Genomic DNA, 72089 nt, shown 5'->3' with positions numbered 1-72089 from the left:
TACTACCTCGTGTTTGAGCTTATTTTATTCGTCTTGATAAGATTTTTCCATTGCCATTAAGGATATTAATTGCATGACGCTACTCGAACTTAGGACTGATTGTGGTAGATAGAGACTGAAAAGCAAGAGAAACAACAATTACCTTTAAACGTCTATTTCTGTTTTTTTTTTTATCCTGTTAACAGTGAAACCACTATCTATCTGAATGTTATTTCAAGAAAAGAGGTTGTTAGGTTTGTGGCTGCTTAAAATGGCTTGCTAACAATGGCTGGCTAACATTAGAACTGGTTTTTCTCGGGACCTCTGGGACATATTTCAAAAATATTTGGATTCCGTCTTAAGAGTGAAGTAAAAAACCTATTTTAACCATTCCCACTACTGGGCAAATGGCTTGGGCTTCATAAACTGACTGTTCAAGTTGGACATTAGAACCGGGTTTTCTCGGGACCTCTGGGACCGATTTCAAAAATATTTGGATTCCGTCTTAAGAGTGAAGTAAAGAACCTATTCTAACCATTCCCACTACTGGGCAAATGGCCTGGGCTTTATAAAGTGACTGTTCAAGTTTAACATTTGAACCGGTTTTTCTCGGGACCTCTGGGACCGATTGCCAAAATATTTGGATTTCGTGTTAACAGTGCAGCAAAGAACCTATTTCGACCACTTTCACTACTGGGCAAATGGCTCAGGCTTTGTTAAGTGACTATCTATGGAGAACATTTGAACCGGTTTTTCTCGGGACCTCTGGGACCGATTTCAAAAATATTTGGATTTCGTGTTCAGAGTGCACTATGGAACCTATTTTAGCAATTTCCACTACTGGGCAAATGGCTTGGGCTTTATTAATTGACTGTTCAAGTTTGACATTAGAACCAGTTTTTCTCGGGACTTCTGGGACCGATTTCAAAAATATTTGGATTTCGTGATAACAGTGAAGTAAAGAACCTATTCTAACCATTCCCACTACTGGGCAAATGGCTCAGGCTTTGTTAAGTGACTATCTATGGAGAACATTTGAACCGGTTTTTCTCGGGACCTCTGGGACCGATTTCAAAAATATTTGGATTTCGTGTTCAGAGTGCACTATGGAACCTATTTTAACAATTTCCACTACTGGGCAAATGGCTTGGGCTTTATAAATTGACTGTTCAAGTTTGACATTAGAACCGGTTTTTCTCGGGACCTCTAGGACCGATTTCCAAAATATTTGGATTACGTGTTAACAGTGCAGTAAAGAACCTATTTCGACCACTTTCACTACTGGGCAAATGGCTCAGGCTTTGTTAAGTGACTATCTATGGAGACCATTTGAACCGGTTTTTCTCGGGACCTCTGGGACCGATTTTAAAAATATTTGGATTTCGTGTTCAGAGTGCACTATGGAACCAGCTGAAACTACTCCCACTGCTGGGCAAACTTTGAGCCCACACCCTGGCATTGTCCTTTATTTTTGTCACATTAAATTTTTCAGCATCAAAGCTGTAATAAAAATGCCGAGTAAATATTCAGTAACAAACCGACGGGGAGTCAATCTCGTTAAGGCATCACGGTAATGATATTTACATTAAAAATTAACTGAGGGTTTTCGAAACACAAGCATTTGTGAAGTTGGTTCGGGCCCGCAAGTACGCTACGTGACTCTGACTTCCTAGAAAACTTTCTGTTGGATGTTTCTGTAAATAAAGTATTAAATTTCCTGATTTTATGTGCAAATTATAGTGAACTATTAATACTATTTATTTACCTATTAGTTTTAGTAATATTATAAAGCTAAAGAGTTTGTTTGTTTGATAAGTGAAAGCGTCAAATTCAAATCAATTCGCCTTTAAATTCCTAACTTTAGCAAGTAAGTAGGTGGGTACGTACCTACTCTTGAAAGTAAAAATATATTTAAAGTATTGGATTTAGTTGCCCATTCAAAAGTCTTCAGCTTTTGATTTCGTTTGATTTCGGGTATAAAGTTCCTGACTTTTTATACATATCAGTATCATATTACAAAAATAAACGTCTCCGTTTGCAATGAAAGCCCGTAACAACTTGTGAACTGCTTTGGGCATTGAATGTTTCTGCTTTTTGCTTAAAAATTAACACTTTCTACAAAGACTGCGGAATTTTGGCGAAATCTCGAGATAATAATGAATAATAGAAACGATTCTGTGCCCTCAAATCCTGATACATTTCAACTTTATTAATGGTTTCATTGTTTTTGTTTTAAAGTGCACAACTTTGAATTGAGCTTCGTTTTTCATATTTTGAGGGATATTGCTCAGCAGAATTTCTTATACACCATATAAAACAATTCTTTGGTATCATACAACTTCTTTTACTCCTACAAGGCTTTACTACCTACTGGCTGTTCCCCATGGTTCCACTTCCCTACTGAAAGATACTTAATGAAATGAAAGCGCGTTCAAACAAACAAATCAATTAATTCTTCATCTTTCTAATATTAGTAGTTATAGATGGTAGTCATCTTTGTGTTTGAATTAATCTATTATTTTTAAACATTAACCGTCTTACCACAAAAACTTTTAAACGTCAGTTTATGCCTTGTCTAAAAAAATGTCAAATTATGACGTTGACATACGGTTCATTTTGCAGCCAAAATTTTATTAGACAAGTGTAAAACAGGGTTTAAAGTTTTTGTAGTAAGGCCCAAGAATGTTAAAATATTAACTCTTACATCGCCAAACAACGATTCAACAAAAATAACAGTAGCTATGCTAATTCTACGCTTATTTATAATGAGTTCTCAAACAAATTAGTTCTCTACAATAAACCGGAGAACTTTCGCAGAACAGTAGCTAACAAAAGGAAAAAATATAAAAGAAATTACCAACTTTACGTACACACTAAGTTTAAAGAAAATCTTTATTTTAATGTGGCAAGTTATTTAACAATAACCGGTACCTATAAACGAGTTCCTGAAGTAACAATTTCATTTTAATAATGCATTTAGATTTTTGCTCTAAAATCACGACCCCAGTTTGAAAGCGTCATTAGTGGCTGGTCCAAGTTATAAGCTTTAGAGAACCTACATTTGTGTCACCTCAAGTAAATTTTCCCATAGGTCATGTCCATCATCTCCCGCGCCTTTTCCCAACTATGTTGGGGTTGGCTTCCAGTCTAACTGGAAGCAGCTGAGTACAAGTGTTTTACGTGGAGCGACTGCCCTATCTGACCTTCTCAACTCAGTTACCCGGGAAGCCCAATACCCCTTGGTAAGACTGGTTGTCAGACTTACTGGCTTCTGACTATCCGTGTGCCTTTACGTGAGAACTGCAGGTTTAACGTGAGTTAAACCTACAGTTTAACGTGCAATCCGAAACACAGTCATTGGTGTCCAAGATATACTTAGAAAGTACATACAAACCTAGAAGAGTTGCATTGGTACTTGTCTCACCTGGAATCGAGCCCACACCCTACTACTTCGCATTTAATTTTACGTAATTTATGTACATGCCTTAAAAATTGTCTACGGTCACTGTCTACGGTTTTCAAGGCCAACATTATTTCTTTTAAAACGCTCTTGGGCACAAAATCGCCCCGCTGCCGCTTGTGACTCACACAAAGCGGGCGGAACAGGGGTTTTGCGTAATGGCCAAAGTTGTTTTCCTTACGATTCTCGCGACTGTTACGTACCGGTGAGGTGAAACGCAAAGGATTCGGACTCGGTTCGACTACGCCTCCGTTTTATGCAACCGAGTGATAAATATTAATTAATTATTAGTTTTTTAAAACATTGAAATACATTTTTCCACTTGTATGTATAGGTAGTTATATGACTGTGTAAAAAAACTCGATGGATAAAGGTAGGAAAGACGGCAAAGCTAGAAATAAGGTTACTTTTGAGACTATGTCGGGTGGAGATAGGTAATCACACAGAAAATGATCCTACACTTTTATTACGTCAGATAAAGATACAGGATATTCCTACATACTCTTTCAATAAGTTTTTATACGATTAGTTTTTGAAAACTTAAAATATAAAATCTTTCTATCGTCTATATAAGATAGATATAATTATTCTTAGTGATGCACTTAATTTCTGTTACAAACGACGATACGTATATTTTTTATACCATTATATTATACCGTAATATTCGCCCGCACATCTACGTATACCTACGTAAAGTAGCGTTATAGAATAATACAAACTTTTTCAATAATTCGCCGGGTTCCGCTCTGTAGGCACAATTAAAGAGAAAAGGAAAGAAAGCGGAAGAAAAACAAAAGGTCACGCGGCCCCGTGTTATATTTCAAATTATAAAGAAGTTTTGAGTGAAGAAAACCGCCCTGTATCTACGGTTTGCTAATGCGTAGATTAGAACATTTATCAAAATTATTAGTACCTACTTACCGTAATTCAATCCACTGTGTTGTGATAACTTACATAAGTATATCACTAGTTATTTTTTAAATCATGTAAACTCTATCTTACTGTTCATATGTTTATAAATTATGCCGTGATAAACATGAAATACTTAATGAAAATCATTTAACAAACCAACAATTATTAACATCCAGTGTGTTAAAAACCTTACTTAAAAATTACAAATGTTGCCACACAAAGAAAAACTCCCTCGTTAAGCAAATACAATATTTATTAAATATCCGTACCAACAGAATGGGTAAACAAATCCGAGCGTGCTAATTGGCAACACTGACGGGTACGAGGTGGCCGCGAGCAAACAGATATCGACACACTATCGAATTATACAATTATCGATACGAGAACCGATATATCGATGTTATTATTCAGGATTAGGTTCGTGTATTGTTTGATTTTATCGATACTTGGTATTTGAACTGGAAGTATAATTTAAACTCTTAACAACAATTTTAAAATGATTAAATTACTAGTAGGTACTTGAATGCAAAATATTTTTTACTTCTGTAATTGAATATTTTACCACAAAGGTATTTATAAATTCTACATTATTACGTTAGTGGTAGTAGGTTTGCTGAACAGATTTATATGAAATTATTTTAATTAAGCAGTTTCAGTAAGTATTCTACTACATCTTTTAAGCTTGTTTTCAGCCACAAACACACTACCATATAACCTAGATTCTAAACTAAAAATATATCGACAACATCAAATTATCGTCACACCTCAAACATCTTGAAGGCATCAAATCTCTACAGAACACGGATTCATAGATATAATATTACTAAACAAGATTGCGCACGCTCAAAATATATATTTACGAAAATGAACTCTATTCTAACGCAATAAGGTACTAAATTGGTTGCATAATACACAGAGGCAAATCCGAGCCGAGAGGGATAGTTCGAACGGAGGCTATTTGTCTCTTTCTAACACCTTGCCAGCATAAAAAAATGTTGTGATCAAAAGTTTTGTCTTCCCAAAAACAATTGAATCACTTATATTTTTATCTTATTTTAACAATTGTAAGTCAACAAATAAATAACAATCGCATTAATTTATTCGTATTTATTATTAAAACATAAATAACATAAATTTTTATTTTGCTTTTTTTTTATTTTCTAGCGGTAACCCTGAACATTCTTGGCGCGTAATCAGCATTCAAAATTTTGTTTATATTTTTTTGTATTAAATCAATTTAAACTATTAAAATGGTGAAAAAGTGTTGCGTTTCTACTTGCAAAAGTGAATCCTATGGTGGTTGCAATATATCGTTCCACAGGTTAGCTAATAATAACATTTTCGTAAACCAAACAACTAGGGTGCCCATGAATTCTTGTAACGAGTCAAAATATGGGTGATGGATTTTAAATCTGTTGTACTATTGTTATAGCTTCCCAAAAAATGAAGAAAGGCGACATAAATGGCTCAGCAGTCTATATATGAAGTAGAAATACAAAAAAAACAGTCTTCACTTCGAATCTTCCTGCTTTTATACTGCTAATTTCCGCTAATTATTAAAAGCCTTTATTAGTATCTTAAGGTTATAAACTGCGTAAGTTAAAACTTCAATACTAATCTGTGTTTAATAATCTTAGCAAATTCGGATTTGTCTCACATAGCTTAATCTCATAGTCACCCTATTAGAAAGGGACAGACAGCCTCCGTACTAACTGTTTCACTCGGCTCGTTTTTTGGGTTTATATGCGCAGTCCTGTTTACTAATATTATGTCTATGCACGGATTAAGGAAAGATTCGGGTTCTTTGAACCATCTGTCAACGATCTTTGGTATTACAAAAAAAGTTCGGGTCCAAAGAAGGCGTATGGGGGTGAAAACAGTGATGTTCCGCGTCCCCCGCTTACCCACATTTAGTCGCGCTGCTTTTCTTAGGTGATTTTCAATTATGGTACCTCCGCTAGTCATTTTGTTCTCCACGATACAGAAATAGGGCTGCCGAATTTATACTGTCGAACATTATATCGATATCAGCTTAACGCTTACAGCTTCAAGTCCACATAAACTAATGTTGCAAAGTTCGTTCAAAAGGTCTTATTTACGTTGCCACAGACGTTGGCAAATTGGTGACAGCCCTACGAAGCTGTGAAATGTGATTTGTCGCTACGTCGAGCTGTTAGCTGAACGTCTTCGGTAACCTGCTGGTGTTTGAAACGTTATAAGTCACAATTTAAATAGGAATGTATTTATACACTCTGTTTGGTAGTGTTAAATATCATTTATTTATTATGTATAGATTATTCATGACTGTATTCTTAGCTTGTCTCCTTATCCATATGAATACACTTCATCAGGCAGAAGTTGGATTAAAACAAAAAAAAAACAACTGAAAACTAGCCCAAAATAATTTCAACACACAATTTCGAATCCCTTTACCTACAAAAAAGCAACACATCGATCGTTCCAGCGAATTGGCGCCAAAACGTCCGCCATTAGCGCTCTTCCCGCTAAATATTTTCTCAAAAGAGTCTCGGATACAAAGAGGTTGAATGGAGTACCATAAACAAGTTAGCGAACGTAAAGAGGTCGCGTTCAGAAATCCGTTTGGGTGCTTTCATCAGTGCAACGGAAATAGACACGTTATTAGAGTCTAGTGATTGCGATGCAGCTAAATGCCCCTACTATGAGCACTCTGAGAGGGTATTACGAAACATTCTAATTGAGCATCTATGAGATTAAAATATTCACGTTATAGACATAATGAAAAAGGACTTACATAAGGTACTTATTTAAAAAGAAAAGCATAGATACTTTGTATGAAAAAAACTAATTATTGACCAAGTAGTTAAAAATGGTCTCTTCAACGTGCCACAGTCCTACTAGCTAAAATGATAGAAGTGAATTTCCCTGCACGTCAACGGACGTTTCTTTTTTTAATATAAGGAGTCTTTATTCACATGGATACGCCAACCAAATTGTTAATTCTTTATAACTACTTTTAAACAGATACACTTAAAATATACCTTATTGCATCACGTTGTTATTTGGAACGTGAAGGGTGGTAGTGTGTGATCCGGCTAGTGTCTATGCATCTGGAATTTATATTTGAACACTAAATGAGTAAAGTGCGAGTTTACACAGTAATTAAGCATCAAAATTATTAATTGATTCAGTGGGCATATCAAAAACACGCAATTCGAAACGAATTTCTGCGCACCAACGAACTTCAAACACATTAATGGAATATCCTAACTAATAATATAGGCAAATGGGCTTGTAGCTCTGTCTATCTGTGTGTCGCACTTTCACGACAAAACTAAGGAACTGATATAAATATTTAGTACAAATCTTTATAAGACTACCTAATCTTGTAAAGACAGCAGCCAATGGTCACTTTAGTGCACATTTTTATTGCCCTGCTCACAGTAGACCAATATTAATATTCTAGAACCTACACAAGCATTCAAAGAGTTCGATAAAGTAAAACGGTACATGAAATCTGCAGCCATTGTGTCAGTACCTACATAATATAGTAACCAATACAGAAAAAAAGATGCACGATATATCAAAAAGTCGTTTTTCGAGCATCGAGCACTAACTAGATGTGTGCTCTATAGGGAACCGACGAGAATTTTTCAAAATTCCCAGTATTCTCTCGTCTGAAAAGAATTCCCGGCAAAACGTCCGATTGCTGACTACCCACTAAATATATTCCGAGAATATAGCGCCTATGCCTTCTGTATTTGGTTTTCAATTACCTTTACGATAGATATATCGGTTTTGTGTATCAATTTCCTTGTATCCTGAAAAATATTTTGTAAGACCCTGTATAATTTATCTTTACTAATATAATAGGAAGAAAAAACATGTGTAAGAGAACCCAATTCTGGGTTAAGCTCGCCATTGTACATAAACTCTCTTTATTATTTTTTATTATGTATTGTTAAGTGTGCAATAAAGAATAAGAATGTTTTTTCCGTTTGTAGTTTTTTTATAAAGGCTGCTCCGAAACTAATGTAAGGTTTGCTCTAAGAAAACTCGATTCGGGATACAGTTGGCCCTTACATCGTGTTTTCCAAAATGTACCTATATTATAACAAGCAATAACATTCTGTTTACTAACTACTACTAATTCTACCACCGATATTGCGGTTCCAGGAATTTATTTATAATATAAACCTTGATAACCGAATATATTATTATAATTTATAACTAGGACAATTAATTGCTGCAATACATAAACAATATTTGGCAATAACTGAATTCGATGTCCAATATAATTGCTGCAAATCTACCTAAATTAACAGCTATTCAACATAATTGTATCTACATTTACAGTAAACGCAAAATGTAACAAACCAAAAAACATTAGTTCCGAAGCCAATAACGGGCTGAACTATCCACATAGAAAACCGCAAACAAATGTAGTTACAAAACAATTTATAGTGGATTCGAAAAATCACGTAAACCACAGACAAACTGCACTGCAATGCAGACTTCATCGTTTCAAATCCATGGTTTATCCATCCAAAGGCAAGAAGCTTAACTTTGTTACTGGAGAGCAGCTTGAGGCCAGAATTAAAATGGAATTAAATCAAACTGGCAGACTGCGAGTTACCGCTGCCGAGAATAAAATTAGTGGTAGGTAATAAAAAAAAAAGATTTTCGTTTGCGGTTTGGAGAAATGATGATTTTAGGTAGTTTTGTACGTCGTTTTTTATTTTTCCAGACGATTTGGTAACTAAATTATTCGATGTCATTTTGAAACTGATGAAAGTAAAAAGTTACTTAAATCCTTGAATAGCCCTAAAGGGTTCATCATCAAAATCAACTAGGCAACTAATTGTCACGAAGACAATTAGTGGACATCCAGGCTTTATGCTGACCGATGAATGGAATGGATTAGAGACCCTAGACTGCATGGCAGCAGAGAAATTAGAGACTACGGTGCTACGCATTTAACTACGCCGTAGACGCACCTACGACGTAGAACCAGCTACGACATTTGTTACGAGTATTTGTTCAATTTAAGTTGTTTTATCTTCCTTTTCAAAAGGGTATCATCAGCTTCAAAATTCATATTGGTTTAGCTACTCAAATGTAAAAGAGTTAATAAATTCTCATGTCACGTGGTCAGCGATAGGCCCACAGTGCACTCACTGGCAAAAATGCGGGAAAAAAAATATGACGGACATGTCAAAAGCCAAAACGCTCCGTTTCACTTTGATGTTCAAGCCCAACCACATCCATATCCACTATGGGTTTGGTTAAAATGGAATGTTTTGTTTTTTCTTTTTTTTTCATGAAATTGTTCTGTCATGCATAACATTTTTAGTGGAACGTTTTAGGCTTAAGTTGGATTTATTTTGAATCTTTCGAGTTTCTGATCTAAATATATGTTAAATTAATCATAGATTTCCAGTCCAAAATTATCCTAACGCTTAATTAGTATTAGCGGTAGGCTCATTGAATGACAGTGGTCAAAGCCCGGCCTTATAATCCCTTAATACGCTGCTGAATAGCGACGTACATACCTAAGCTAGCTAAGTGGCTATACTAAGACATACCTATGCTCAGGAAATACTATCTAACTTATTAAGTAGTAAGTGGATGCATTGTCGTAACTTTCCTTACTAAGCAAGCATATGCGAGCAAACTGCGAATTAACCGAACACAACATGCCGACGACCTCGATGGCGCAATGGTCACCATGCCGGACAGCCGAACCTGAGGTCCCGGGTTCGATTCCCGGTTCGGTCGACATTTGTGTGATGAGCATGCTTGTTGGCCGTGGTCTGGGTGTTATAATATGTATTTATAAATATGTATATATGTAGCTATATGTAGTTTATCAGTTGTGTTAGCACCCATAACACAAGTTAATTAATAACTTACCATGGGGCTAACCGACCGTGTGTGAAAAGGTGTCCCGGCATTATTTATTTATTTATTTATTAACATTGTACAAAATTAATATTGGACAGTCTTAAAAATATCCTTAGCATCTACAATTACTGCCTAGCCTGTTTCAGGCAAATAATAATTACTTCGAGTTCATTAAAATTTGTACCTACCACCCACAGGCAATATGTGTTCCAAAAATCACAAAACCTCGAGCTATTGAGCACCAACTATTAGCAAAACCACTCATGACAGCGCAGCGGTTTCACCAGCAATGGAAGCTGTCCCTGGGGATGCCAGCCTCGCGATAATTGCCGGAAATTTCTCACATCACACATTCCCAGTGTGCCTATTGACGGTAACAGCGGTAATTGTGACAGTTTGCCCGCCATTTGCCGATAATGGCGGACAAATCGGGGATAATATTAACTAATTGAGCGCGCTTTTGTTCGAAAGAAAGATGGCGGGGATTAATTTTGTCGTGTAATGGAATGTGGTTGGAATTTATTATGGTTTTAGATAATCTCTATAGTATAATTATTTTGGGTAATAAGGAATTGTAGATAGACATGTACCCATGTGTTTTGAGATAAAACATTTAATTGCGCTTTAACTGCGCAGTACTCTTGCAAAAATATATAGGTATTGGATCCCGAAAAATGCATGTTTTGTAACGGAACACCTAATTTAATACGGGAGCAAAATCTATCCTAAATGTATGTAATTCGCCCTGTAGCTAAACGTACATAAACGTAGATAACTTAACGTTTCAGATGTTTCCTTATTCCCATGTTATTTGAAGTAAAACATGACAATTGATAAAAAACGAAAGATCCCAAAATGAAATATCAACATCTCCACGGTATCTTCAATTCAGAATGATGGATTACAAAAATAAGTCGGTCGACGTAAATGAAAATGGAAATCAGCCCAAGAGACTAAATAACGAAATTCATCCATCGCCAATTAGAGGCGCGTTTTTTGTTCGAAACGACGGACTCGAACCAATTAGACTGGTGGCTGATGTATCGACAATTTTATATCTTGATCAAAATTTATGCCCGGTGGGAAATCGGCTATCCGCAATTGTTGCCGGTCCGGAGGATTGCCGGATTACGATTTCGTCTAGACGCGGATGACGGAAAAAGAAGCGGGAAAAAATGTTTTTTTTTTTCTCTTTTATCTGTCTCGCTGTTTGATCAATTAGGTCGATACAAATAGAAATTTTTCGGTGTTGCTTTATTATCGTGATGGTACAAGTTTGACAAATACGCTTCATTGCTCAAGTGGAGTTAGATTTTGTTGAGATTGTTAGCTTCTGTATACATCCAAGGAATCTTCTCTGAATAAAGAATTTGTATTTTTGTCTAGCTCTGAAAGTTGGATAAACCACCTACTGTATTTCTTGTGAATTGTGTATCTTTTTTAAAAATCCTAATACGATATTTGTTAAAGTAATAGAGCTACCTGGAATCGAATTAGAAAAAAAACACAAAATATCAAATATGCTACTTTCCTCATATATAATCAAATTAAAAGGCATTTTTGTTTTCAAACACTCAATTAGGTTTTTCTGCACTCTGATTTATTTCCTTAGAGGATCGTCATTCTAAACTCTTTAGGAGATTATTTTTATACTAATTTTAAGCTACCAATAACATCATATCAAGCTGAACCCTACAGAAAGAGCATGAAACATTACTCCAAAAGATAACGACTAGCAAAACAGGACTACTAAGTCTGCCTGTGCACTGAATTCAAAGTTTTCGAGCACAAAACCATACTAAACAGGTATTAGGGAGAATGACAAAGGCGAACTGGCAACATTACCAGTCTCCGGGCAATTTCCGTTCACGACAAAAGACAGATTAAGCATGGTACGGGTGATTCGTGTTCAATAATTCAATATAGCCCGCGTGTGCTGTGCTGCCGTCTAGGTTTTAAACTTAAAAGTTTAAGATGAAAAGCGGGCAATTGTAGTTATTTTTCTGACTCTGTCCCACTGCTGGGCAGGGACTTTTTAAAGCATGATTGCATTATGCAGGTGTAATCGGATAGGTAAATAAGATTATTACATACATGATATTCAAATGAAATAATGGAAATAAACTGCATCATAAATTATGAACATAATACCATCCCACTGTGAATTCCGTAAAGGTACTAAAACACGTTAGAATCCACAAACAATAATTATAGTAAAATAAAAAACTTATTTAGTGGAAGTAACGCCTTAACTAGCAAAGTTTTCCTATAACGAGTGCTCCTAAGTTTTATGCCTAACTTACAGATCATAAACTCTATTTACTCTTGCTTGGGTCCAAACATAAATTCCCAGACTCACTCAACCGAAAAGTATACATCTAAGGAGGTTTATTGATGTAAGTCTAAGATTTTCAATTGCTTGATAGTCAGCATTTCAACTTTGCAGGATTAATATGGATCACCAGCAGCTATAACATATTACACAATTTTTCCTCATCATCCACTCGAATAGAGACGCAAGTTCTCCAGCCCATTAATCCGGTGCTATTTAGCGTTCAAACGCGACACATAAACAAATGAAAGGCAATAACTAACACACTAGAACTGCTAGAACAGCCGGTAATGGCTATGGACTATGGACGCCATCTTTTTCTTTTCGCGCGCTCCGCCTTGTTGCCGCTAAGTCGGAACCGGACGGCGTCACGGCGGCGCCTCGTCCGGAAACGACGGGTCGGGTGCGTTCACAAACTCTCACTTGAGATTCAATCGAGTGTGAACGCGTGTGACTTTATTTAGTAGACGAATAAGTTACGCTACGGAAAAAAGGAATGTTTTAAACTGGCATGCGGCCCGCTAGCTCTTTGTAAGTTGTGCTTTCTTATTGGAATGCTATTGTTGTTAATGCTGGCTTGGCTTTCAGTGTTTCCGCTGGACTGTAGAAAGAATCCTCTTTGAAAGTGTAGCAGAAACTCATATAGTATCACAGTATCACCCACATACGAAACTTTAAATAAGACTCAAAGATTTGACAACTGAAAATACGACGGGTGAAAATAACAGAGTTGAAGTATTGCATTTCCTTTTCTGGGCACCGTTTCGAATCTTTGAACTAAGTTCCTTACATTTGGAATGAAAGTGAATGCTAGAAATAAGTTTAAATACCGACATTTCTTTTACTACCCTTGTTTGTATCTATCTCAAATTCATGATTAACGTTCTACAGAAATTACGGAATATATCAAGTTATAAATCTCAAAAAAGAATTTCAATACACTCCTTCGCCGAAGCCTACAGCCTAATTTTATTACGAGTTTATTTCTTTGTTTTTCTTTGTGCCCAACTACGTCCACAGAACCTGAAAAATAGTATTTACCGAAAAAGGTTTCATTACGTCACATTGCCGAACCATCAAAGACGAGAAGTCTTGATAGGCAGTGTGTGAAAAAATTACATGGAAATATAGGGGTGGTATAATGGAAGTCTAATATGTTTGTTTACTGCATTCGAAATGGTATGATGGCACGCAAACGATGGCAGTTTATCGCTGTTTTTCCGACTTATTTACATTTGAAACGTATCCAAGACTGCTTGAACAAATTTCAGTGTTATCCTTCCTTCCTGCGCGTAATAGTGATCATATAGAGCCGTTTGTCATAGAAATAGTTTTCGTGTGGTAAGTAGATGGGAGCGATTGAATTTTGCAGGCCATTGATCACTGGATGAGGCGAATTAGACATTGATAGAAACCAATATTTCAAAACATACCTAAAAACAGTAGAAAGAGGTCATTTTGATTTAAATTTTTGAGTAGAACTACTTACCTACTTAGATTTTCAATAAAAAACCTCTTTAATTCAACCACTCCACTGCCTCTAATTCGCTCTGTGAATAAAACAACAAAAACTATATCCCGGAGCCAAACAATACGAACCTAACCAACAACACACGTTATTTACTAGTTACATAGTACGTGTGTACAAAACCACAAATTCTATTGCATCCATTGTCAACCGAAATTAGAGTAACTAACTCGGTTTGTACAGTGCATCCAACCATTAGCGGGAACACAATTTAGTTTTAATTAAAACACACGTATCTTCCCGCCCAGGTTGGCTGGCCACGACGCCATTTTAAGTGTCACAAAAAGAAGGTGCAAGCAAATAGTCCGGACAAGGATAAGCATTTCGCTATGGTCGGTGCCTAGATTAAAGTAGTTTGCTTAGCTTAGGTTAAGCTAAGTGGGTGGGTGTTGTGCTAGTTCGTATTTCTTGCAGTTTTGTGTACTTTTATTTAAATGTACGAGCTGTTACCTGGCAAGATGTTTAGGTATTCTTTTATTTTATTTAAGTTCTACAGCTTTAGTGGAATATTTTATTTTTGATGTTGTTCTTGTTTACACTAAAAAGAAAATTCTAAATGCCAGGTAGGTATATACCTAAGCTTCTTTTTGTAGGCAAGTTATTTTGTCTTGACCAAAATACATATACCTACTATGATGAATGTAGATATGTAGATGTATAAACAAACATCTAGATAAAAATGATCATCCTATCCATTTCAAATATTTTTTTGTGTTCCGTCGTCTTCCATAAAAGTATAATCTCAGACTATTTAAAGCGTACCTAGCTATACCTACGTACTACTATGTACTTAGGAACTTAGGTAACAGACAAAGTTACCTTCTCCTTAATTTATCCTAAAATCATATAAAATTGCAACATTAAAGGACAGTTTATTAACAATCAAAAGTGACTACACTCACTATTATATTGTATCCAGATATAAAATCGACTTTTATACATATAAAATGTAATCATGAAACTTGTTGACAGCGCGGAGCCGCGAATGCAGTGAATTTGTGGTTTCGTCTGTTAATCTAGCACGGGCTTATTGATTCAAACCAGATGTAATTAAATATCCAATAATAGCTTCTGCCAGCGGTTTCACCCGCATCCCGTGGGAACTACTTCCCGTACCGGGAAAAAAGTAGCCCATAGCCTTCCTCGATAAATGGGCTAACTAACACTGAAATAAATTTTCAAATCGGACCAGTAGTTCCTGAGATTAGCGCGTTCAAACAAACAAACTCTTCAGCTTTATAACATAAGTATAGATACAAAAGTGCATATTACATAGTGCACGTATCATACCGTGCGCTGTAGAACTACAGTTGGTAACAAAGTCCATTAATTGAATCAAACTTAGATAATAAGTACTTGAACACTAAATAAAATTATAAATGCAAAAGTTGTGTTCAGCGTTTCCTGTAAGTCTCTGATGTGTTATGTTCCGTAGTCGTGACAATTGCTTATGGGTGATTTTAGTGCTCAGGTTTTGATTGTGTTAAATTTTAAATAATTGACTACAAAGTTACTGTACCTACTTAGGTAGGCACAACTTTGAATGAATTTACTTACCTACCTCCTTATCTCACCTGAAATATTAGACAATCGCGAACCTATTATAAGTAGGTACTTATAATGACAAGGATAGGTAATGAAAAACCGACAAGAAACTCGCAACACCACAGACAAAGACGCCATTCGATTCCAAATTCAAGATGAAACTAAACCGTTCCGTTTTACGAGAAGCTTCTAAAACAAAGCTAAGTATTTGCATAGCATCCACTTCGTCATATTAAGTGATAGCGACCTGAAATAGGACGCGGCGCTCACCGACACTTGCGGGGACAATGAAGGAGCGTCATTGTTACCGCTTCTAAACGCCCGCTATTGTGCAGAGTAAACGCTGCGACATATACCCGTACTGTGGTAGGGTGAGCAAGTTTATATGTAGACAGTTATTTAGATAGTTTAGTCATAAGTTATCTAGGAAACGATGGATGGATTGTGTGTAAGTCGATATGGCTAGAAAGACTGTTAGATAGGTACCTACTTGTAAGATGACGGCAGATAGAAGAGTATGGAAGAAGAAAACATGCTGCGCCGACCCCAAATTAAGTTGGGATAAAGGCAAGAGGATGATGAGTCATAAGTTAAGTGAGTTGGCTTTGACTTACAGTTGGCCAGCTTCGCAAGAATTTAGATAGGCAGATAGGTATGTAAAGGCTGAACAGAAGTGCAACTACACTTAGATTTAACCGACTACGGATAGATGTAACCGGTCATATTCGGCTAAACTTAGTTGTATCCTCTAATCTTCGGTTAGGTAGAACCAGGTGTAGCCTTCATCATAAGCACACCCACCCCGTGATTAAAGTTAGGTGCAACCGATTTTTCATCGGTTAGAGCTAGTTTTCGATTTAGTTACCTAAGCATTTTGGCTTTGTTTTGAGATTCTTACATACCTTTTCCGACTGATTCTCTCTGATCTCATTGATTAAGTTTTTATACTTTATAACAGTGGAGAATGGCGGAATTAACGCCTTATAATAGGCGTTTTCTACCAGACAACCTTTGGATGGAAGCATAAAAATGAAAAAAAAATCTAATATAGGTACCTACCTACTATTATATCGGTAGAGGAGACGAATTATAATGTTAAGTAAACTACGTACTTAGGTAAGTTATTTTTGCTATCGTTACCGACGTAAAGTTCGCTGTTATCATTAAAACTTTACTGGATTAGAACTTTGTTCGGATGTAGTTTTCATAATGAGATCTCTCTCAATCTATGTCGTATTATACGTACCTACCTACTTGAGTCTAACAGAACTAGGAACTTTCAATAATTGGCAATGTATTATCATGATCAGTTTAATGAGCATTCAAGGCTTTTTTCTTCTTTCTCTTTCTTACCTTAGTATATGGTTAGCCATATATGTACTACAAATAATACATACCAATATTGTACCTAATTGTTTCTTTTGTTTACATATGCTTAAACGGCTGTACAGATTAGTATGTAATCTGGAAAAGAGATCGATGTCCTGGCAGGTTAGCAGGGAGGTAGGTGGGTTAGGCACGAGAAATAGTGCCATAGTTCTAAGGTTGTTTAAGTAACCTTTGTACTTATTCCACGGACGCTGTACTTCCAACGAAAAATGTCACCAAATCATCACCAAGCCTCGATTCAATTTAATACCCTGATGGAACAGGATTCCTAATAGAAAAAAAGGCTGTTTTTTGAAGTGTTCCACATATTTTATTATTTTACACAATATTGGGTAAAAATTTCAAAAGAAATAAAACAAAAAAAGTTCAACAAGTATAATATAATAAAATTCACAATAAATATTTAAAAAATATACCCTTGTATAATGATAACATTATATTCTACATTTTGTACAACCTACTTACTTATTTCTACGATATAAGGCTGATGGCGCCCCAACAAATCATAGATCACAAATGTCAAGATTCATAGATAAGTAGTTTTTGGAACCACTGGAAAATTGATTTCTCTAAGCTAGATAATTAGGGCAGATTTTGGATTGACCAGCCCTAATTATATTATTAGGCAAACAGGCATTTCTCTAAGGGTGAGTATAGACTACAACATTTACTTGTAACAGAACAACGAGCCGCTCTATGAGATGTTGTAGTGTATCATCCTTTTACGAACAAAACATCGAGCACACTCGCCTGTTTGTTACAAACCAACGAGCATATTGGTGTAACATTTCGTCGAACCAAGTGCGGGCGATGCGCGGTTGCGGGGTGGCGCGGAAGGAGAGGGACGAAAGACTCGCTCGCTGTGAGCATTTACCCGTAACATAACGCCGGACGTTACATTACATAGAAATGCTTTGGAGACTGAGCTTTTGCTTGTATTGTATCATTCGCTAGAATGTGACATTACATACACAGAAATGCTCGAGAAAATGTTGTAGTCTATACTCACCCTAAGAATATAATAGAACAAATGACAGACATGTTTTATAAATAATCCGAAATTCGAATACCTCTATGTGTATAACAAACATAATTTTAGTTAAAGTTGTATCAAGTCATTTTATGACATTTCATTTCTGTTCTTTTATTATTTTTAGGTTAAAATTATAAGATAAAACTATAAAAACAACACAGAGTATACTGCCATATTTAACGCTCATCAATTTACGAAAAATGTATCACTATTAATTATTTATCTGAAGTTGCTTCAAAATATAATATAACAAAAAAAACTTGAACTACTATTCTTTGACACAGTTGTTTTTTTTAATTGATATTGATTTTAGTTTATCTAAAGCTGATATCAGATGGTTCACTCCAAATGAAAGATGCTAATATAATATCCAACATCACTTTGAATTGTTTCACTAATTTATTCAGCATTCCTGGTTAATTTTATGTTTAGACATTTTATTTCTAATGAAAGGAAAATGAAACATCTGATATCAGCTTAATATCCTACTAGGAAATATGCTAATTTCGATTATTTATAAATTGTGCGCAGAATATCACAAATGTTACAATACCAATGTAAAGTCTTCTATGTTTAAATAAATAAAGCAATGCTTTTAAAGCCCTACAATTCGATAAAAAAATCAAAGATTATACATAAAATATTTCCCTAATAATCTACACTACAAACTACTATTTAAAATCTATCTAATTTGTGTGATTTGGAGAAGTTAAAAATTCCTTAATTGAATGAGATAACTACAGTTTTACTGTTTAAAAAGACTAATAAAGTTGATTCTAAAAAAATCAAATCTATACTTTGTCTATGAACAAAATTTTCCATAAATCTTTTATGATTATTGAGCAGCACAAACAACACGGCTTGAGATTGCCACAGACATTTGCGCAAAACACTTTTCCAAATTCAATATCCATAAACAACTAAATTAAAAATAAATCCATGATCTTTTTCCTTGAAATTGTCTATCTATATCTAAAGCACTCACTATGAGCGATTAGTTCCCATTTTAAAATCGTTCTAAAATTAAGAGGCAACCGGTTTACTGGCCTTGGGGATTGGACTGGCTGGTGTGATTGGAGCTGCCTGAGTAGTGGCAGCGGGCTTTGGGTCATTTTTCCTATCTTGTAGATAGTGGTAGTTGATGAATCGAGCTCCCTGTGTGAGTTGGGCAGCCTCGTTGGTGACATGGCAGGCAAATAGAAGCATGTTGCGAGGTTGCACCTTCCATGCGAACCGCATGAACATCAGCGAGTACAGTGACAGAGCTGGAAATTGAAAGAAACATTGCTTAGATAGTGGTGTTGATATCAGACTTTAATAACTAGTGAAAGCATTCATCACCCAGCTGACTACTTTCTAATCATCAGCATCAATAAGTTAAATACATCTTTAACATGTTTTGTTAAGACATAGTAATACATAATTGTAAAAGGAAGGGAGCAAGCCTTAAGTTTGTTTTTTCATGAATTAATGTTTTTAAATAAATATTTGTTTGAATTGATTTTGCCTTGTAAAAATCTTTTTAGATTAAATCATGTCATGGTTATTACTCTACAAGTGAACAATGTAAGATAATTAAGATTGTAAGTACATGATTGGTCACTACTTTGAATACATGTTATCTGTTTGATTACATAACATTTACATAGTTACTTATTAGATAAAATGTAAATTACGATGAATAGGTAACAGGCCTATTAATAAATAACAAACAACTATTGCATGATGTGAACAAAATTACGTTAACTTACCGAGTGTCATTTTGCCACTAATAAAGCTGGGGTCTTTTTGTATATCTGCGAGGGCTGCTAGAGGTATTCCCCAATTGGCTACTGGACCCCAGAAATGGGTGCTGAAAAAACAAATAATTGAATCTTAGAATTAATTTTTAATGGAATTTAATTGTGAGTAGGTGAATATGAATAATCCATATCGAGTTTAGAATTATGAAATCTATAGGGTTTAAATCTATGAAAATAATAATATGCTTGTGAAATATTATAGAATATTTTTGATAAATTAAATAGTTGTAATAAATAATTTTTGGAATTATTTATGACAAATAAAAACGTTATTTAGATGTGAGCAGCAATAGGCATGAAATAATGAGACTAATTTTAGGTTGATCACTAGATGCTGGCCTCGCCTCTATCTGTATTAAAATTCCAAATGAATAATCTATTGGTTACAATGTCAAACCTTACCTCATTAAATATTGCCTAAACTCCTTGCTTTTCAGCTGCTTCAATAAGTTTCCAATCATACTCATTTTGGCTGAAAAAATAAATATAAGAACTTAGTTGATTCTCAGATCAATAGTCAGAGGGGCCGCTTATCAGTGCAATCTTATGTTTAAGCCAGAGAGATACCTATTTTTATCAGAAAAACTTAGAATACTAGAGAACACACACACTCATAATAACTATTGTTTCAATGACACTCACAGGGGAAGATGTGAATGAAAGAATAGTTTTCTAACTTTCTAGTCTGCTAGTTTATATTGAAACGCATATAATATTCATCTAATTTTATAGACAAATCTTAATTGTCCAGCTTATGTACTTGAATTTAAAGTGGTTGTTCTCAAGTGCATTCTAGTTTTATTAAAATTAAAATTTTACTTAAAAAATATTTTTTTCTTGATAACAACTATAGTGTCACGTTTAGAAGTATGGTTTGTTGTAAAACAAGAACAACGTGTTTTATGCGACCTAATTGAAATTTAAATTAATCATTAGAATCATTCTCTCGGGCTTTTTCAAGGTTATGCAATGAATAAGCTACATATAACACAAATGAAGCAGTCGCCACCTAGTTTACGTAATAAATGAACTGCTTACTAACCTGTTTTCTATTTATCTTTCTAATTAATTGATCTATTGTTATTTTTATTCAAAATCAGTTTGCCCTTCCTGATTCCTTGCCAATGTCACTGTCACTGGCTAAAATAATGAATTGATAAAAAATCCAGACGCTGGCTGACTGACAGTGATAAGGTACAGTGTGCCCAGATTAATGTGACAGTTACTGGCACCGACAGCGAAACACTAAGTTTACTACTTTATTCTTCAGAATTTCAGCGAATAGCTATATTTGATCTTGAGACTGAAACTAAAATTGCATCACTATTGCATAAATGGTCAGCTTTGCATTATATTCTACGGCATACTTCGCTCATGAAGTCTTCAGTACTTTATCTGTGGTCGCATTTCATTTCTTGACGAAAATTTTGTATGGCGGCAATTTTAAAAATAAACAATCTTGTCACATGTCATACAACAATCATTTTGCAAATTATTAAAAGACAATTTTATTTTAAACTATGGAAAGTACCAATTGATTACTTAAAAATGTAAAAGATATAGCCCAAAAAAATGGCAAAACCTTTTAATAATGCGTATATGTAAAATATGGGAAGGCCGAAAATGTATGTTCCAGGCGCAGCATGGGATTTTTCCGCATGCTCGTCATTTCGTATATGATAATATACATCGGAGTCTACTTTGGTTTAATCGCAGCACTGGTTTATATTAGAAGTTTCCTCATACTGGCTATCAAGTACGTACAAAGGATTCCTCTATAACAAGCAATACGAAGGTTGTACCATCTTACCCTCTTCCGAAAGTCAAGTATTTAAAAACGGATTTTAACAGGAGAATAAATACTTACCAATAACAGTTGGTTAACATGCTAGTAAAAATTATAAGAATTAACCTTTGAATCTGTGAAATTGCGTTTTAGGCTAACGTTTCCAATTTTTCCCAGCATACCGGATGAACCTACCTACATACAATATGAACACTGAACATAATGCTAATGAAAAGGCATGCTCAACGTGTGAACGATGTCATGAAATCAAGATATCTACTCAAGATTACCACAATTAAAGCTTTATTACTACGAGACGACTGTTAAATCGAGATAACAAAGCAAATACTCTTTGCCACAATGTGTTAACTAGGTACTTCAGATTATAACTAAATCTCTCATTGTAAAAATACATAGGCATTTAAATTGGGAACGAAATTCATTCGAATTTTCGGTAAAAAGACTATTTGTGAAAAAATGAGAGTTTATTTTTCGACAATTAGATAATAAATTCTTTTTGAGACCGAATTACATTGAAAAGAACATTATGAACGAAATGCGACCTCTTTTATCAAGGGGAAATCCCTACCCCTCTTTCCATGGCTTTGCGCGAGAGCCAATGTTCCATTTTCCCGCTAAAACTGATTTATAAAAAGTCATCGAGTTGACGACTAACTGGTGTGGGTAATTGGCTCTCCCTACACCAGTTCAAGCGTCGTCGTGATCAGTAAAAAAAATGCGCGATGAATAAATAAATAGACAACCCAAAACATTTATTTTTTACTCGGTATTTCATTACCTTCCCTACATCGTACTACATTGTATTTCCTACATCGTACTACATTGTATTCCCTACATCGTAACATTGATTCCGGGCTTGAATTTTCGGACACCAAAATTGCTACCTATTGGTACCTTCTTATATAGTAAGTATGCACCTACTTGGGATCCTTTATAAACATAAAAAAATACCTACTTGTTTTATTTTATAAGATTTGTTATCTCTGAATTTAACATGTAATTACAATGTTTTTAGTAATAAAGTAACTTGTGCATTTTGAATTTATTTTTTATCCTTTCCCTTATTACTGCTACATCGAATTGGTTGGATCAACTTTAGAAATGATTCACGAGCGGCTTGTAAATGAAGTCTATGAAAACAGGAATTATCAACCCGTATCGAGCACGACTAAGTATGTAGGTATTGATCATTGCTCATGTCTTCTCCTCTGGGTACAAATAAGTCGCGGCTGTTTGCCTAGGTCCCCATGATCAATACCCTCCTACATAGGGCCCCTATAGGTCCATTGCTCTTATTGAAACCCTGATACGTTACCTCTCAGCAGGGTGGGATTAACCGTATGGGGACCCGTAAGCAATCAAGGCCTTGGTGAAATTTTCAAAGCTCTTTAATCTTGGTCATTGGTATCAGAGGCTACCCATTATTTAATCTGGCTCTGTCAAGCCAGCCTGTAAATAAACTGATTGAATAGGTACATATTGGTCAGTCTACCCCGTATATACGGCGATACAATTTATAGTACAAATACAAATAGTAAATGTCGTTTATATAATAACATACACGATACCTGAAATTTGTATTAACGTAAGGGACACTTCTTCGAAAGCGAGCTACGTAAACTAAAAGATTACTCGGAGGGTATGTCTGTATGCCTCCTTATATTTACAAGGAGGCAATAAATCCTCTTTGGCATTTATTTGTACCTGTCAGCAGGAATATTCGTTTTTATATATGAAAGAAGAATAAAAAAGAATAGTCTATCAATCAATCAAAAATTAAAATTAAAAGAAGCAACAATCAAAATTTTTCATGTAGAATTTTAACAATAGAAAAAAAAATCTTTGTAAAAAAAATAAAAACACGGGAACAGGCCACCTCGAATCTCTACAACCTTTTATCTTTGTGAAATGTACGTATTTCAAAAAATGGTTTTCAGCATCCGCCCTCGAGCCTACCTTCGATGGGCCGGCCGCTCTGCAAAATGCTGCAAGGAATAGGACTATCATCATAAACTCGCCGCAAACCATCCTCTCCAGTGCTGGACATAGACCTCCAAAACTTTTTCTTCAGCACCAGTTCCCGTGACCAAACTCCACCAGAGACATAGCTATAATGTAATTTTCGCTGCCTACTAATATTCTATTTTTATTTTAGCCAAAAAAATAAAGCAAAATGACGCTAATCAAGAAGTTAATGCAACAACTGAAAAGCAAAGAGTTCAGGTCCTACTTAATGAGGTAAGAAGCTGTGCCTTTTAAGCTAAAGCGTGGTTGACGAAAAATAGAAAAGATTGAAAAAATAGTAAAAGGGGATAACCCCTTTGAAGGGGCTACTATTTTTTCAATAGTTTCAATTTTTTCAATTTACTATCATACCCCTAATGGCTCATACGACCATTATCTACCTATTATAATATAATGTAGCCCTTAATTATCATAATATTACCTATGTCTTTTGTTCTTTTCAGTACTCACTTCTGGGGCCCTGTGTGCAATTGGTCATTCCCTGTTGCCGCGATTGCTGACACACAGAAGCATCACAGCATTATCAGTGGAAAAATGACATTTGGTAAAGTTTCAATTCATTTCTCAATTTTAACAAATCTTAAAAAGGAATTCTTGGCAAGTTGCGGTACAGAGCCTTCTCTCCGTACTTACCTGGTGATCTTAATGTAAAAAGTTTAATCGGTTACTTGGCTGTCTCCAACTCAATGCCATCGATTTATTCGCTAAAGCTTTACTCATTTGAGCCTTTCTTTTCAGCTCTAGCCGTGTATTCGCTGTGTTTCATGCGGTTTTCGTTGCGGGTGAAACCTCGCAACTTGTTGCTCTTTGCCTGCCATATCATTAACGAGTGCGCGCAACTCACCCAAGGATCTCGGTTCATATACCACAACTATATCAAGACGAAAGTATAATAATATGTTCCTATTAGCAACTTCGTTATGAAAAAGTCAATCAAGTCTGCAATTGTACCAAAAGTGTTCTTGTCCTTTTTGATTAAAAATGAAGAATTCGTTGATTATGACGCTATATCGCTGTAACCAAGTTAAAATTTATAAAAAAGCAAACGGACAAAAAAAATACGTACGGAAGTTTGGTTCTAAAACATTAGCAATGAAATGGTTCCCAATCTTGTTTTTGTCAGTAGGTATTTTTAGTGACCAATGCCAAAATCTTAAGATTATTTTTACCGCTAGAAGCCCTAAATATTATGCATTTATAAAAAAAGCGCTGATGGTCAAACTCAAGTTCGCCACATGCCGCTTATTAAAAAAATGCAATGAGAAAAATGGGCTTGAAGATATGATTAATTAGTTTTAAGGTCCTTTAAAATTGTGTAGTAGTAATTTTACAAATCATAGTTTAATACCTATTACGTTTACGAAATCGGAATTGTTTTCATAAACTTTTGTTGCTATATGCCTAAACTTCTTAATGAGTGTATGTTATTTCAATCTCGATATAGTCATAATTAAACGAATTCTCCTCAGAAAGAAAACTGTTTTTTTTTTCTAATATTTTAGATTTCCACAAAAAAATATCTCTGGTTATTAAGGCCCTTTCACGCCGCATTCGTTTTTTGCAGGATCCCGTTTGATCGCAAAAGATATTACCTATATGCTAGTATTCACGCGAGCAAACCGCATGCAGGATCCTGCAAAATGCTGTTCCCGTCGATTTGTGCAATTCGGTTCTGTCACTTGAAACTGGATCGTTCGTCCAGTAAAGCGGGATCCCGTTTGGTGACACATTGCTTCTATAGCAGTGTTCACACGGCTTCCTGCGTGCGGTTTTTTGCTGGACACTGTTTTTTGCGGAAAAATGTTTTACAGAATAGTCGAGCGTTGTGTCACGATAGGATGAGCCCAGAATCTTCTATTTCGCTGCCGAGGACGCCGTAAACTAGCAAAGTATTCACGTCCATTTCGCCTGATCACTAGCGTAGGAATGGTCAAAAAACAGCCAGCCCTTTCACACGGCAGTCCAGTTATGCGGGACCGGCCTTCATGCAAAACTGATCTACGTGTGAAGACAGCGTCCGTTTTTGCAGCATCCAGTAAAATGCCGGTCCCGCAAAACTGGACTGCCGTGTGAAAGGGCTGTTAGGTCAATGGATGCATCCAATATTGACGCTGCTTCCGTTACCTACGCTTCGGCTACTTACGCAAAAGCAACACCAAAGACATCTTTCATATTCAGTCGCGACCGCATCGCGACTGAATCTGGTTTTGTGTGCTAGGGGACAGCTAGCGACCGCTCCGCGTCTGTATCGATGCTACGTGCGACAGCATCGCGACTGCAACGTTGTCGTGAGCGAGGTAATCTCGGGAAATCATTTGACTACATCTTTTACATTCACATTCACATATATTATAAAGCTGAAGAATTTGTTTGTTTGTTTGAACGCGCTAATCTCAGGAAGACCCATTTATCGAGGAAGGCTATAGGCTACTTTTTATCCCGGTACGGGAAGTAGTTCCCACGGGATGCGGGTGAAACCGCTGGCAGAAGCTAGTCTTTCACATATGGGAAGTGTCTTTGGTTTGGACTAGATTGTTCAGCATCCCTTGCAAATAATATCCATGTGGCAAACAATGAACATGTCATTATTACCGCTCTTATGAAATGTTGTACCTATAGTAATTCCTATAATAATGTCACGATGATATTATGTGCATTCTGTGTAAGACAATAAAGCTTAGAATAAAGGCACAGTGTAGGTAAATAGGGACAATCTACCCATTATGTATTCTCGAGACCAAAGAAGACGCGTAGAATAATTCCTAAACACCTAATAAACTGTTGAAGAAGTCGTGGTGGCTAAAAAAGCAAAGGCATCCCGAGTATGAGGCTGTATACAAAAAGAAAACTGATAGCCGGTGCTGATCTACACGAGCGCTTATCGGCGTTGTTCCGTTCTGAGAAATTGAGCAGTTTGAAGCGCTGGCTACCAGCTTTCTTTCTGTGTACGACCTATAGAGTAGGGATTCGATTCCAGATCTCGCAAAAACCAATTAACGTAGATAGGTTATTTATAGGTAGCCTACTTAGTGTAGGTAGTGTAATCAACAACCCACCAAGCGTGGTAAGGTAATTACGCTCATTACGTCTCGTATGTGGAAAAAGCTTGTGCCGTGACTTATGATGATAATAACTGAAAAAAACCTGAATAGATAGATATAGGTAAGCCGTTATCTGCACGTGCGCGTGTGAGATAGTTTCGATTAGATAAGTAGTAGGTACGATCTGGTATGTTGTCATTTTTCTTTTAGATAAGTTAACGGTAAGTTAGGTTACTAGCGTCTGCCAACGGCTTTACCCACATCCGGAAAGATGGAATGACTCTGACCTGGATAAGAAGTAGCCTCGCACAATAAATGATCTTACTGCAATCTACACGACAACCGTTAGTATCGATTCTTGTGGCAACACCTGGATTTGGTTTTCGCAAGGATGTCTCTCGCATTGTATTTCCCGGACGGGGCATGAAAATTTCATGATGAAATATTAGAGTCGGGGTTAAAAATGGTGCTTTGTAATAAATGAAAATCACTGAAAACAGATCAACAATTTAAGTATATTAACATGATAAAAATCACCATAAATATTATAAAATACACCCCTGTAATAGTGGTAGACAATATTATCTATTGTCTATATTTTGTTCAACTTTATTGGATCGAATAATTTAATGTATATACTTTTAGACAACTATAGGTAACAATAGATGGTTTATTTATATTTAGGCTTCTTAACTAAGCCACCAAAGCGGAATAGACACGTAAGTTTGAATAACGAAATTCTTTTGTTTGGTCTTTTAAAAACTTCTCGACTTGGTTCCGCTTTCGTGGAATCTGGCTCTTAAATCTTTCTAAAATTAATCCATAACGTAGTCATTAATCAATTATCGCCGGTTGTTAATCAATTATTCGGCGAAGCAATCTAAATACACTACTTGGCTCTTAGAATTAATTAACTTACTTTTATAAATTTACAGTTATGTATTTTAATTTTAATATGGTAACTTATTTATCAGGAGCCATACAATCTTCACTATAGAGCCTCTTAATAGTATAACATACAAATATTTTTTGTACACAGTTTATAAAACATTAACATCCAGTTTCTTCATCAAAAGTAAAAGTCAAAGTATTGTCATAAAGTAAAAGTAACGGTCAAATTCGTTTTATCTATAAGATTTGCTGTCACTTTAGCCTTGAAAAAGCGAATTTGACCGTTACTTTTACTTTATGACATTACTTTGGCTTTTACTTTTGATGAAGAAACTGACTGTAAAATATGTATTTGAAAAAAAATTGAATAATTATTATAACCTTTGCTTGAGTGTTGAACAGCGAAACCATCAACATCACTGTAAAATATATAGAACATTAATCTGAATAAAACAATACGTTTTAATTTTCATATTGGCTATTCAGTCGAAGCTAGCAAAGTTGAAAAAAACAGATCACGAAAAATATTTACCACTCCTAATAGGCAATACAGCCAGTTTCTTCATCAAAAGTAAAAGCCAAAGTAATGAAGTAAAAGTAACAGTCAAATTAATTTTTTCTAGTAGTTTTGCTGTCACTTTAGCCTTGAAAAAACGAATTTGACCGTTACTTTTACTTTAGACATTACTTTGACTTTTACTTTTGATGAAGAAACTGGCCGTTAGTCCACCTCTGCACTTCTATAACTATTATTCTCAAAATATATTCTTACAAAAATAGTTTTTTCTCTTTCATGTCTAAAGAATGAAATATGTTTATCAGTAAATTATTACATTCGCATTTGTTCTAGAAGTTGGTTCGTAGAAATTCAATCCACGAATTCACATTCAGCTGCATAGGAAATAGCGTTATGCTACCTAGAATTACTATAAATTTTAAGAAGCGACTGGTTCACTAGCCTGTACAATGGCGGGCTTGACTGTCTGTATGTCCTTCTTATTTTGAAGATAGTTGTGGTTCACAAAGCGCACGCCCTGCGTGAGTTGAGCGAATGTGTTTGTGAAGTGGCATGCGAATAGAAGCATGTTGCGAGGTTGCACCTTCCAGGCGAAACGCATGAACATCATAGAGTATAGTGACAGAGCTGGAAAAGAAAGCAATATTTAAAGATCGCTCTGTACTGCTGCATCTGGTTAGACTGGAAGCCGACCCCAACATAGTTGGGCTCTGGAGATGGTACTATGGACTGCTAAAGTTATGTAATTGTTGTGCTGGGAAAGAGTGTGAGATTTTTGCTTCAGTAGATTAAAGAGAACAGTAAAACCACTTGTAAATTTGTATACAACATTCAAAGATTTTTTCAGAATAGTCCAGCAGTTTCTGGGAGCGTGTTCAAGCAAACAAACTCTTCAGCTTTATTTTTATTAGTTAGATTTATCTGACATTGAAGTTTTTTTTTTATTGTATAGTGAGATAACAAGTTTTATCTTTATAAAGTATGTACTCCAGATTGTATATGACTTGAGCACCAGATTTAAAATGCAAATCATTTATCTGCAATACTTTTTATTATCATTTATCTAAACAAGTGTAGATACCTTGAGATATCACATCCAATGTCAGGGTCACAAAAAGACTTGTTCATTGAATAAGAGTCAGATAATAATCAATAGCCAATATAGTGTACTTACCAAATGTCATTTTGCCACTAATAAAGCTGGGGTCTTTTTGTATATCTGCGAGGGCTGCTAGAGGTATTCCCCAATTAGCTACAGGACCCCAGAAATGGGTGCTGCAAGTAAAAAAAATATTTTTACTCCTTTTATTCTGTTACTTAATATACCTTATGATTTTATTTTATGAATGACTTCCACACAGTACAAAGATAGCCAGAAATTAAACATCACCTCATTAAATACTGCCTGAACTCTTTGCTTTTCAGCTGCTTCATCATATTTCCAACTATGGCACTCATGATATCTAAAAAAAAGTGTAAAAACTAATGTTATAGGAATATCACTATTCTAGTAAGTCAATAAATATAGCCTTTTTTGCTTACTCTATATATAAATTTTATGTGTTGGTTTTGCAATTTTATTATTACAAGGTTACAGTGACAGTCGTGCATTCAGGAAACAAATTAAATAGATCAACGTGCGACATGCTTATTTATTGTGGGCCAAGGATAACCTCTATGTTTCAGAATTAAATTGAAAAAGTAATGTAAGACATAACACTTACCTGATATTTATTCAACTTTTTGTAGAACAACAAAATAATAAATAGCCACGTAACGTAAGTAACTTTAATTCACAACAGTTGCTATCCTTTTTGAGCGCTTTTAGATGAGAATGAGATTTCTTGCCAATGTCACTGTCAAATTGATAAACCGATAAGTCAAACTTTTAGCTGATAAGCTACAGTTTGCCCAGTTTAAATTGACACAAAGATATTCAAATATTTAGAACTATCTATTATTAATTAATATGATCGATGTGAGCCCATTTAATAGCAAATCATTCAAAGAATAACTATCAGGATCAACCTAATTTTATTTCAGATATCCAGGTCAAATATAAATTATACTAGACTTGGTCAGCGTTTCTGAACGTGGTGGAGACACGAGTGTGGCGCCAATTTCAAACTTAGCAATAAATAACGGTTATTTTCATTCCTGTGAAATAAGTATAAACCGTAAAATAACGGTCGTAATAAGATTCGGGCAGAAGAAATTGTATACAAAGACTACAATGTATATTTGTATAAGGTGATAAGATTGTAAAATCTATGATGGAACAGTCTCTCTGATGTATTGCCAGAGAAGCTTTTCGATGACCATATAAAACTCTACTGTACAAAATAAAAAGTACAAAAAAAAAACAGCAATTTGTTTTAAAATATTTATTACAAACATTACAAAAAGGCACTTGTAATGGATGGTACTGGGATATCGCAAGCTAACTTTAGCTTGTAATGGAATGTTTACAATTTATTAGGCAAATAAAAGTTACACGCAACTTTTTAGCTAGATATTTACATAAATAGAAATTATGTAGGGCTGCTTGTAGCTACCAACTTTCTTTGGTACTCTAAATTATATACGAAGCAGCCAGCAGATAGAAGAATAGAAGATCCCAATTTGGGTTTCCTGTTTGCATCCTTCTTTTTCTTATCCCTCATTGACCCTTTCCTCTTTTTAAAAAATCTTCAAAAAAAAATTTATTGTAATGTCTGTTTATAGATATATGTCTGTTTATAGATATATGTCTGTTTATAGATATATGTCTGTTTATGTATATATTTTGAGATTGCAAAATCTTATCGATCAACAATAATTTACAAATCTACACAAAATTATTGCATATAAAACCAAGTTTTAGTAATTACCTAACTTGTGCAAATTACTACATATGATTATATTTATTGTTTAATTATACAGTGTTACAAAAGTACCTACCCGTAAAGCCGAATACTTTTGTAACACTGTGTATATATTCTAATACTAATATAATACTATTCTTAAGTCTAAATATATAAATCTCACAATGTGTAGCTATAAACGTCGTAAAATGACAGTCTAAAATGGACGGCTTCATATTTGTATTACACAAAACATGTGTATAATTAAGTAAACGATTAAGTAGATTATCAAATTAATAATGTATGTAGCTAGTTAATATATTAAAACAGTATAAAAGTTGTAAGAAAATGTAAAAACACTTACTATCTAAAAGCTCTATAAATGCGAGATTCATAATAAATCATGTGGGCAAGTTGTATTGTATAATACAATCTTGTATTGTGTTAGGCTAGTTTATCTAGCTCAACTGCCAAATATCTAAAACCTAGGTTTGACAAATAAGTCTCATTACCAAAGATATGGTAAAGTAAAGTGCTTTGTAATTTATTTTTTTGAACACAAGAAAAAAATTAAAAGGAAAACTTTAATATACACATCCGAATCGAAAATGAAAATTCGAAAACGACTTTGATTAAAAGACCAGCCTAAGATAGGTAATTTCGTTACATATTAAGAGAATTCATAGATTCGAGTGCTAGAACATTATTTATGTAATCTAGAAAAAGTTTATAATTTAAACGTATCTGTCTGTTTCAGGTATACAAGTAAATCCTACGTTTTGTCCTGAATATAAATGAGTCGACTAGTTTCAAAGACGGCAATCTGTGCATTTTTCAAAAATTGAGTTATTAATGTGGTAACACAGATAAATTTGAATAAAACCGCTTGAATTAAAAGCTACCTAACAAAAGCGGTAATCTGCTATATAAAAATCTAATCAAAATCCGGGCTTAGGATCATATGTGGCATTCTTTAATACGTTTTATTCAAAAACGGCAATCTTACGTCATCGACCAATCAGAAGCGAGCGTTCGAAAACGTGGTGTAATGGCCGCTCGCACATTATTGTACGGAGGTTTTATAACGTTTTTAGTGTTATTTTCATTACAATTAAGTGTTTGAAGGTGTAAAGTGATAATGGAGTCAAGCCCCAGCCTTGTTACTAATAAATTTGCAAGAAAACGCAAACGAGATCCCGAAAATTGGTCAAGAAACAAAGCTAAGATATTGAGGTTAGTTTGAAGTTAGGGCTGTCACGAGCTGGCTTGCTGTTTGGGTTAGCTTTGCTTTTATTGAAGTGCTTACTGCTAACTTACCTGCTTACGTATTTTCTATTCTTTTTAGATATTCCCCAAAATCAATGCCAGAAAAAGTTTGTAATCATAATTCTAAGGCGCTTAAGTGTGATACACTGACAATGTCGCAAATGAAAAAATTGCATGAAAAATTTTACAGCTATAAATCAAAAAAAGATCAAGATTCTATTATATTAAAATACTGCACAGTGGAGCCTGTCAAGCAAAGGGTAGGTTTCAAAGGCAAGAAAGTAACGACTATAAAGTATGGTGTTTTTGTGGGTGGCAAAAAAGTACCAATATGTCAAAAATTGTTTTTGAAATTATTTGGTGTTACAAAACACAGAGTACAATATGTCATGAATAGATATTTTCATGTTGGGGATTTAATAATAACTGAACACCGAGGTAAAGTATTTGTTTTTTTTCTGTATTTCAAAGAATGTACCTACCTATTCCACTCATTCAATTTCTTTTACCTATCTTCTTTTCAAGCTGTTTAAACTTTTTTTTCAGGTGGAAATCGTAAAGACCGTTTATTTGCTGCTCAAAAAGAATCTGTTCATAATTTTATACAGCAACTACGTTGTGTCGAAGCACACCATTGTAGAAAAACCAAGACTGCAGAAAGAAAGTACTTACCTTCAGATTTGAATATAAATAAACTTTACAAAATTTACAAAGACAGTGAGTATTCAAATGTTGCTGTGAAAAAATCATATTTCCGTCATATTTTTAACACAAACTACAATTTGGGATTCGGTACTCCAAAAACTGATGTCTGCTCCAAATGTTTAGAGCTCTCTGGAAAAATTGCTGCTGAAACTGATCCCCAGAAGAAGAATTTATTAATTATAGAAAAAAGGGCTCACTCATTGAGAGCCAAAGCTTTTTATGATAAACTAAAGGATACTTCAGATAATCTCAAAATATTGTCTTTTGATTGCCAGAAAAACTTGCCACTGCCAAAGGTTCCGGACCAAACAGCTTATTACTCTCGGCAGATATATTTCTTTAATTTTACTGTGGTTGAGGGACCATCTAATGCTCCTCTTGTAAAGGAGCGGGTGTTTACCTATTATTGCACAGAAAATGAATTTAATAAAGATTCAAACTTAGTAGCTTCTGCAATAACTCACAGACTTAATAATACAAATTTGACAAATATATCTACAATTCGATTGGTAGCAGATGGATGTGGGGGGCAAAATAAAAATTGCATTCTTTTGGGCACGTGCTCTAAATGGTTGTTGGATCACAAAAATATAAAAACAATAGAATTGGTCTTTCCAGTAACGGGACACTCATTTATGCCAGCAGATCGTCAGTTTGGGATTGCTGAAAAAAAGCTACGAAAAATGGACGTAATTTTACACCCGGATAAAATAAGAGATGTGCTTGGTGAAACGTCAACATTGATAAAATTGGGCAATGATTGCCCAGTTTTTAACTGGCGAGATGCAGTAAAAAATGTTTTTAAGCCTACAGCATCTTGGCGGATGAAATTTAAACAATGCAAAAGATTCGTCTTAAGGCGCTCTAAAATCGCGGGGAATGTGCTGATTAAAGGCGAACTGTACTATAATTCTGACACGGCACAGGCACAGAATGTGTGCCAAAGAAATAAAAATATAAATAATATTATTCCAGAGCAACTCCCCAGTATTGTAGCGGTTAATAAAGATAAATTATCAGATGTGAAGAAGCTGTTGTGCAAACATTTTGGTGCTGAGTGGAAAGAAATTCCAACTTTGTCATATTATTGTAATATTTTTGATGAGCAGGAGTCGCTTGATGCATCGACTATACCACCTTCTGATTATTGCGAAGAGGCATTAGAAGAGGTTCCAGATCTCCGTATATAATTATATTCTTTTAAAATTTGTGTAAGAAGTAAGTGCAATTAAAAGTTTGATTTTATGAGCCCATTTTTTATTTATAAGTCCCCTTAAATATACCCCCATACTTTCAGTCAGACAGCATAATTTTTATGCTATTGTGATTGTGACAACCCTGATTTTATAAGCAGGTATTTGGTATCAAAAATGGCAATCTGCACATATGTCAGTTTCAAACCCGGCTATCTTAATAACTTAATTTCATATCCGGCAATCTGCAAAATTAATATTTAATTTATGACTTATTCTTAGTAAAGAAATATAAAAACCATGACTAATTAGTTCTGTTGAATATTAAAGAAAATTTTAAAAGTAGTTTTGGAATCCTAAAGACAACTAACACCAAGTAAGACGTTTTTTTGACATAACCAAAAAATTACTAAAAGTCAGATTGCCGACTTTGAAACTAGTCGACTCAAATATCATATAATATTGATATGTTACAAAGATCCTCTAATATGGAAAGTACTTTAGTCCTATCATAGTTGTTTACTGAGAATATTGGATTTCATCTTATGTTATGTGTAATTTGTGCTGGGCCTTGTCAAGCCTTTCAGATTCTAGTGTAGCACTAGTTAAGCCTAAAATCGGTATCAATTCAATACCTGATATTGCTCTGTGTACACTGGGTTTAACTATAACAATATATCTCTTACAATTCAAGCTACATTTCTATGCGGATTTCTATTTAAGTTCGATTATTTATAAAAACTTTGATCCTAAACACAAATAAACTAAAAAAAACTGCCTTTTTAGTGCCAAAAATCTATCTGAGCTTAAAAAGTAGACACAAAACGCCTATAATAATTACTAGACTGCTTTGAATAGAAGCTGCACCAGCCAACCTGCATTTAAACATGTCGATTCTCGTCTCTTTGTCTGCGATAATGTTTTGGAACTCAGCTTCGACGATTTGGCCATCGTAGTATGTGATCGGATCTTCGAATGGGTACTCGAATCCTTGGAGACATTCGCATTTGTAGCCGCCGGCTTCGAAGCCACGGCCTAAGATTGGGACGCACTGAAAAAAGGAATTTTAATCGTGAGAAAAGATTGTACCATAGATGTATAAAAAACTAAGATAATAATTAATCAATCGGAGTGGCAAATCATTTTGTTGAATTTGAAATAAAATATTATACAAAAAAAAACTGCTCGCGGCGGAAAACTGGTTGGCATGATAAGACAATCTGGTTCAAGCCAGGATACAGAGGATTCTAGAATTAAAATATTATCCAACATCCGGATAGTAATATGATTATATTAGCTCAGGAAAAAAGTATAATTATGGAACATGAAATTGCCAGTTGGCCAGTTTCGACTTAGTTGCAACCCATTTCCCAGTTGAAATTAGGAATGAGTTGAAACTTGTTAGGTATGACCGGGTAACTCAGGTGGTGGAGTATTGTAAGGGAACATACGAGTACTTGTGCTTGGAATATAGAATTTAAAAAGCTACTTACATATGAGGTGCTCCTGTCGCACTTATCAGTGCCTTTGAAAGCGTTGGGCACATAATACTTGTCGGGACACTGGTTGATATCCAACGACATGAGAGCCATTGTCACTGCCACCACGCCTCTGAAAATGTTTAAAGAAATTTAGTACCCAATTTTGGTTTTTATACATTCAAAATATGTTATACATAGATTACCCTCAAAAAACATTGGTTTTATTGCTTGGCAATTGGGTAAAAATATTTTCTTCACAAGCATATTATTATTCTTTTTAGCCAGTCAGTATGAAGGTTAGAGCATTCTTCGGATCTAAAATAACTTATTATTTGTTGGAAACAGAAAACATAAGAAACGAAACACGCATAAAATGAATGATTAAAATTACATTTACATTCAAGATTATGGTCATAACAAGAGAGTTGCCACACTTACTTGAACTCCAACTTCACTTTGACGCTATCCCATCCGAAGAACGGCGCTGCGTACGTAATAACCCACTGCTTAACGTGCCCATCACAATCAAAATAGGGCCTCGTCCAATGTCCATGTTTCAGATTAGCTGCTCTATAGTAAGTGGGGAATCTTTCGTATTTCTTCAAGTATTTTCCAAGTTCATCGTCTCGGATCTTCATTTTCAGGAAATATTGTTCAAGACTGTCGAAGTTCGTGGACCAACGTTGTTTTAGGAAACTGAACCATGGTTTCTGAGTGTAGACTTCATCTGTGAATGGGACTTGGTTTTATTATTCTAATATTTCTCCTAATATTTATTGTTCTTGTGGCTGAGTAACGCTTGGCGCGGTCAGGATAGTGCGTAAGAGTTAGCGCGGCCATGGTAGATAAAATGCCTACGACGGAACACGACGGTTTTAGTCAGTAAGCCTGAAATTCCCTCACAGCTGCTAACCCACAGCGGGAGGGGTAATTGGATGATTTTTGATGTCGTTAAAAAAAAGGCTTCCTCCGTTTTTCAGAAGGCACGTTAAATAGCTGGGTTAAGGTTGTCGTTTGAACATCTTAGGACATCGTTACCACCAGTCAGAAGGCAGAAAGTCTCACAGCCAGTGTTGGTTGCCCAGGTAACTACTGGGTCTAGGAGGTGACCTTCAGAACTACATATTTGAGCTAAAAAGACGATGACTTACCAGTCTTATTCAATCGTGCTAGGTCTTCAAGTTTGTACTTTCTTGTGTTCAATTCAGTCTTGTAGGCGAATGGCGCGAAGAATGTTCGGTTCGTGAACTTATTTCTGTCCCAGTATGTACCTAACAATAGTTAAATTTCATTTTCAAATATCCTTGCATTGTCAATATTTCTGTACTTAAAAGTAGTAAACGTACAATCAAGGGAAAAGTAATTCTTACATACCGTACCCCTGGTGCAACACTCGTCACTTCAAAAGGGTTATGCATAAGGAAAGTACATAAGGATTTATATAAGAAAGTACATAAGGGGATAACATAAGGAGAGAACATAAGGGGATTACATAAGGAGAGTACATAAGGGGATTACATAAGGAGAGTACATAAGGGAATTACATAAGGAGAGTACAAAAGGAGAGTACATAAGGGGATTACATAAGGAGAGTACATAAGGGGATTACATAAGGAGAGTACATAGGGAGAGTACATAAGGGGATTACATAAGGGGATTACATAAGGAGAGTACATAAGGGGATTACATAAGGAGAGTACATAAGGGGATTACATAAGGAGAGTACAAAAGGAGAGTACATAAGGGGATTACATAAGGAGAGTACATAAGGGGATTACATAAGGAGAGTACATAGGGAGAGTACATAAGGGGATTACATAAGGGGATTACATAAGGAGAGTACATAAGGAGATTACATAAGGAGAGTACATAAGGGGATTACATAAGGAGAATACATAAGGGGATTACATAAGGAGAGTACATAAGGGGATTACATAAGGAGAGTACATAAGGGGATTACATAAGGAGAGTACATAAGGGGATTACATAAGGAGAGTACATAAGGGGATTACATAAGGAGAGTACATAAGGGGATTACATAAGGAGAGTACATAAGGGGATTACATAAGGAGAGTACATAAGGGGATTACATAAGGAGAGTACATAAGGGGATTACAGAAGGAGAGCACATAAGGGGATTACATAAGGAGAGTACATAAGGAGAGTACATAAGGGGATTACATAAGGAGAGTACATAGGGAGAGTACATAAGGAGAGTACATAAGGGGATTACATAAGGAGAGTACATAAGGAGAGTACATAAGGAGAGTACATAAGGGGATTACATAAGGAGAGTACATAAGGAGAGTACATAAGGGGATTACATAAGGAGAGTACATAGGGAGAGTACATAAGGAGAGTACATAAGGAGAGTACATAAGGGGATTACATAAGGAGAGTACATAAGGAGAGTACATAAGGAGAGTACATAAGGAGAGTACATAAGGGGATTACATAAGGAGAGTACATAAGGAGATTACATAAGGAGAGTACATAAGGAGAGTACATAAGGGGATTACGTAAGGAGAGTACATAAGGGGATTACGTAAGGAGAGTAGATATGTGAAGTATGCAAGAGGAGTGCATAAGGAAGTTTATAAAGGGAGTATTAAAGAAAGTACATAAGGAGAGTACATAAGGGGATTACATAGGGAGAGTTCATTAGGAGAGTACATAAGGAGAGTACATAAGGGGATTACATAAGGAGAGTACATAAGGGGATTACATAAGGAGAGTACATAAGGGGATTCCATAAGGAGAGTACATAAGGGGATTACATAAGGAGAGTACATAAGGGGATTACATAAGGAGAGTACATAAGGGGATTACATAAGGAGAGTACATAAGGGGATTACATAAGGAGAGTACATAGGGAGAGTTCATTAGGAGAGTACATAAGGGGATTACATAAGGAGAGTACATAAGGGGATTACATAAGGGGATTACATAAGGAGAGTACATAAAGGGATTACAGAAGGAGAGTACATAAGGGGATTACAGAAGGAGAGTACATAAAGGGATTACATAAGGAGAGTACATAGGGAGAGTACATAAGGAGAGTACATAAGGGGATTGCATAAGGAGAGTACATAAGGGGATTACATAAGGAGAGCACATAAGGGGATTACATAAGGAGAGTACATAAGGGGATTACATAAGGAGAGTACATAAGGGGATTACATAAGGAGAGTACATAAGGGGATTACATAAGGAGAGTACATAGGGAGAGTTCATTAGGAGAGTACATAAGGGGATTACATAAGGAGAGTACATAAGGGGATTACATAAGGGGATTACATAAGGAGAGTACATAAAGGGATTACAGAAGGAGAGTACATAAGGGGATTACAGAAGGAGAGTACATAAAGGGATTACATAAGGAGAGTACATAAGGGGATTACATAAGGAGAGTACATAGGGAGAGTACATAAGGAGAGTACATAAGGAGAGTACATAAGGAGTACTTAAGGAGAGTACATAAGGGGATTACATAAGGAGATTACATAAAGGGATTACATAAGGAGAGTACATAGGGAGAGTACATAAGGAGAGTACATAAGGGGATTACATAAGGAGAGTACATAAGGGGATTACATAAGGAGAGCACATAAGGGGATTACATAAGGAGAGTACATAAGGAGAGTACATAAGGAGAGTACATAAGGGGATTACATAAGGAGAGTACATAAGGGGATTACATAAGGGGATTACATAAGGAGAGTACATAAAGGGATTACAGAAGGAGAGTACATAAGGGGATTACAGAAGGAGAGTACATAAAGGGATTACATAAGGAGAGTACATAGGGAGAGTACATAAGGAGAGTACATAAGGGGATTACATAAGGAGAGTACATAAGGAGATTACATAAGGAGAGTACATAAGAGGATTTCATAAGGAGAGTACATAAGGAGAGTACATAAGAGGATTACATAAGGAGAGTACATAAGGAGATTACATAAGGAGAGTACATAAGGAGAGTACATAAGGGGATTACATAAGGAGAGTACATAAGGGGATTACATAAGGAGAGTACATAAAGGGATTACAGAAGGAGAGTACATAAGGAGAGTACATAAGGGGATTACATAAGGAGAGTACATAAGGGGATTACATAAGGGGATTACATAAGGAGAGTACATAAAGGGATTACAGAAGGAGAGTACATAAGGGGATTACAGAAGGAGAGTACATAAAGGGATTACATAAGGAGAGTACATAGGGAGAGTACATAAGGAGAGTACATAAGGAGAGTACATAAGGGGATTACATAAGGAGAGTACATAAGGAGATTACATAAGGAGAGTACATAAGAGGATTTCATAAGGAGAGTACATAAGGAGAGTACATAAGAGGATTACATAAGGAGAGTACATAAGGAGATTACATAAGGAGAGTACATAGGGAGAGTACATAAGGAGAGTACATAAGGGGATTACATAAGGAGAGTACATAAGGGGATTACATAAGGGGATTACATAAGGAGAGTACATAAAGGGATTACAGAAGGAGAGTACATAAGGGGATTACAGAAGGAGAGTACATAAAGGGATTACATAAGGAGAGTACATAGGGAGAGTACATAAGGAGAGTACATAAGGAGAGTACATAGGGAGAGTACATAAGGAGAGTACATAAGGAGAGTACATAAGGGGATTACATAAGGAGAGTACATAGGGAGAGTACATAAGGGGATTACATAAGGGGATTACATAAGGAGAGTACATAAGGGGATTACATAAGGAGAGTACATAAGGAGAGTACATAAGGGGATTTCATAAGGAGAGTACATAAGGAGAGTACATAAGGAGAGTACTTAAGGAGAGTACATAAGGAGAGTACATAAGGGGATTACATAAGGAGATTACATAAGGAGAGTACATAAAGGGATTACAGAAGGAGAGTACATAAGGGGATTACAGAAGGAGAGTACATAAAGGGATTACATAAGGAGAGTACATAGGGAGAGTACATAAGGAGAGTACATAAGGAGAGTACATAGGGAGAGTACATAAGGAGAGTACATAAGGAGAGTACATAAGGGGATTACATAAGGAGAGTACATAGGGAGAGTACATAAGGGGATTACATAAGGGGATTACATAAGGAGAGTACATAAGGGGATTACATAAGGAGAGTACATAAGGAGAGTACATAAGGAGAGTACATAGGGAGAGTTCATTAGGAGAGTACATAAAGGGATTACAGAAGGAGAGTACATAAGGGGATTACATAAGGGGATTACATAAGGAGAGTACATAAAGGGATTACAGAAGGAGAGTACATAAGGGGATTACAGAAGGAGAGTACATAAAGGGATTACATAAGGAGAGTACATAGGGAGAGTACATAAGGAGAGTACATAAGGAGAGTACATAGGGAGAGTACATAAGGAGAGTACATAAGGAGAGTACATAAGGGGATTACATAAGGAGAGTACATAGGGAGAGTACATAAGGGGATTACATAAGGGGATTACATAAGGAGAGTACATAAGGGGATTACATAAGGAGAGTACATAAGGAGAGTACATAAGGGGATTTCATAAGGAGAGTACATAAGGAGAGTACATAAGGAGAGTACATAAGGAGAGTACTTAAGGAGAGTACATAAGGAGAGTACATAAGGGGATTACATAAGGAGATTACATAAGGAGAGTACATAAAGGGATTACAGAAGGAGAGTACATAAGGGGATTACAGAAGGAGAGTACATAAAGGGATTACATAAGGAGAGTACATAGGGAGAGTACATAAGGAGAGTACATAAGGAGAGTACATAGGGAGAGTACATAAGGAGAGTACATAAGGAGAGTACATAAGGGGATTACATAAGGAGAGTACATAGGGAGAGTACATAAGGGGATTACATAAGGGGATTACATAAGGAGAGTACATAAGGGGATTACATAAGGAGAGTACATAAGGAGAGTACATAAGGAGAGTACATAGGGAGAGTTCATTAGGAGAGTACATAAAGGGATTACAGAAGGAGAGTACATAAGGGGATGACAGAAGGAGAGTACATAAAGGCATTACATAAGGAGAGTACATAGGGAGAGTACATAAGGAGAGTACATAAGGAGAGTACATAAGGGGATTACATAAGGAGAGTACATAAGGAGAGTACATAAGGGGATTTCATAAGGAGAGTACATAAGGAGAGTACTTAAGGAGAGTACATAAGGAGAGTACATAAGGGGATTACATAAGGAGATTACATAAGGAGAGTACATAAGGGGATTACATAAGGAGAGTACATAGGGAGAGTTCATTAGGAGAGTACATAAGGGGATTACATAAGGAGAGTACATAAAGGGATTACAGAAGGAGAGTACATAAGGGGATTACAGAAGGAGAGTACATAAGGGGATTACATAAGGAGAGTACATAGGGAGAGTACATAAGGAGAGTACATAAGGGGACTTCATAAGGAGAGTACATAAGGGGATTTCATAAGGAGAGTACATAAGAGGATTACATAAGGAGAGTACATAAGGAGAGTACATAAGGAGAGTACATAAGGGGATTACGTAAGGAGAGTACATAAGGGGATTACGTAAGGAGAGTACATAAGGGGATTTCATAAGGAGAGTACATAAGAGGATTACATAAGGAGAGTACATAAGGGGATTTCATAAGGAGAGTACATAAGGAGAGTACATAAGGGGATTACGTAAGGAGAGTACATAAGGGGATTACGTAAGGAGAGAAGATAAGTGAAGTATGCAAGAGGAGTGCATAAGGAAGTTTATAAAGGGAGTATTTAAGAAAGTACATAAGGAGAGTACATAAGGGGATTACATAAGGAGAGTACATAAGGAGAGTACATAAGGGGATTACATAAGGAGAGTACATAGGGAGAGTTCATTAGGAGAGTACATAAGGGGATTACATAAGGAGAGTACATAAAGGGATTACATAAGGGGATTACATAAGGAGAGTACATAAGGAGAGTACATAAGGAGAGTACATAAGGAGAGTACATAACGGGATTACATAAGGAGAGTACATAGGGAGAGTACATAAGGAGAGTACATAAGGGGATTACATAAGGAGAGTACATAGGGAGAGTACATAAGGAGAGTACATAAGGGGATTACATAAGGAGAGTACATAGGGAGAGTACATAAGGAGAGTACATAAGGGGATTACATAAGGAGAGTTCATAAGGGGATTACATAAGGAGAGTACATAGGGAGAGTACATAAGGAGAGTACATAAGGAGAGTACATAGGGAGAGTACATAAGGAGAGTACATAAGGGGATTACATAAGGAGAGTACATAAGGGGATTACATAAGGAGAGTACATAGGGAGAGTACATAAGGAGAGTACATAAGGGGATTACATAAGGAGAGTACATAGGGAGAGTACATAAGGAGAGTACATAAGGAGAGTACATAGGGAGAGTACATAAGGAGAGTACATAAGGAGAGTACATAAGGGGATTACATAAGGAGAGTACATAAGGAGAGTACATAAGGGGATTACATAAGGAGAGTAGATAAGTGAAGTATGCAAGAGAAGTGCATAAGGAAGTTTATAAAGGGAGTATTTAAGAAAGTACATAAGGAGCGTACATAAAGGGCGTACCTGAAGAAGTTCATAAAAGGGGTACATAAGGAAGCACATAAGGGGAGTACATATGGAAGTACAAACTTTGTTGTTTGTTCCTAAAATTGAGAAACCACTCTTTCTTGATGTTGGTTACTTTAAAATAGCAACTTACCAGCAGACCATATCTTGGAGTCTCCGAGTACAATGGCGAGTGTTTCTCCTATCATCTGATCCTCAGTGAGAGGCTTATCCGCTACGCGGTTACCGCTGAACACTTCTGTGGGGTCTGACACCTGGTGTAATGGAATGTTAAGTTAGCAACAAAATACTTTAAACTCAACAATTATACAACATATTTTTATTTGCCAAATTCAAGCCCTTGAAACAAAAAAAAATCCTGCTGGGGGTTGCGGGATTTTTCGAAAGAGTTCAGTAACTTTTTCGGGGTTTCTGTGCTCCAGAAGATACAGACGTGGTTTAAATCGGTAAAAGTCTTACTCTGCCCCTCTCTCTAAGCAAACATTCTCCCAAAGCCCAATAGGGTGAAGCCGGTTCACTAAGCCATTAATTGGTGGAAATAATCGAAGGATTGAGGTGTAGTAGAGACGGATGGAGAAGTCAGTCTAGGAAAAAAAATCTTACCTGTAAAAAGGCGCTGATAAAATTAGCCAGGCGGACGGCCATTTTCGCTTGATTTTCAAATTGTTCTTCGTGTCCATACGCTATATCGCCATTGAGGAATAAATCCGATGGGTTGTATCTAAAAGGAAAATAAATATAAATAATAAGAAAATCAAGTGGTGCACTAAAGTTTGTCTGAAAGAAATCACTTTTCTGCGATATGGCCGACTGGCATCTATTGTACTCATCCATATTTGTTTGTGTTGTCTTATATTGTTTTGTCCTAATAATTTTCATCTTTTAAACATTTAACAAGCCAGCTGTACAAGTTGATAAAAAAGTTTTTAACACTCAAATCAATCAATTCATTTGGGTTCCATCATGAGGCTATCATTTGAACATTTTTGGCAATTCCAGTAGAAGACTAGGGAGGGAGATGATATGTAAGTTACAAAGTACGATTATTATTTACAAAATACTCACTTAGAACAGTTTCCAGGCTGCACTCCTCTGATAAAGTTGAGAACTTCATACACATTGACGCGTTCCGTATGAAGCGCGGAAGGGCCGGGCGTCGCGTTCACGTACTCATAGTGACGGTCCATGTAGATCGCGCGGAGGAACGGGTGGGCCCGCTCCCATTGTACTGGCAGTCTTTGAATCCCTGTGTTTAAAAATAAAATGAATATTTTGAAAATGGAATGAGAATTTCAAAATTGGAAATCAGATTTTAAAACTTTTGTAAAATCTGATTTCCAATTTCTCTCTTTTGTAAAAGGAATTGTCAGAACTATAGCGGAACTTCTTGTTATTACAATTACTTTACTAATGTATATTGTTTGTTTAAAAACTCCTACATTTCTCGCCGTTTTTTAGGTGAATGTGGGCTTAAAGCTTACGAAGTTAAATTACTAAAACAATACCTTGTTTTATTTGTTAAACTTTACTACATGACTTGGTCCTTTTAACTGTTGTTTTAAAAAATTGAACGGTGTGTCTATGTAATTTGCGATTGGAGATTGAATTTTTACATTAGCTTCATATGCTATCGCAAAACAACGTATGATGATGATGTCCTTCTAGCAGATTATCGGCTACGGCAGCTGTTCTCATGTAAGGATATCAGCCAACTGCGCAGGACATATTATAGTGCACAAGCATTTGCGCCGACACAGGTGCATTCACTATTCTTTCACTTTCATCTCATATCATTTGTAAACAATGTATGGCTTGGTTTGGCGTATGGTAGGTCACAGGAATCCTCAGTAGTTGATACTCACATCCGATCTTCTTGCAGTCGAAGTTGTTATAGTACTGGTCGGCGGTGGCTCGCTCGATGATCTCGCCGAGGTAGGGGCGGCGCACGAGGCGCGGCAGGCGGTAGCCGGGCGCGCAGCGGCACTGGTAGCCGCCGCGGCGGAAGCCCCAGCCGTGCAGCGGCTCGCACTGTGTACAAATATGACTCCATCATTCACAGGTATCGGATATGTCGGGTAGCAATATCTCGCAGAAATTATGAGCAGCCTTTATCTGGCAGAGCATTAACTACTAGAGCGTCATTAGTAATAGACTAGTAGTAATAGACTAATGACGCTTTATCTCTAGAAGTGAAAACAAGCCTTAGAGTTTTCTTAAAACTGGCTCCGATATGGATAGGGATCTTACCTCAGTGGTTTCCTTGCAGCGTGCCGTCGAAGCGAACCTATTAGGTCGATCGTTACCCAAACTGGGCGGACACTGGTTGATATCTATCCTGTCGTAATCCAACTCCATCACAACTGCTGCTGTGTACCTGAATAACAAAACATTTCATGATACTAAACATGTTCTAAGGGTGCATCTATACGGTGCAAGTACCTTCCGCATGTTGAGCCACATGGGCAGGTTACGTGCATTTTAAATACGTGCAGGTCCAGCTACTCGCGCATGCGCTTACCACTTGGCACTTGCTCTAACTACATGCACCGTGTAGACGCAACCTAAGATTAAGCAGCGCTTGCGCGGATTTGAAGAGTTCCTCCATGTTTCAGAACGCACGTTAAAATGGTGAGTCCCATCTGTCATTTGAATGTCTTTGGCAGTCTTTACAGAGGCCTGAAAGTCTGATAACCCGTCTTACCAAAGGGTACCAAGTTGCAACTGGGTTAAAAAGGTCAGACAGACAGTTGCTGCATTTTATGTAGAATACAATGTTCAATTGACAATAGCAATTTCGTACAAACATTACCTACTAAAGCTACGAGAACTTACGTGGGGTATTCAATATGTCTGAACTGCGTGTGGCGAGGGTATATGTCGGCTACGGGGGACACGGCAGCTACCAACCATTTGTTCAGTCTGCCGCAGTCGAAGTATGGACGAGTCCAGTTCACTGGGCCAGGGTTCTGTAAGAATATTAAAAATAGAATACACATTTATTGAATAATTGCAATTATCTAGTGGTACTCCATAATTTTGACTAAATATGGCAGACCCACCAGTTCAGCTATTTGTATCATGCAGCTAAATTAGGAACCGTAGCCTGTACATATAGCAATTTGACAATTCATAAGAACAGTTCATAAAGGTTTTCCTTTGAAAGCATAATATACGGGTGTTGGTGATTACCAGTATCCCTTGGGCACCTAAATATATTCCTCTAGCTAATGATACTGATTTTTCTCCTAAATGATAGCATACACATTCTAGAGATTATGTGTTGTTAAATAATTTAGAAAATGAGTACAGCTGAGTTTTACATGTCTATTTACAAAGTTTTTTTTTAATCTAGAATTTTAATATTCTAATCAGAGCATCCTGTCTGCATTAGCTGATAATACATGTTTAGACGAATAATGTGATTTAGTTTAAGAAGTGTCTATATGTATAACTTACTTTCAAGCTATTGAGATGAACCTTACAAACAATATTTATCTGCATATCTATTTTTTACATATATGTAAACTAATATTATAAACATGAATGTTTGGATATTTGTTCATACAAAACTAATAGACAGATTTTAATGAAACTTGGCAGTAATGGTAATATTATAATAACAAATGGCTTTCTAAGGAAATAATGAGGATACTATTATTATTTTTTAATCAAAATAATATTGATGTTTCAGTTATTAATTAAAAGTGACATGAGTTTATGAGATAAGTCAGCAGGACAATGGAAATTAGTAAAGAGTTTGAGTTCCTCAAAATATATTTAAGTACAACTCAACGCACTAGATTAGATTTTAGAAACCATAGAATAAGAATTCATATATACTGAAACTGACCCATGAAAAGTTGGCACTTGAATCAACAAAAATAATTTCATACAAACCTCATCATTGCCAGGTGGTCCGTGGAAGGTGAAGGTCTCATTGGTATTATTAGCATATCTGATCTCCACTTGGTACGTTGTCTTAGTGTCATGACGCTTCTCAACTCTGTCTGGCAGCCACTTCTTGTACCACTCGTTAATCCTATAGAACTCAGACGTATAATCCTTGGACAGGCTCTCAGGGTCAAAAGCACCCAAATCTTCAACATGGAAAGTGTTCATCGTAGATATCTTTTGCAAATGAACAGGATCGTTAAAGTCATCAGCCCTGAACGCTCTTGGCGCGAATCTAGGCATGGTCTTATTGAAGAATCCTCTGTATGATGATGTGTATGACATGTTCGGCGAGAAATATATTGAACTAGCGTTTATGTACGGATTCGCTGACACATCAGCCACTGATGACAGGAAGAAGTACATCATACCCGGGTCGTAGGTGTCGTTAATAGCCGGCCTAATGAACCGCGACTGCAGAATATAACTCCAGAAAAATGCTCGGTTCATAGCCATGTTGTGTAAATGCAACATCGCCGTACGATTCGGAAACACTGGGTTTATGTTGATTTCTTTCACATCTGGGTGGTGGGAAACTGAATCTTCTGGCAAATACAAGTCGTCTAGATGCGTTATAAAGCAGTTATCTGCATTTATCTTGTCAACTTTGCCTCGAATTTCATCAAAAGCATCGCGTATTTGCCATTCATACTGGCCGGCCACACCCCACAGTAAAACACAAAGTGATATCGCAAGTAAACTTATGTTTACTCTCTCCATCGTTACTTTTCACACCTATTTGATTAATAAACTGATTAATCGTATTGGTTTAATACATATCCATTACGTTTTAAGTTCTAAATAAAACTAACGACTACAGCCAGTCTACGATCCAACTTACGCGAATGTTTTGAAAGTTTTGTTATAAAATGTAGCCAGTATGAAGCGCATTTTTTTCCTGCTAGTGTCATTTTTTCGTCCATTAAAATATTGTTTTATAATTTCCTTATTTTAGAGCCATATTTTGTTTAAAATTTAACAGGTCACAAAGGAAAAGGCATTTGAAGTTCTGGAAATCTTTGAAATGGAAAGGTTTAAAATAACTTTAGTAGTTAAATTTCCCTGATTCTGTGCAACTCAGGAAGAGGGGAACACTAATTCCGTTACAAAGACCATTCAGAGACAATGTACATTTATTATGTCGCATGTCGTAAACGTCGTTCTGTCGTAAATATTTTGTTTCGTGTGAATAGTAATGATCTTTTAAGAATTTCTAGATTATTTAATTTAGGCACAAAAACGCACTGTATTATTTAATTTTATTTATGGGGAGATTTAATTAAACATGACATCCTACATTGTAGGAAAAGTAAAAAAGAATCTGTCATCAGGGGGTTTGTCTCTGGATAACCTTACGAAATTTATCAAAATAAGAAAATATTATTTTATTTTCTATTAAATAAACATCAAATATATCGTAACCATGGCTGGAACTCTGTTCCGTAAGTTTGTTGAAATAGTTTAATCATTTGTGTAACATAATTATCTTTTATAAAAAATAAATTAATGTTTCCATTTCAGGTTCCATGTTCACGAATACATTATCGGTTTATACGAACACAGCGAAATTGGTGAGTGAATTCTTTGTATTTTTCGAATATTTATCAGCCAGCGACATGCATTCACGTATATATGTTACCGGCCGAACCCGATTTTAGGACAAACCAGTTTTGCCTAGGCTCAACTAGTTCTTCCTATAGGCGTTAGGATTAACTAGTAGAGCCTAGTCCAAACTAATTTGTCCTAAGCCCGATAGGACGGACCAGTTTAGGCTAGGCAAAACTAGTTGATCCTGATATAAGTACGCACACTCTAGGATAAACTGGTATAGCCTAGTCTAAACAACATGTTCATGCACTGCTTAAGAAAAACAGCCCCGTCCTCACAGAAAACTCTAATTAAATAACTTCTATTTCTCATACAAAACTCATATTGTTTTTCCAGAGATCTCTGCACACTGCTACAGTAACTTATGCCGCTCGTAAGGGTACCAGAGAGAAGGCCCGCGCTAAGAAGGTTAAGGTTGAAGTCACCAAAGTAGGTTTCATTCCTCACAACCAGAGAGGGAGGGATAAGTAAGTAATGTGGTCATAATTATTATTTTAATGTGTTTGTAGCAATTTAAGTTGAAGACAACTTATGTTTGCTTAAGCAAAGCTTTTCCTTTTGCTTTGTAAGTAATTATTGCAAAAGCTGCATAAAATATTGATCAAGAGTTATTTATGAACTCCTTGTGGGCACTACCTCTGAATAGTTAATAATTCAAAGAGCCTGAATTTACTACCTGACAGTGAAGTATGAATAATTCATATCACCAACAATTAATTAACTGCAACTATGAATTCCAGAGGCGCGACCAAGACAAATGTCAGCAAGCATGTAGATGACACATTCAAGCCGATGTCTAAAGATAACGTGTACCCATTAAAGTACTATCGATGGGTAGTTTACACTGCCGAAGATGCAGTCAGGGCACATCAGCAAACACATCACCCTACCATGTACAATGTACCTGATGCATATGTGTTCGCACAGATAGAGTTCAACATGGCTGCTGCGAAAAAGGTTTGTATGTTTATATTTCTTAGTTAAAAAATAATTAAACCAACTTGATAGACATGTAACAAAGACAAATAAAACAATTTATCCAAAAGCAATATCTGAAACACAAGATGATATGTATTTATTTAAGACCTAATCTGATTCATTCCCATTCCCTTCTGTTCTTTTTCTCGTTTTTTTTTTCAAAATTATTTATTTATTTATTAAATTACATTTATTAAATTACATTAAATTACAAATTACAATTTAAATTCAATTTCTTAACAAATCAACTAAGCAACAAAAGATTGCTGTTAGTCTCCAAGAGACTCATATATTTCTTTTCCTTCCTATGAACAGAATCGCTTCATGGACAGTTTCACACGGCTCTCACTTCTTCCCCACCTGTTTCCCCGAGAAGAGGAGCGCTCCATTATGGCGTTCTGCAAGGGCTCCGAGCTCATCAAAGAAGCTATGGATGCAGGAGCCAGTATCGCTGGAGGGTCCGACCTAATCAAGAAGATTCAGGTTAGTTGCACCTTGCACTGTAAATAATGGCATTCAGAATCCTTTGGCTTCAGCTACTCGCAAAGGATTTTGGCTAGCTGTGCAAGACATATTTTAGCACCAAAGCCTACAAGAAATGAAAAATAGCCCAATAAGAGCGCTTTTAAACTGTCAGCTGTTATGTATGGTATATGTGCACGGCATTATCGGAATTGTAGAATCGAGCGAAATCGCGTTAGTAAGCGTGACAGATTTCTTGCCGCGCGGAATGAGCGTGCTAGAGCTTAAGGCGATACCTGGAAATTAAACAATTTTTTACGTAAATTTTAATTTAAGAATACTTATTTGAATATTATTTTTTTAATATGTGTTTGTTGACTATATTACCTCCATTAATCCGAAGACAAAAACTTAAAAAGTCTTGTCTTTAAGGCGGGTAACAGGTGTCCATCTAGCGTGCCCCCTATAAGGCTGAATGGAGTTCAGTTGGCTAGAGTGCGTGAATTCAAATATCTGGGTCACCTTATTACCGAGGACCTTAAGGACGACATGGATATTGAACGTGAACGTAGGGCACTGTCCGTGAGAGCAAACATGATTGCTCGCAGATTTGCACGATGTACAAGGGAAGTTAAAATAACTCTCTTTAGAGCCTTTTGTACATCTTTGTACACCTGCAGTCTGTGGGCAGTCTATACTCAAAAGACGTACAGTGCCCTACGGGTACAATACAATAATGCTCTCAGAACGATGTTGCGGCTGCCCCGGCACTGCAGTGCGTCACGTATGTTCGCGGAGGCGCGCATCGATTGCTTCTACGCTACTCTGCGCAAGCGGTGCGCGTCAATGCTGAGCAGAGTGCGGGCTAGTCGTAACAGCGTTTTGAGTATGATAGCCAGTAGGTTGGACTGCCCGTACTTGGGTCGATGTATTAATGTTCACATGAATATTGATACCTCGAGCCATGGGTCTGGCAGGGGGCGAGTAGAGTAAGGATTTTTATTTAGCTTTTATTTATTTTTAATTTTGTTAACTAACATTAGTTTATAAGTTATTAACTACTAACAATGTGGATCTGTGTTATCTGAAAATAAATGTTTTATTATTATTATTTATTAAAACAAGTAACTTTCCTCGATAGAAAAAAAATCAGAACTTACCTCTAAAAATAACATTTTATGAATTTTATGTCGTAGTCATGTACTTTCTGTCACATTAAAATAATGAAGAATGTAGATAATATCTTATTAATCAGAAATCAGTTTTTAAAGAGACATAAAATTGAATTTTTAATACATTTTTATTTTATATGGCGCTTACGTTATTTTTTTCGAGCAGGTTGCATGTTTCCTCTCTCTATCTATTTACGTTGCTATCGCATAGTTCTATCCCTCTCAACCATTTACCCAGTTCGCCCGTGAACATCGCAACAAGGTATCGTCTTAAACTTGAATTACGAGAATTTGTAAGCGATCTCAATATTTAAAATCTCTTACAGGACGGTACAATCAAGCTAGGAGACTACGACTACGTGCTAGCCCACCCAAATGTACTCACAGACTTGGTACCGATCCGAGGACTTATGAAGAGAAGGTTCCCCAACGTCCGCGCGGGTACTTTAGACCCCAACCTTAAGGAGCTGGTGAGGAAGTTCTCTGGGGGCGTACAGTTCAGGGTGCTGAAGGATGAACATCAGGAGAATTATGGATTTGTTCAAGTACCTGTTGGAAGGGTGAGTGATGGAGACTTCGTTTTTAATTACACACTGTCAAACAGTTAAAAAATATGTCTTTCTGTTGTTGCTACTAATAAAGTTTAAAGTTATTTTTATCGAAGCAATCAACTGGGACTCCCTTTTGTTCCGGGTCGCAGCATTATGCTGAGCAAGGGCCGTATTGCGCTCTTTAAGATGCATATTGTCCCCTTCTATTATTATTTCTGTGTCTAATTTTAGGTTTGTGGTATGCGTCTGGTTGCGCAATAAAATGTATTTTCTTTCTTTCAACTGAAAATATTATTATCACATGGGTCTTATACAAGTGAAATGATTTTGATGCAGTTTTTTTTAGTTGTTAAATCAACTTCCAAGAACTCTTGTCTCTGGGTAATGAACTCTTCTATTCCTTTCAGTTAAATATGGATCCCAAAGAAGTAGCCGAAAACTTGGAAGCATTGCTGAAGGACGTGCAGTCAGCGCGCCCGAAACGCGATGGACTTTTCATTACAAGGTAAAAAACTAGTCTCCGAATTATATTTGCCTCTTTCGATTATGAAGTGTTTTATATGACGTCGAATGCCTGTCTCTGGTATAAAAAAAGATCCATAATGTACTCCAATTTCATCTTACATATTTTTTTAGTAACTTGGAGAGCCACAATTCTACTGAACTTTTCTACTTTGTAGAAAGTGTATGTTGCTCATGAGTTTATCTTCTTTCGCAGATGCGTGCTGGTCAGTCCGCCATCTCCGGAGAAACTCAAAATAGACCCGTTCGTGTATGTCGATAAAACTTTAGCTAAAGAGGTACAAGAAGATAGTGATGATGAAGGAGAGCCAGTCGCTCAAGCCGCTACAGCGTAATTTTAAGAAATACTGTAGATTATAGTGATATGTGTAAAATAAAACAAAATAATTATTTGAAAAATCTTTTCTTTTACATTTATTAGGTACCCATTTCAAGGGAAGGCTTAGACAAAACCCGGCTAGACTCGGTACTTGGGTAGCTAGTGAAGTATAGAGGTACATAGAACCAATGATGTCTAGCATGCACAAGTTTTCCATGGAGACAGACTAATAACTATCAGCAGTTGCACCTGGAGGTTTTATTGGGCAACTTTTAAAATTCTTAGCATCACCCTGTTTATGTGGCCTTACCTACTACTACCTGAGACCCAAGATTTAGTATTAACGACATATGCGTGATCGGCTGGCGACTTCCATATTAATTCGATCGGAAACTATTTTATTAGATAAAAGTGTTAGATTGTGCCACGTGTCCGTTCAGACAGACCGGCTCGGAGAGGAGAGCAAATTCTTAATACGTTGAAAATCGAGTACTTAGTATTTGTAGTAAGGTTTATTTTTGCATGTCTCGGTCTTGCGGACGTTTGGCTCTGATTGCATGCTCTTGGAGCCGATCGGACCCGAGCCGGTATGTGTGAACGGACTCTTATGCACCACATACACACAGTAGAGAAGTATTTTCTTATTTGTGAACGCATTGTATATGTTGGCACTTGGCATTGAACCTGTCACGCGAGTTTCCGTCAGATTCGTAGCGTCAAATTTAAAGTACGTTCCAATACTAATGAAGTATTGTATTTTATTAAATGTTTAATCGGCTTCTAGAAAATAATTTCTTCACTCTTGGCGTTAGTTATCAATTTATAATAAATTATGTGTCCATTCCATTTTAAGTATAAAAATTTTTCAAAAAACATTTTCATGTTTGTCTAAAAAGCTTCCATTACTCTGAACCTGTTATACATAGTTTTGAACGCACCCAAGAGGGGCGTAAAACAATCCGCCATTTTGTCCCGATGACAATTTAGGATTTTAATAGTTTGAAACCAGTATAAATCTAATTAATCTTTACCTAAAAGTGATATTCCAGAAACTGTGTAGTGTTTATAAAAACTGTGATATTTGTGTCTCCAGTTATTTTTGTTTACGTTTCATCTTGACGTTTTATAGCTGACCGATTCTGACGTCGATTAGAAGAGAGCTCTAGATAAATCAAAATGGGCACAAGAGAGGACGAATACGATTATTTGTTTAAAGGTAACGTTCTTTCTATTCTGGGGTGCATTATTAAACAGCCCTATTGTTGTATTTATGGAGATATTTCGATTCGATGTGTATCTTCCCAAAACCATTGTTTCATCTCCCAATGACGTAGGAAAAAGTGATTGATATGATTTTCCTCTTGGTTTTGTATTATATTACCCTCAAATTGAAATGATTAAAGTGTAATATTTGAGTAAATGTGTGTTTAATTAGGTTTTGGTAAGAAACACTCAAGTTAGTATACCATCAGCTGATTGAGTCACATCGATCGATTTCTCGTAAATTTTCGTTGTTCGTGAGTCACCTTCCAGCTCACGTATGATCTAATCATTAACTGTTACGTTTCTGGCACTAAAATGTGGATAGGAACTAGTTTTTTCGTGAGTAACATGCATTTGTTAATGTTTGGTATTTCTTTGTTTCAGTTGTTCTAATAGGTGATTCTGGGGTCGGTAAAAGCAGTCTCCTATCACGTTTCACTAGAAATGAATTTAACTTAGAGTCTAAATCCACAATTGGCGTGGAATTCGCAACAAGAAGTATAGAGGTAAATACAGTTTTTGTTTTGTATCACAACCTTATGTTAAGTACATGTTAATGACCTGCTACCATTGTTAGCAGAGAAACCTTTTGTTTACTATGTGTTTTAGGGTTATTGGAAATCTGTTTTTCATGTTATTGACATGGGATACAATGGCTTTTATTAAACTGTAAATTACTTGCAGAATTTTACATGAACTAAGACAAAGAAATTCATAGTTGGTCTGCGTAGGTTTCAATAATTATGTGGATCTATTGCAACTACTTTCTGCAATTAGTATCTTTCCAGTAACTTACATGAGTTAATACTATTACCTTTTAATTTGTTATACCCTTTGCTTCTGTGTATCTTAATGGGTGGTCCAAAGACTTTTTGTTTTAGGTTTATGAACAGTTAAAATATCACAATTCTGAGATTTGTATTCCACTTAACATCTTATATTGTCATTATGGTCAATAAATTCTATTATCACACCATCAGTTAGGGTGTTTAAAATATCTAAAAGGGAAAACCACAGTATTATTTCCTGTTTATCTCTAAATAAATCCAAAAATAGAGTAGCTTTTCGACTAATGTAATGTATGTGTCATTGGAAGGAAGGTAAATTAAAGGAATTACTTAATTTATTATTTGTAGTTTTATAAATGTATACTCTCAATTGCAATAGTTTTTCATTAGGTCACCAAAAGTAAGAAAGTCATAGACTATAATGCTCTTACTTTGTCACCTGAATAATAATAAAATATCAATCTTAATAGAGACCACACCAACACATTCTCATATAAAAAATGCTATCCATTGTTCGCCCACAAGTGAATTTAACAACAAAGATAATATCTTTTACTTTCTAACTCACTTCACTAAGATATCATTTATGGAGGGGCAAACATGAATTATTCAGTATTTACGTAACTCATGTGAATATTTGCATTAGGCCCATATATGTTGCATCCAAAATGTTCAAAAATTAAGAATTCACTGTTTCTACTAATTTTTAGGGTTCCGGACCTCAAAAGGAAAAACGGAACCCTTATAGGATCACTTTGTTGTCCGTCTGTCTGTCTGTCTGTCTGTCTGTCTGTCTGTCTGTCTGTCTGTCTGTCTGTCTGTCTGTCTGTCAAGACCCTTTATCTCAAGAACGCGTGGACGTATCAAGCTGAAATTCACATGAAGTACTCAGGTCTATTGTCCCTTTAAGCTGTGAAAATATCAAACTTCTAAGCCAAGCCAATCAAAAGATACAGCCGATTATGTCGATATTTTCAACAAATTTTCGACACTCGCAAAGGAATCAAAACCTACAGGATACTTCCCGTAAACTCAGAGTCTTGAAATTTGGCATGAAGCATTGTCATATAATGCAAATATAGGAAAAATTACGAAAATCTCATTTTTTTAGTTATATAATGTAAAAAAAAAATATTTTAATAAAATTAAACTTACTACCTTATTTCTCACGAACGAATAAAGGTATCAAATTGAAATTTATACCAAATACCTAGGTCTATTGTCCCTTTAGGCAGTAAAAAAATCAAACATCTAAGTTAACGCGATCAAAAGATACAGCAGTTATACCGACACCTTAGACGAATTTCCGTCACACGCTAGGGAATCAAAACCTACAAGGTACTTCCCGTGAACTCAGAATCTTGAAATTCGGCAAGAAGCAACGTTATATAGTACAGATAAAGGAAAAATTGCGAAAATGATAAATTTGAAGTTACATAATATATTAAAATATTATCAAATCAAATCAAATATTTTCCTCATTTCAATGGGGAATTTAAACGACCAAGTTTGACGGATTTAAGAAATCATTTCTTTGTAGTAAAAGAGTATACTCGCCGTTTATTTCCATTGTCATCAGGTCAGGATCTGATGATGGAAATCCTGAGAAATCGAGGGCAACTATCAGAAATTGTAGGCATGCATAGGATTAAAACTTGATTCTCAGATGTATGTCTGGTGATACTATCAAACAGTGAAGGTTTAGAGCTTTCTTGATGATGGAGACGTGAGAAAGTCGAGAGAACTCCTCAACGGTATGATTTAGTAACGTCGTGTTTGGGGTTATATTATTCGTATTGACGAGAACTTTTCACAAAAGTTAAAAATAAAAACTTTTTACAAAAAAAAAACAACTTCTAAAAACAACAAGAAAACTGTTTATATGCATCGGTCTAGATCTCGGTGGTAAAATAAATATAGATGCATCCTCTAGACACCGACTTCTAGACCGATGCACCTAACATCTTTTTAATTTCTTTCTTGCTTTTGTTTTCTTGTTGCTTTTTTATATGTTTGAAGTTGGATTTGTTTGTAAAATGCAGGTGATTAATCCCTCAAAAATAAAAGATCCCATTAGTACTGAATTCTCATCACCTAAAATAAAATAAGCTCCAACACAAGGTTACGTTATAAATTGTAAAGGAGTTCCCATAACTATATCTGATCTTTGCTATCGATCCCACAATGGCAGTCAAAACCTATCTATGTGGAAAGTTGCGGTTAGCGCGAGACTCGCTTTTTATCTATACAGGATTTGTACGGAACCCTCGGTGCGCGAGTCCGACTCGCACTTGGCCGGTTTATTTATGATACAATGTAATTGCAACCATTGGTTTATCATATTTAACTGTTACCCACATCATAACCACATAGTGGAAACCAGAGTCGCTTCCTTCTGTCTGTCTCTATGTATGCTACACTCCTTATATCTACACCCCACGTTTTGAAGCAGGTTTTTACACATGGAGTGGTTCAACAGGAAAGTTTAAGTATATAATGTATACCTACATGTGCCAAGCCAGGGCTGGTCGCTATTTACGTATATCTAAATTAAATCTCGAAAGTTAAATTGAATTTTTCCATTGAAATTCTGTAGCACAGTTATTTAGATGTGCAAGCAAGCTAGCCAAGTGTTGTAGACTGTAGAACTTATTCTACAAATGAATATATGAATTTTACACCATATATCTACTATCAATTTAATTATTAAGTTTGTCTAATTAACCAGTTAACAAGCTAATATATTTTTTAGCTTAGCATAAAATTATTTAATTAAATTATCACAATTAATTATTTGGTTATGCTGTGATAGTAAATCAAAATAAATCAGTCAGTTAATTGGTAATCTTGAACACCAGTTATGTTCAATTGATTGTATTCAATTTCAATTGAGGTTAATTATAGATAAGGGACTAATTCTCTGCTAGTTGCTGGGGGGAGAGCATTTTTTAATTTTCAATTTCTTGTATGGGTGGTACTTTTTCTTCACAATTTATTAGCTCAGCAATGTTGCTAGGGTACTTAAGTATTAATTGCACAACTCGCCTATAGTACCTTTAGATACGTATCTTCTCGTTTATTATTCTAATTTAGAAATCTCTTAACCAGGTACTATTCGGATTGGAAAATTATATATCATGTTGGGGTCGAAAAAACTGCCGAAAATAAACTTTTCCAAATTAATTAAGAACTTAAACGTAAGATTAAAACTAAGTACGGTCAATTTATCCAAGCAATAGTAAGAAATTGTAGTGTTTTACAGAAATATATTTTTAATCTATGGAATAGAAACGGTGTTCCTATAAAAAATACCAGTATAATTCCCCAATATTTTAAAACCTATCAACAAATTAAAATATTAAATTTTAATCTCTTACATTGTTATCAACATTTGATAGCCGCCACAATGGTAATGCACATTGCCCCGATCAATCGCGTTGCCATACATTTATGCATCATGACGTGTCTTCCATGTCTAGACAATGACTGTTTTAAAAATAAACTAGTTATTTTTACTAGCTTGTATGAAGTTGTCTACTTGTGGTACCAACGTCTATCCATACTCAATGGTAGTGAAGGAGCCATTGATAAGGCCGATTTACTCTGGTCTACTCAGGGTCCTGTAGGTATCACTCCGTCCATAAGATTCCACTGAAAGTAGGAACATTTGCCCAATATTGCTTGCGTTGTACACTATCTGTGGTAGACCTTCAGGTATTGTCTTAAGGCGGACGTAAATTAAATTACTAATTGGTGTGTCATGTTCATATGTCTCACTAAATGATTCATAAGAAATCGGTATAATGTATCGATGATGCAAAATCAGTTACAGTTTTCATAATGGGTGCACAAATCCGATTTCACACAGAATTTTAAATCAATTCTTGATAATTATTAACCTTTTTTATGTTACTCTAGGTTTTTTCTGTCCTGTTTACACCGTTTCACATTGATGGTTTTCCGCGCGGCAACGCACGGGAAGCGCTGTTAGGGTTTGCGGAATATGATCCTCGATTTAATTCCTCTATGTCCTAGTATCATTACAGCCTACCTATGCCCCTGCCTCCTTACATTAATCCTCCCTCAGCCAATACACACTTTCGAAATAAACTCCACCCACTCGATTGCATCCCTGCATGAATTTTGTAATTTTTTTTATTTCTTTAAGTTCTTCCTCAACTTCGTTGTATCTAGCCAGTGTAAAAGTTTTTTTACTCAAGAAATCGATTCTTGTATCGATAACCTTCTTATGTATAATCGGCTTACCTCACGACACCTTTGTGTCAAAGGCCGAGATTTAATGTATTGTAGTCTATGAAATGGAACTGTTACTTGTATTTTATGGCTTTATTTAGAACAACCGTCTTAAAACGCAAAACTACCGAATAAGTAAAATACATAAAACTTGCTTTAGATGCAGAATATGTTCCATTACTAATCAAGAAACCAATTTTCTAAAGTAGCATTTAAATGTTTAAAATATTTATCAATTTCTTTTTCAATCTGTAAAAGTGAAACTAATATCTGTAAACAGTTTCTTTGAAAATAGCCTTCGTGCAAGGCGAATGCTAGTCATTCAATTATTCATAAAACTGTGCTTACTGCGATATCTATACGACTCCAAAGTTTCTATTCACTAGATATGTAGCTACGTAGTGTAATTTGAAACTGTGATTTGTATACTGCGCAGTATCTTTTATTTCGATTTTTAATGTAATTAGAGATAAGAGAATAAACCTAATATTTTGTGGAGCACCAGCTTTTTCAGCACTCAATGCAACATGTTTGCTATCAGATACAAGAGCCAGAATATAATAGAACTGTTAGCATAGGTCAGGTCTTGCTGCCAAATGAATGCTGCATTGGAACTCGTCATTACAGTTTTATCAGTAGTCTTTGGCCGTAAAACTTGATCTTTTAATTTGGAATAATGTGTAATTTGTGGTAAAAACATACTTAATATAAATAAATCGAATACCTATCTATAATATTGACTGAGTCATATTTGATTAAGGCTATCTTTATACACGCGCTGCGTATCACTACCCACCAATCGTAGTTACACACACACACACACACATTTGACGTCATAAGACATAGTAATTTCATGTCAACCACCGTAAATAAAGTAATGAGAAGACGTGGGAACATTATTAACTTTCTTTCATGGAGAGTGAGTTCTATAGAGATGTAAAGCTAGTAGTTTCGACTAGCTTTACGACTAGATATTGTACATAATGAATTAGAATATAATATAAATACTATAGGCTACTTTTCGAGGCACAAGAATAGGTAAGACATTTAAAAACTTTCATTTAAGTGTGAGTTAAATTAGTCTTTCTTAATTTACTAATAGGGAAATCATCAAATGACCCCCTTCCGCACTGGGTGCAGCGGAAAAGTGGATATTCAAGATTTTCCTATGTTTAAAACTATTTCGTTAGTTGAACAGAAGCTTTTAATTATAACTATAAAATTATTATCAAAAATGTTGTTAATAATTTCCGCCACGCCACAACCAGTAGTGGAATATGGAAATTACAACGAAATATGCATAGTTAATTAACTAATCATCCTCACAGGATAAACAGTAAATAATACTTAATCATGGATCCTGACGTCATCATACCGGTAACACGTACTGCCAAACTGATGACCCCCATACGATGTGCCGTTATGTAGACTCGCTATTGATCGAATTAAACTAATGTCATGTATGAATGCAAGCTTTATTTATTGTGTCTGATTAAACTTTAAAACGGATTTCTTTTAATACGGTATATCACCGGTAGTCTTTAATTCTTCGAGTTATTTTGATGTTTTTATTTGGTTAGAAAGCTTAAAGTCGCGATTAGGAATAAATGGACCGGTCATGAACCTTAAAACGCTACCTAAGTGGTTTGTTGATATTGAGGTCGATATGAAAAATCTAACATACATGACATACATCACAGATACACAGTGACATTGAACTTTTTCTTCTAAACCTATATTAGAAGAAAGTCCTTCAATAAATAAAATTCATAATTATTATGCTATCAACTAAATAGAAAATCAAGAAAAGGAAGGCAGAGTTCAATGGCTGTCGGCTGTCGTTGAAATGTACCTATAAATAATGATCGGCGAATAAATGGGGTCGCCAAGGTGTTGGCATGGTGGCATGGGGTATCGACCCTGCCACTTCTATTGTTGTCACTACAACACACCTTGTATACGGAAAATCACATAAAAATATGAAATAGGAAAGTAAATCCGCACTTTCCTTTATGATGCCTCAGGCATTTTCTATTAATATGGTGTCGTGTTTACACGAAATCGATGTTTTTATGAAAATTATGAAAGAGTAAATTGCACAGTTAGCAAGATATCAAAAGCTATTTCTTGCTACACAATACTCTTACTGCTGTCTAATTCATTGTGTGTTTCGATTAATGTGTACAGCAGACTCTTTAATCGATTTTCAACCCTCTTGTAATAGTAGAAGGATAGATTCGATTGGTAAAATTGGATAGATTCGGGTAGATTGACCTGCTGACGTCTGTACCTATTGTCTTAGACAATCCCAACGCCTCATAAGACCACAAGCAGTCACTTTCCCAACCCTTTGTAATGTATGATACAATATCTTCCTAACTTATAATTTTCATTTGTCCTAGGTGGACGGCAAAACCATAAAAGCCCAGATATGGGACACGGCCGGCCAGGAGCGGTACCGCGCGATCACGTCAGCCTACTACCGCGGCGCGGTCGGCGCGCTTCTCGTGTACGACATAGCCAAACATCTGTCCTACGAGAACGTCGAGCGATGGTTGCGCGAGCTTCGCGATCACGCCGATCAGAATATACTGATCATGCTTGTTGGTAACAAGAGCGATCTCAGGCACCTCAGGTTTGTAATATTTTGTCGCTCAACAACGTTAGGGTCGGCTTCCAGTCTTAATCGGATGTAAATGAGTAACTACCAGTGTTTTAAATGGGGCGACTGCCTAAATGACCTCCTCAATGAAATTAACTGGGTGAAGCCCTTGAATGGTGCGTTGTCAATCAATCTACAAAAAAAACTATTTGAATTAAGCTTTAAACAGCATTTTTGGACACCAAAAATATACATACAAATATTGTTTATGAGATCCTTTAGAACGTCCTCCCTTTTCTCCATAATTATGATTCTAGCTAGAGCAGAGTCTCCCAGAGGGTACACCTTCTGATTCATACTTCTATAGATCAGAGACCCAGTGATTTGTTTAACAAAATCCCGATCAGGTATCTCTTTTTGAAGAAGTCAATAAAAACTGTTTTTTTTTTCTTATTTCCAGATCCATCCCAACAGAAGAGGCCAAGGCATTCGCGGAAAGGAACGGTCTTAGTTTTATTGAAACATCCGCTCTCGACTCAACTAACGTCGAGCCTGCATTCCAGAACATTCTAACTGGTAATTATACTTTGTTAACTTTCAACTGCTTTCTTAATTAACATGTTGTCAAAGATAGGGTATAGTTTTTACGATTTCTCGATATTCTGTTATCATTTTTACCCACGACGGAACGGAGCAGGTATATGCGTTTAGGGTGAGAGATGTGCGTTTGTGTGTTTGTGTGTGCGTTTGTGCAAAGTAATGTTCCCACATATCTTCTAAACTAATGATCTGATTTTGATGCGGTTTTCAATAAAGGGTTTGTGTTCGATGTGTTCATGTTCTTAGACAGGTGTCATGGATGTAACTCACTAGGGGGCGCCACAATATTAGTCCAAACAGCAAAGTAATGTTCCCACCTACCTTCTAAGTTAATGATCCGATTTTGATGCGGTTTTCAATAACGGCTTTGTGTTCGATGAGTTCATGTTCTTAGATAGGTGTCATGGCTATTACTCACTAGGGGGCGCCACAATATTAGTGCCAAACAATGTTGCAATATAATCAAAACGTCCGATTACAATTCTGTTTTCATCAGCAATGTGTACGTGCTTAATGCATGTTCCCAAATAATAAAAATTACGCCTGTAATTCACTAGAGGGCGCTAAAATATCGGTGCAAAATAATATTGCAATAACATGTTATATAGACTATAATTCGTATATGCTCTCTAAAAAGTCTGAAATAAAATTAACAAAATTAAAAATTTTGAAAAAACCCCCGACGGTAAAAATCTTATTGAAAAATAATAAAATAACTCAAAACCCCCGACTTAACCCAATTATATTGGAATAACCGTCGGGGGCTGCCTTTTCTGTATGAAATTTCAACAATTAATTGAGTGTATTTTATGTCATCGTTAAACATCTACAATTCTTCAATAATTGTATTCACGACACTAGAAATTCTTTAGCTGGTTTAATGGCAGCCCCCGACGGATATTCCTATATAATTGGGTTAAGTCGGGGGTTTTGAGTTATTTTATTATTTTTCAATAAGATTTTTACCGTCGGGGGTTTTTTCAAAATTTTTAATTTTTCTTACTTACTGATCCTACAGTTGGCTAACTAGCTTTCTTGATCTTAGTGCACGCATGTGTTTTGTTCAGTTTTTTATTTACAATAGTAGCCAACTTTGCGCAAGCAAAAAGCTTTTCGATAATATCTGTGCCAACAAAATGAGTAAGGAGTCACATGGCATTGGAACTGCAATTGAGTGATAAGCATTCTTGGGTTTTGTCTCCCAAAAATAAAAATGCACTTCATAAAAATATAATCGTCTCATAAGTAGTGTTTTTCTTATGCAAGCCATTATCCCTATTAAGCTCTTGAGGATTCGACCTAACTGGCTTGGCCATTTTGAGAATGTACTAAGTGCCTAAAAATAAAAATATTCGATATCTAACATTCCCATATTCCATACTACTTTCAAGATGGATCCTTTATAATGTTTCTCCATAGTTGGTAAATGCGTGTATAGTGGATATACATGTCAAGTCAACGTCCGTCAGTTTGGGGCGACGCGACACCGGTCATAGTCTATATTTAGACCAGTCCGCCTCAATAACAATGTCAACTATTTTGGGGTCATTTCACTCGATACGGCAGTAAGGTCAAATGATAAACTTTATTATGATTGTCTCTGGATAATGGAATATTATTTGACTGTATTTGTGTTAAAACAGCTTCCGCTTCTGTTTCTCTCGTTTCCTGAGAGAACTACATCCCAAATCTGGACGAAAAGTAGCCTATATGTTATTTTGATGTATAAGTTATTACTGCCAAGTTTCATCAAAAACTGTTCCGTCGTTTTTGCGCATGAATAAGAAACAAACACATTCACAAACTTTTGCTTTTATAATATTAGTGTGTTGTGATGAAATGTTCCAATTACTGACAAAAACACAAATGTTCTTTTGTTCCTGTCTGTGGCACAAACACTTGTAAACTCTGTATTAGGAATTTTAGGAAACCTCAATAGGAATGGAATCTTTTATAGATGGTGTAATTAATCGTTATCAGAATTGTTCATACCTATTTATTGTTGCCAAATAATATAATCTTCACCTAAATGATAAACGTAGAGATCAAAGAAATGATAATATGATAAACAAAACTTATTTTAAATTACTAGAGCTATACCTACTCAAGTGACAGAAATGACTACACAAATTAATCTGATGGTATCTATGTTTGAATGTTTTTAAATTAACAAAGACGTAAATCACTGTTCCATGCAACTGGATAAGCCTTTGATATACGGGCTGTTTAACACTTAAATGATTTTTCCAATCGGACCTGTTTCTGAAATAAGTGTGGTCTGACATGTCTGACTGAGGTTGACGACATGTCAGCATTATCTATCTATAGTATAGATCTAAATTTCTTCAAATTGGGGGAGTTTGTTCCACCACTTATTCTTCTCAGCAAAAACACATGGAAAGTGGTGAAGGGCAGGCGTTTTGGGGACTGTCTTTTGTAGATTTGACGTTCAAAAAGTGCTCATTTTCAGCCTACTTTGAATAAATGACTTTTGATTTTGACTTATCCAAATGCTTGTTTTCCTTGCAGAAATCTACAGGATCGTATCTCAGAAGCAGATGCGCGACCCGCCGGAGGGCGACGTGATCCGGCCCGACGCCGAGCCCACCGACGTGCGGCCCTCGCACACCGACAACGTGCGCAAGCAGTGCTGCCAGTAGGCCGTACACACCGAGCGTAAGTTTACATACTTGAATTTTTGATCATGTTGAGAACATTCAAACTTCATCAAATCATCATAGCCAGTTAGAAGGCTTTTTAGGGCAAGTAGCCTTCGGCACACTCATGGAACGCTAAAACAGTTCTACCGTCATCTCCCGAGCCTTTATCCAACTGTGTTGGGGTCGGCTTCCAGTCTAACCGGATTCAGCTGAGTACCAGTGATTTACAAGAAGCGACTGCCTATCTGACCTCTTCAACCCAGTTACCCGGGCAACCCGATACCCCTTGGTTAGACTGGTGTCAGACTTACTTACTTCTGACTACCCGTAATGACTGCCGAGGATGTTCGATGGCAGCTAGCAAAGATGTTCGCCAAAACAGTTCAATTGCTAGAAGCTATTAATCTATCAACAATTAAAAATCTGGTTTATTTGATGTGTCAGCTTATTTTTATAAGTGGTAACTAAACACAAAAATCTTTTATCTTTTCAGAAAGTCCAGTTTACGTCGGAGCCGGAAAGAGAGATGCGGCTGGAGATATAAATGCAATCATTACGAATCATTCCCAGACAATGGTGTTTACCAACATAATAACTAGGTTGCCAGACCCAAAATATACTGTCTAACACTAAAGATGAAATCTTATAACCACGAAGTTTGCCATAAGTTGTCTATGGCACGATATGTATTTGTTATCTGGCAACACTAACACAAAAACGGTTAAGAGTGGCTCATGTAGATAGCTTTGTGTAATTATTGATATTTAGTGTCCGAACGAATAAAGTAAAAAATATATAATAATTATCGTAACGTGAAGAGACGATTCAATATAACACAACTTAGTAAAGGAACTATGCTTCGGTTATAGAAAGCACCCGAGTTTATTAATTTTGGCGCTAGACACACTATACCTGTGTAATTTATACCTGAATTTATCTTTTTTTATTTAGGGGTAAACCATATTTTCGTTAGTAGATAATTCATGTTATATGCTATTATTTATTTAGTCAAATAAATAATGAAGAAAAGTTACTAAAAGCCGTTATAATTTATATATTTTTTCCATAGTATTAGGCTTAAATTCCTTATAAAATGAGCAATAATCGGGCTGGTAAACGGAATTCGCGTAAAATTCACTGTTTAATAGCACACAAATCATAGCTTCATAATTAAAGTATGTCTAATTGTTTTGTAATACACTATAGCTGGTAGTTTTTACTAAGTAACGAGATAGCTTTTTTAAAAGGGATACCTTTTTTCTTTTACGAATACGTGCCTTCTATGGAAACGGCGTGACATGTACATTTTATTGAAGCTTTTATTGTTTATTTTTGCGTCATGTTGAAGTTAATGTTTCGGACGAGGCCGGACGGTCTCCGGCGCTAGTCTGTAAGCTCGCTTGATGTTCGTCTCGTTGGGATATATATTGTTAACTGCCCTCTATTCGCTACGAGAACACGGCATGTGTTCGGGCCCCGTGCCATCACTATTGACGGTCGGCGAATGTCCTAACATCGGCACTAAGGCCTCTGGCCGGTTTATTTCTCAAGAGAGGATGCGGTCTTTGTTGTATCTAAGAAATATGTTATTGTATTATGGTCTTCAATATGCATGATTATTTTTTTAGTGCCTACCTGTAATTACTTTATTAAAGACAAAGATAATAAAATATAATGTAAATTTCTTGGTGTTTCTTTTTTATCTAAATTTTTTATGTATTATATTATTCTTAAAGGACAGATCAGAAGGGGTAGACAAACATTAAAAACACATAATTCAAAGACATACAACCGTGCAAGTTTTATTGCTTACAAACGTTACTTTTATAAATGATTTAACGATATCAAAACGAAGTTATTAAAAATACAGCATTGAAGATAATTTGGAAATCATGTCAATTCTGAAGGTCTGTCATCGCAGTCGACGTCTTAACTTCTTCTTCTTGCCAGCCTGCTCGGTGCAGGATGGGCGCAAGGAGGATTGACATCTAAAACGGCCGTTCCTGACGGCGTGGCGTCCTCGACCGCATCTTCATCCCCGTCGTTGACTGCACCTTCATCCACGCTTTCGGATGCATCATCATTCGCGTCATTAGCCTCAGGTCTATCTTCCCCAAGGGAACCAGCATGAGGTTGCTCGTATTCTGAAACATATGTGGGAAACATATCAATATTCTGCCCGGCGTCGTGAATAAGACTGAAGCATACATCTTGAAGAAAATAAAATAAAACTTCTTTTTACTTTTATTTGTTACTCGTACGTACCATGGGCGCATGTGTGCACTTCAAGCGCCCACAGGCAAAAATGTATAAAAAATAGCTTCAGACTTATCACGAATGGAAAAATATGATTCAGTGCATAGTGAATGACAGAATCCGGATTTCCATCACTCCCCATACACCGCCGGGTGACAGAGGCTCCCAGTTTGCATGTCATTTTACGCCTTCATAGCATAGGCGCGCAATTAAGCCATTTAGGTTGCATACTATGACGACGTGAAACAGAGACAGAGGCTCCCAGTTTGCATGTCATTACACACGCTCATAGCATAGGCGCGCAATTAAGCCATTTAGGTTGCATACTATGACGACGTGAAAGAGAGACCCATGCCGTCGCATGTTCTCTCAGCGGCCTCCAGAATAACACCGCCACGGTAACAGAGACCCATACCGTCGTATGTTCTCTCAGCGGCCTCCAAAATAACACCGCCACGGTAACAGAGACCCATACCGTCGTATGTTCTCTCAGCGGCCTCCAAAATAACACCGCCACGGTATAAACAGAGACCCGTACATTCATACGTTCTCAAAGTGGTCTAGACAACTGGCACCACCAGTGTGTCAAAGTCAAAATCAAAGAAAAGACCATTTCCAAGCTAAAATTACAGTCAAGGTCAAAATCAGTCATTGAAAGTAGGTCCAATTAGATCAACACATCAATATTCATGCAACCTTTCATGGCACGCACACAGAGACTCATGTACATTCGAACGTCGTCAAAGTCCTTGTCCTTGTCAAATTGCCTCGCAGCTCTCAAAGAAAGCTGAGGAGGTGTCCACTTGCTTCGCCACAGCGGAAGCAGTGGCGTTCTAATAAACTTTTATGAGGGGTGCATTTCGCTCGGCCACTGCTGACCATTCATTTGAACGATTTAAGTTTTCAAAGAAATAAATCCATGACTTAATTATAACTTTGACATCATCACCATCATCATCATCATTGGCCACAGAGCATCTTGGTCAGACGATTGTGGCAGTGCTTGTCTATGCGGTTATTAGTGCCGCAATCACTTTCTTTTATGGCTAAATAAGCCAAAAGCTGCACGACACACATAACTTTGACACATAAAATCAAAATAGTAATCCAAAATATCATCGTTACTCATCGTACAGTAGTATGGTAAAAGGTCATGATGGGATGGGGTCAACAAATTGAAAGTATATAAGATCAGACTCTCCTTAAGACTCCATATGGTTATTTCAATTGACGTTGCCACCTTACAACACCATGACGACCACCAACAAGGAATTAGCCAGCAATATTGGGCCGCGCTGTGGGCCGCGCCGACACGGCCATTCTGCGCTTTACACGTCCTCGTGTAAGTGCACTGTAACAGAAATAATACCAAGGAATATCTTTTCGTTCGGTCACTTCTGACCATAACAAAATATCGATTGGTTGATAGTCCCCAACAGTTCCCCATTCTGTGGACACACTAGAACAAACAAACGAGTACGTTTCCAGTTGTTTGAAAGAACCTTAAACACACGGTATTCACTAAGTAGTCAGCAAAAACGTAACTCTAAAGGTCGGAGGCACTCTTCGTCGCTTAACTACTAGTAACAGTTTTCGTATGGGTACTTGCTGCTGAGCATTGATCCAATGTAACGCACAATATTTACCAGTGCCAGTACGAGCCACATGAGGAATTACGAGGACTCGAGGACTTAACTACCAGGCCTACCTAAAACTTAGTGAATTTTAACTTAGTCTGTTCCATAATTAAGCTCGGCTCAATAAGTCTTATTCGTAAATGCATTATTATGTGACGTCATCTCACGGGTAATCACAATTGAAATACTTATTTCAGCTAAGAGAAAAATTGTCTCGGATGTATGACTGAATAGCGTCTAAACCAGTTGCTGGTCATAACAGCAATTCTCTCTAAGTTGATCAGCCAGCTGCGCAGGGCACACTATAGCTCACAAGCATTTGGGCAAACACAGATGCACTGTTACTCTCATATTTCGTTGAGACGGTAATCCAATACAACCGGAGAGATATCAAGCGCATGATCAACATTTATAAACTCACTGATGGATAGGTGTCTATCACGAACTTATAGATTTCGGGCTACTTTTGGGAGTTTCTCTAAACCCACAAAGTGATTTCCGCCCGACCCGGGGATCGAACCCGAAACTGGACAGCAGTCGTGCTGTGCGTCTGCCAGACAATGAGGCCAATGCGAACTCAACTTGAGAACCACATGGAAAATAAAACAGATCACCTGATCGCCTGAATGCATGATATACCAGGCATACTATCCACTCGCTCTCATCATTCGAGCAATGTCGTGCGATGTGCTGACCGTCGGCACTCCGTAAAGCATGCAGGAATAAAGCAAGCGCAAGAAGTGTGAAACTGCAGCACATACGTCGTCAAATTATGTGCTTCTCACGTAGTAAATCTCATTGTGTTTTCTGGTTTCAGTTTATCTCCGATATCTGTAGACAGAAGGTTAAAGAAGTAGGCTTTGGGCCAGATTCAGGCATCTGAGTACTTAAACATGAATTGACGAACTCTCATGCATTATTAGTAAGGAGTATAAGTGAACATAATCATTTTAATAGGAAAGCGCAAACTAAGCTGTCATTGTTAGTCAGGCTTCCAGATTGTTAAGAATCATTGCCATTTACTAGGAGTAATCATTTCAATTAATGCCTTCCTCTAAACAAATCTTACATTAATGCTGTCTTCCATGCCTCAGCTATCAGTCCTTCAAACCTTCCAGGGACTTTCCCGGGAGGCATCAGAGCAAGAGTATTACAAATATGAAACAGCTCTATACTCAATACTCAATTCTTTAATACACACCATCATGTTTACAGTTGTTGTTCTATAGGTAATTTATGTCACAATTATGGACCCTGTTGCACATACAATAGTAGGAGAGAGGAGGAAGCGTACTGAGTGTTTAATGCTAGCTCTATTCCCGGTCGCCGCGATGCCAATGCAAAGGCCTTACAGGGGTATATTCCGAGTCACTCCTTAATTAAACGTAGGTACAGCAAAACATAATGTTAAGTAGATTTATGAGGTTAAATGTTAATAAAGTAAAAACTCGTAACAATTAGTAGTTGGTAATGTACTGGACGTGAGACTTATAAATTTGCTAAAAAATTAAGCTCCCAATTTCAATATTCCAGAATTCGCGCAACTTAGTGCACACTTCTACTAAGGCCATTGACATTTTCCTATGTCAACTATAAAGTAATCTGTGCCTAAACGGTGAAGATCCAGTAAGGCTAAATTGTGAGCTTCCTAGCAACTGATGTCGTAATAACAAACTTGTTTAGTGATTGTGAGTGTGTGAGTGTGTGTCTGTGAGTGTACGATTGTGACTGTGTACTGAGAAGGTATAGGTCTGACGCACAATTTGAAGTATACTCAGTCAGTGAACGTTATAAATAATAGGTAAGCAATTGCTCAAAACTGGTAAGCAATTGGCTAAAACAACATAGTTATACCATGGTAGCAGCAAACTGACATTTCTGTATTTAGTAGAAAGTGTCATAAATAGGGTAGTATATGAAGCAAGTTCATTGAGCTCTGTCTAGTCTAGCTTGCATGCAAAGACATTTAGTTAAATGTGATAAGCCAAAACATTTCAAAAGCAGATAGAAGATGTATCTCTTTGCTTCTACTATTTAGCCATCATTATTGCAGTTTCCAGTGTCTTGCAAACACTTTCGTAAATTTCAAAACATAGGTTTTGTATTAAGTATCTAATAAAATTAATCGAGTATTCATAGCGCATTTCGAGAATCGAACCCGAGTCGTCGCGCACTGCAAACCAATAAACCAATAAGAGGATTTACCATAGTTGCGTATGACTGAATTTCTTAACTATTTATAACAAACTTTTACTGTTTAAACCTTCCCCGGACCTCTACAAACATTTCAAAACGAAAATCAACCAAATCGGTCCAGCCATTCTCGAGTTCCAGTGAGACCAACGAACAGCAATTCATTTTTATATATGATGATGATGATGTCCTCCTAGCCGATTATCGGCTACGGCGGCTGTTCTCATGTAAGGAGATTAGCCAACTGCGCAGGACATATTATAGTGCACAAGCATTTGCGCAGACACAGGTGCACTCCCTATTCCTTCACTCTCATAGCCCGATGGGACGGCAATCCGACACGACCGGAAAGAGATCAGGCGCAGGACCGACATTTACGTGCTCTCCGATGCACGGGTGAATCAATCACCAACTTCCAGGCTTCGGGCTGCTTTGTGAAAGTCTTCTAAAACCCACAAAGCGATTTCGGCCCGACTCGGGAATCGAACCCGAGACCTCGTGCTCAGCAGCCACACTTGCGACAACTAGACCAACGAGGCAGTTATATATTGTTAGTTTTTATATACAAGAAGAAGAAGAAGATAAGATACATAAGAACTGGATTGATCTCACCAGGCATTATCACTCCATGCTTCTTGTAATATCTCTGCAAACAGCGCTAGGCCTTTGCGCTTTATAATAAGAGCAGGGAGTCACATTATGTGACACCACAGCGAGACAGGAGTAGAGGTTCCTTCCACACGAAACGCACGAGCGACCTCGCGATATGTTGATGAGCTGCTCCACTCGACAGACAGGATACATGTTCCCAGCTCACGTATTAGATACTATTCTCGCCATAAGACAAATGTACCACATGAAACATAAAAACACAATAACTGGACCATGGAACCATGGAAACCGGTGATATTTTTGTAGCTACAAGCGGTCTTGTTATATAAGTAGAAATTATTTCCCATTATTTCTTAAAATGTATCCAAGAATAATGAAAACAACACCGATACTCTTCTTTCAACACAATTTTTAGTACAGTAAATCATGCAT

At 36.4% G+C, this 72089-nt stretch overlaps 6 protein-coding genes across 6 annotated transcripts; 3 read left to right on the top strand and 3 right to left on the bottom strand.

The window, feature by feature from the left end:
- Positions 1 to 17393: 17393 nt before the first annotated feature.
- On the bottom strand, positions 17394 to 21065 carry LOC124634758 (mitochondrial pyruvate carrier 1-like). The gene is made up of 4 exons (XM_047170421.1): positions 20906 to 21065; positions 20266 to 20335; positions 19813 to 19913; positions 17394 to 19326 (listed from the first exon to the last, which is right to left on the bottom strand). The coding sequence occupies exons 2-4, from the start codon at positions 20328 to 20330 to the stop codon at positions 19085 to 19087; spliced, it is 408 nt and encodes a 135-aa protein (XP_047026377.1). The 5' UTR covers positions 20331 to 20335; positions 20906 to 21065; the 3' UTR covers positions 17394 to 19084.
- Positions 21066 to 23009: 1944 nt separating this feature from the next.
- On the top strand, positions 23010 to 25172 carry LOC124634760 (mitochondrial pyruvate carrier 1-like). The gene is made up of 3 exons (XM_047170423.1): positions 23010 to 23908; positions 24139 to 24239; positions 24434 to 25172. Exons 1-3 carry the CDS (start codon positions 23844 to 23846, stop codon positions 24586 to 24588), a joined length of 321 nt encoding a protein of 106 aa, XP_047026379.1. The 5' UTR covers positions 23010 to 23843; the 3' UTR covers positions 24589 to 25172.
- A 2915-nt stretch (positions 25173 to 28087) lies between these two features.
- On the bottom strand, positions 28088 to 30027 carry LOC124634759 (mitochondrial pyruvate carrier 1-like). Its single transcript, XM_047170422.1, has 4 exons — positions 29869 to 30027; positions 29535 to 29607; positions 29319 to 29419; positions 28088 to 28771 (listed from the first exon to the last, which is right to left on the bottom strand). Exons 2-4 carry the CDS (start codon positions 29600 to 29602, stop codon positions 28563 to 28565), a joined length of 378 nt encoding a protein of 125 aa, XP_047026378.1. The 5' UTR covers positions 29603 to 29607; positions 29869 to 30027; the 3' UTR covers positions 28088 to 28562.
- A 4608-nt stretch (positions 30028 to 34635) lies between these two features.
- On the bottom strand, positions 34636 to 48040 carry LOC124634757. Its single transcript, XM_047170420.1, has 11 exons — positions 47127 to 48040; positions 46062 to 46195; positions 45477 to 45603; positions 45092 to 45257; positions 44295 to 44475; positions 43833 to 43950; positions 43363 to 43483; positions 36784 to 36903; positions 36071 to 36359; positions 35645 to 35762; positions 34636 to 35202 (listed from the first exon to the last, which is right to left on the bottom strand). The coding sequence occupies exons 1-11, from the start codon at positions 47898 to 47900 to the stop codon at positions 34948 to 34950; spliced, it is 2403 nt and encodes an 800-aa protein (XP_047026376.1). The 5' UTR covers positions 47901 to 48040; the 3' UTR covers positions 34636 to 34947.
- A 425-nt stretch (positions 48041 to 48465) lies between these two features.
- LOC124634581 (39S ribosomal protein L1, mitochondrial) lies at positions 48466 to 52872 on the top strand. Its single transcript, XM_047170203.1, has 8 exons — positions 48466 to 48622; positions 48702 to 48751; positions 49125 to 49255; positions 49529 to 49745; positions 50082 to 50249; positions 51727 to 51960; positions 52359 to 52456; positions 52670 to 52872. Exons 1-8 carry the CDS (start codon positions 48604 to 48606, stop codon positions 52806 to 52808), a joined length of 1056 nt encoding a protein of 351 aa, XP_047026159.1. The 5' UTR covers positions 48466 to 48603; the 3' UTR covers positions 52809 to 52872.
- An 846-nt stretch (positions 52873 to 53718) lies between these two features.
- LOC124634405 (ras-related protein Rab-11A) lies at positions 53719 to 66643 on the top strand. Its single transcript, XM_047169978.1, has 6 exons — positions 53719 to 54008; positions 54440 to 54561; positions 61500 to 61732; positions 62160 to 62275; positions 64829 to 64975; positions 65453 to 66643. The coding sequence occupies exons 1-5, from the start codon at positions 53969 to 53971 to the stop codon at positions 64957 to 64959; spliced, it is 642 nt and encodes a 213-aa protein (XP_047025934.1). The 5' UTR covers positions 53719 to 53968; the 3' UTR covers positions 64960 to 64975; positions 65453 to 66643.
- Positions 66644 to 72089: the final 5446 nt, after the last annotated feature.

The sequence above is a fragment of the Helicoverpa zea genome, chromosome 11 (assembly GCF_022581195.2).
Source record: "Helicoverpa zea isolate HzStark_Cry1AcR chromosome 11, ilHelZeax1.1, whole genome shotgun sequence".
In the NCBI taxonomy this organism is placed as follows: domain Eukaryota; kingdom Metazoa; phylum Arthropoda; class Insecta; order Lepidoptera; family Noctuidae; genus Helicoverpa; species Helicoverpa zea.
This window is presented reverse-complemented; position numbering and strand designations above follow the sequence as displayed.

Bases quoted from the DNA above. Each gene is read 5' to 3' on its own strand.
- LOC124634758 (XM_047170421.1), bottom strand. From the start codon at position 20,330: ATGAGTATGATTGGAAACTTATTGAAGCAGCTGAAAAGCAAGGAGTTT. The intron at 19,914-20,265 runs GTAAGGTTTGAC...TTGTTTTTTCAG, and splicing joins TTTAGGCAATATTTAATGAG to CACCCATTTCTGGGGTCCAG. The intron at 19,327-19,812 runs GTAAGTTAACGT...TTCAATTTCCAG, and splicing joins TAGTGGCAAAATGACACTCG to CTCTGTCACTGTACTCGCTG.
- LOC124634760 (XM_047170423.1), top strand. From the start codon at position 23,844: ATGACGCTAATCAAGAAGTTAATGCAACAACTGAAAAGCAAAGAGTTC. The intron at 23,909-24,138 runs GTAAGAAGCTGT...TGTTCTTTTCAG, and splicing joins TTCAGGTCCTACTTAATGAG to TACTCACTTCTGGGGCCCTG. The intron at 24,240-24,433 runs GTAAAGTTTCAA...CTTTCTTTTCAG, and splicing joins CAGTGGAAAAATGACATTTG to CTCTAGCCGTGTATTCGCTG.
- LOC124634759 (XM_047170422.1), bottom strand. From the start codon at position 29,602: ATGAGTGCCATAGTTGGAAATATGATGAAGCAGCTGAAAAGCAAAGAG. The intron at 29,420-29,534 runs GTGATGTTTAAT...TTTTACTTGCAG, and splicing joins TTCAGGCAGTATTTAATGAG to CACCCATTTCTGGGGTCCTG. The intron at 28,772-29,318 runs GTAAGTACACTA...TTTCTTTTCCAG, and splicing joins TAGTGGCAAAATGACATTTG to CTCTGTCACTATACTCTATG.
- LOC124634757 (XM_047170420.1), bottom strand. From the start codon at position 47,900: ATGGAGAGAGTAAACATAAGTTTACTTGCGATATCACTTTGTGTTTTA. The intron at 36,360-36,783 runs GTAAGTCATCGT...TCCCATTCACAG, and splicing joins AGCACGATTGAATAAGACTG to ATGAAGTCTACACTCAGAAA. The intron at 35,203-35,644 runs GTAAGTAGCTTT...TCCTTTTTTCAG, and splicing joins GCGACAGGAGCACCTCATAT to TGCGTCCCAATCTTAGGCCG.
- LOC124634581 (XM_047170203.1), top strand. The intron at 48,752-49,124 runs GTGAGTGAATTC...TTGTTTTTCCAG, and splicing joins ATACGAACACAGCGAAATTG to AGATCTCTGCACACTGCTAC. The intron at 52,457-52,669 runs GTAAAAAACTAG...CTTCTTTCGCAG, and splicing joins GATGGACTTTTCATTACAAG to ATGCGTGCTGGTCAGTCCGC.
- LOC124634405 (XM_047169978.1), top strand. From the start codon at position 53,969: ATGGGCACAAGAGAGGACGAATACGATTATTTGTTTAAAG. The intron at 54,009-54,439 runs GTAACGTTCTTT...TCTTTGTTTCAG, and splicing joins ATACGATTATTTGTTTAAAG to TTGTTCTAATAGGTGATTCT. The intron at 54,562-61,499 runs GTAAATACAGTT...CATTTGTCCTAG, and splicing joins TCGCAACAAGAAGTATAGAG to GTGGACGGCAAAACCATAAA.